The 60948-nt window shown below is 33.6% G+C and overlaps 1 protein-coding gene and 1 long non-coding RNA gene across 4 annotated transcripts; one reads left to right on the forward strand and one right to left on the reverse strand.

The window, feature by feature from the left end:
- Window positions 1-33238: 33238 nt before the first annotated feature.
- Window positions 33239-45594, forward strand: DME (HhH-GPD base excision DNA repair family protein). Of its 3 annotated transcripts, none has more exons than XM_059578319.2 (20): window positions 33239-33602; window positions 33827-34707; window positions 35520-37346; window positions 37460-37825; window positions 38558-38648; window positions 38748-40188; window positions 40334-40413; window positions 40538-40622; window positions 40716-40807; window positions 40880-40948; window positions 41069-41105; window positions 41219-41301; window positions 42031-42468; window positions 42814-42850; window positions 42943-43000; window positions 43300-43439; window positions 43544-43609; window positions 43802-43916; window positions 44013-44051; window positions 45183-45594. In XM_059578319.2, exons 2-20 carry the CDS (start codon window positions 33978-33980, stop codon window positions 45296-45298), a joined length of 5910 nt encoding a protein of 1969 aa, XP_059434302.2. In that variant the 5' UTR covers window positions 33239-33602; window positions 33827-33977; the 3' UTR covers window positions 45299-45594. The 3 variants fall into 3 exon arrangements, 2 of the variants coding, with proteins under 2 accessions (XP_059434302.2, XP_059434301.2); XM_059578318.2 differs by having other exon boundaries at window positions 33239-33366; XR_009438680.2 differs by lacking the exons at window positions 42031-42468; window positions 42814-42850; window positions 42943-43000; ... (3 more) ...; window positions 44013-44051; window positions 45183-45594 and having other exon boundaries at window positions 33239-33366; window positions 40880-40976; window positions 41219-41272.
- A 354-nt stretch (window positions 45595-45948) lies between these two features.
- On the reverse strand, window positions 45949-54857 carry LOC132175484 (uncharacterized). Its single transcript, XR_009439432.2, has 3 exons — window positions 54713-54857; window positions 46784-47044; window positions 45949-46003 (listed from the first exon to the last, which is right to left on the reverse strand). It is a non-coding gene; the product is annotated as an uncharacterized LOC132175484 (long non-coding RNA).
- Window positions 54858-60948: the final 6091 nt, after the last annotated feature.

A 60948-nucleotide genomic window follows, 5' to 3' on the forward strand; every position in this document is an offset into this window, starting at 1 on the left:
AATATATATATGAATTTGTTTAATTTTAAGGGTATTATATGTAATTTTTGTTTATAAAGTTAGGGTATTTAGGTCATTTCAAATTTTTTAAGGAGTTTGACTGGCGGAAGGGAGTTTTGGAAAGAAAATAGTAGTCTGATAGGGTCCGAAAGTAAGGTTGGCAGTTCATAGGGAAATTGACACTACGTTGTAGTTGATGGAGGGAAAATGTAATTATCCCTTAATCTTTTAAGACAATTAGGTCATAAAAAATAAACAAGACAGGAAGTTGTTATTGTTAGAACATCTTAAAATTCTCTTATCCTCATTATTAGGTTATTATTAGGTTTATATTTTCCTTATTAGTGTATTTACTATGCAGGCTCTTCCCTACTCGTGGATGTAGGTCTCTAAGTTCAAAACATCTTAAAATTCTCTTATCCTCATTTTCCCTTTTGCTTACGCTATATTCTCCCAATTTATATTTCGTTTCAAAAATTTTATATGGTATCATAGCCACTTTCTTGTAAACTCCAACTTTATCTTTCCTTTTTCTGGTGTCCTTCACGGTGGTACCTCCCTCTCAACGTTCCTCACAACCGTTCAACTATTGTTTGCTTCAAATCACCACCTTTGGAGCATCATATCCAATGTGTGAGTACATCAATCAAAAGCCCAAAGATCGATCTATAAAATTTAACAAAAATTAGCCAAAACCAAGGTCTCACGTGCTCATACATCCTGCCCAAAGATTTTTTCAGCCCAGTCACTCGTAGCCATCATCCTTCACAAACTAATCACTTGTGTCCTTTTCCCTCACACGCTACATGCGCCGCTTCTCTAGCACTCTATTTCACACACGCATGTGCAATGCATGCGCCTGTCGCAGATCTAGTGACCCGATTTAATCCAAGTAACCATGTCTATTTTCCTAAATTGCCTTATCTCTCAGACCAATTAGCACTATCATTTTGCACAAGTAGAAACTTTCTTTTGGCCCAATTTTTGCCCTTTTTCATCCCATTGATCCAACTGCCGTCTTTGTCGACCCGTCTAGCTACCACTTTCAATGATCTTCTACCGCCACGTACGATGGCGACCAATGTCTCTTGCCGACATCACCAAATCAAGCTTACACCCATACCGACTTTGCATTGTATAAGATTATTGCCCTTTCCAAGCACATGTCCAACTTATTGCTCGTGTTGCACAAGATTCTTTATAAGCTTGATCAATGGATTTGAAGGTCAAGCTCATATTCAAAACTGAGTTCTTGCTACATCAAATCCATTTTAGCAATAACAAAAAAATGTCAATTTTTTTTCTTTCCAAACTCAAGCTTTCACTTTGAGTTTGAAGTGATGTTAGTGTAATGCCCAATGAAATCAATTAACTAGTAATTAACTTAATGGTTTGCCTCCCAGCCTTATTCCTCATCGAAACAAGACTTAGGGATCTTATCCTTTTCGAAGAGAGACTGCAATAGAAAACTTTAACTAAGGGACAGAGATAACAATAATTTAAACCACAACCATAATAACTAGAATGAAACTTAAAATGTCATAACATAGATAGATCTTCAAATGTATTGGTGAGAGACTAGTCATCAAACATAATACAGACTACTACTAATTGTTGTGAAATAGCATCAACGCCTATGCTTAACCAAACATAACATAAATACAATCTCGATCAATTCCTGACGGATAGTTCCTCCAGCATCCCACATGGATTTGAGTCATACCGGTTCGAGATTCTCAAAAATGACTTAGATTAAGTCCTTCACCACCACTAATTGGCTCCCCGAATCCATCATCTACTAAACTAGCTATAACAGCACATATATTCATAATGGAGGAAAAAGAATACAAGGGTAAGTCCGACAACTTAGTGAGTAAAAATGTTCACAATGTACATGTCATTTGAATGATGAACTCAGTTGTTAATAAAACACATGTAACATTATGAGGTGATACTTTATTATGAATGCAATATAGATATAATATACGTTGTAATTATGAGAATGAAGTCATAGTTCAAACCGTATGGTGTACCCGACATATTACTCATTCTTAACAGGGTTGGCACTGTCACGAGGAACTTGTAGTACAATGCCGGTACCTCGACCATTGTACTCTACCGTTCATAACATTAGCAGCTCGACCGAGTTCGACCTCGAGTGGCCCATGCTACTAATAATGTACGTCCTATAGTGACCCGCCAATCAAACATAGTTGCACTGGTCACAAAACAACTATTGGATCCAAAACCCATATAACACACACGTTTGACCATTATTTAACATGTATGGTAAGTCTATGACAGTTATCCCGCATGTACCGGTGTACCATGTCATACGATGGAATTAGTCTTATCCGTCTTATGCATGCATGCTCTTACAAATCTCACCATGTTCATTATCTTGCTTAAGCAACACATGTTTTTACAAAATAGAGTTCATAGTAAATCAAAATGTATTTCATGAGAGTTTTCAAGATGCATGTTTGGTACACATAAAATAGTTGTGCAATACGGAAAAAGTAATAAAAAGTATTCATGTGAGTTTGTACTCACCCGGATCGTAAAGTTTCTCTACAAATTCCTCCAAATGTTCCACACCCTCGAAATCTATGAAAAGACCTAACATCAATCCTAAATCTGAGCTAAAATGAGTCCTAGACCCAAAAATGTCCAAACATAGTTTCTGCTTGGCTAGCGAACGTTATACCAAATAGCGCGAACGTTTGGACTTGAAGCCAAACGTTTGGCTAGAAAGGTGCGAACATTCTCTACTGGGCAGAAAACCCATTTTGAACCAAGCAGCCTCCTAATCACTTTTAAGCAAGATCTAAGGTTACAAAAAGGTATCTAACATACTCCTAGCCCAAAATAGCATCTCCATGCAGAATAAAGTACGTCCAATAAGAATGAAATAACCCATGTTTAAACCAAGATTAAAACCTAAAACAATAACATAAGCCTAGAACTAGTAACCAAGCTATGTAAAAAACTTAACCAGAGTAACAACTAGGTAAAGAATAAACCAAATTAAGAAGGTTATCTCTCTAGAGAAAGAACCTCCAAGAAAGCCTTCCTTCACTTCTCACTTCTCACAACTCACAAGACACTCAAGCAGAGTGAAATACCCCAATAAAAAACAATTGTTCTATTTAAGACTCATTAAGGTTAATATCTCATAAAGCTGAGCTTTAAAACAAAAGGCCGAAGCCCTCACACTTAACCAAAAAGCCTTGAGGCCAAAACCTAAATTTCCACCCTTGTGACCGTACGTATGCAAGGACTACCCGTACGTACACACCTGTCTTTAGTGAGGACATACGCTAGAGGACCACCGTATGTATGCTCTTGTCTTCAGTGAGGACGTACGCTAGGGGACCACCCGTACGTACGTTGACTAGTCTTTGATCTAGTGGGCAATACATCAGAACGTACAACTGAACCCTTTTATCCAATGTGTAATAGTACCGTACATGCGCCCAATAGTACCGTACGTACACTGCCACCTTGAAAAGTAGTTTTAACCCATTATCCACTTTTTCCTACAATGTTATGCCTCCCACCCCTATATAAGACTCTCATTCATCTCCTCAGCCTCTCTCACCCCCAAAAAACCCTAATTGGTGTGAGGAGTGATTTTCTTGGTGAAAAGAGGAAGAGCTTGGCGATCTTGCCATTTTATAAGGTAACCCCTTGCCCATTTCTACATTTTTAATGTTGTTCTTACTGCTTTCCTAGAGTTTTATGTTTTAAGGCACTTTGTTAAACTTTTGTATTCCTTCCTTACAAAAACAAAGAAACGTTTTCAAAAGAGTTTAAAACACTTCTTCAATTCTTTCTGTTGCATGATAATGTGTTTTCTTACGATGCATGTATTTGCTTAGTGGCCTAGGATGAGATGTATCAGCCCTTAGATTGAATAAAGGCCTTAAAACACAGTTTGGAGTTTTTTGCCGGAATACCTAAATCCCTAGCCGGACGTACGCTCTCAAGGCCGTACGTACGACCAAAGAACAGGGCACCAGCCCTTAAGTTCCACTGATGTAATATTAGGTTCAGCAATCCTTTTTTTTAAGATAGGATTTGGCATCATGCTCGTAGAGGTCCTTTAGTACTGCGCATAATGATGCTTCGTTTTTCATTCTAACAGGGCTTTGTGATGTCGGAGGACTTGAGTGAACGAATGAGGTAAGTAAACACTTACAAACACTTCCAAACACTTTCCTTAAAAACGTGGGATATGTCAGTTGACTGACCACGCATATGATATGAGCATATCTATATTTTTGGTAATAACTCGGTAATTCCTTTTAATAAATGGTTGATAAGATGCATCGTATGACAAGGTACGCCGGTATGTGCAGTATAATGGCCATGGGCTTACTATATAGACTTGATTTTATGGTCAAATGTCTGTGTGATATATGGACCTTGGGTCCAATGGTTGTTTCGTGACCGGTGCAGCCTTAAAGGGCAGTCACTATAGGATGGACATCATTAGTAGCATGGGCCACCCGAGGTAGGACTCGGCTGGGCTGCTAGTGTTATGGATGGTAGGGTACAATGGTTGGGGCACTAGCATTGTATTAAAGGTCCCTCGAGACAGCGCCAACCCTGTTAAGAATGGGTAATAATATCTCGGGTAAACCATACATGATAGTTATAACCTATAAAGCACTAGTTTTTCTACATTAAAACACTTGGGCGATTACCGTCAGGAATACACCACTCTCTCATTAACTAAACAATATTTTCAATGTGTATTAATGGAGACAACACCTCTTTTAATGTTTACCAAGAACTGTACGTTTATTTCTACCTAATAATATGGAGCTCATGTCATACCTAATTGTGAGGTTTACTTACTAAGTAGTTAGACTTACGATGTTATTACTCTTATAGGGAGCTTGTTTCTAGAACTCAAGAGTGACACGGTTGCCACTACAGACCTTGCTTTAAGATTTTCATGTTATTACCAGGTTGGCTTTATATCTTTACTAGTTGCTCCATGTCTTTAATTTCGAGGAATATACTTGTCTCTATAATGGTTAATAGTTTTTCAAATTTATTTCACATTCCTATGCATTAACTCTGATAATGCTTAGAGAGGTAATTCCTCATTTAGCCACAAGTTGGTTTATCTAGGGTAACTGCCAGTAACCCTGCCAAGCTGGCCAAGGCTAATTTTGGTGGCGTTACACAGAGTTTCTCTAAGGCTTAAAGGACAGAATGAGGCTTAGAAAGGCGTGGGAGTAGGTTTTTATAGGGTTGGAAAAGCTAAGTACGCTATTGTGACAAGCCTGAAGGTCAGGGAACATTTGGTGGTCCTGGACCGAACGTTTGGTGTGCTGTTTGCACAATGGCTTAGGGGTTGCAAGGCATATGCTGGGTCATTACCCATTGGGTCAAAAAAATTTCAACGAACGTTCAATGGTCCCCATTCAAACATTCAATGTACTTTATTACCCAGTGATTTCTTGGTTATAGGCCAAACGTTTTGTGGTGTTTCTGTTGAACATTTGGTTAGAACCGAAAAGCCCCAACATCTTCTCCCAAGGATCTTAATGAACCTAGAAATCCTACTAACCCTCTTACTAAGCTAAATACAGCCTAGTAATTACCGAGGGCAATACAGTTAGATAATATGATTTCTATATAAGGTTTATATTTTTCTTATTAGGATATTTATCATTTATGTGTGATTGTAATTAAATTTCAGGATTTGATTACCTTATTTACATTTACTCTAGCTATCACATCTTCCATAGTGATGGATGTAGGCCTCTAAAGCCGAACCACCCCAAATTCTTTTGTCATTATTTTCCCTTTGCTTCCACTATATTCTCCAAATTTATATTTTATTTCAAATTTCTACGGTTATTACCAAACATTATGTATTTCCGATTTGAAAAATTATGCTAGGGCATCTTATGCTTTATATGATTTTAACATTAAGACCTTAATTTTTAATCCTGCAAATTTAAGACATAAGTTTGAATCTTTTTTAGGTCTCAAATCTCCATTAGCTATCCTATCAAATTTTAGACAAAAAGTAGTTGACAATGCCCCACTCGAACTGACGAGTGACATGCCATTTATTTTTAATATTAAAATTTAGGGAAACCTTCACAAAACCCCTTTAACTTCGACACATTTTGAATGAAATTGAAAATTCGATATCATTAATTAAGAATTTTTAAACTTTCAAGGGGTAGTGTCAAAAAAAGTGGAAGTTCAGGTGGGTTTTGAAAAGTTTCCTCTAAAATTTATTTTTTATTGTATTACTTACAATTATTGTTAAATATTTTTTAATTTTGAAAATTTGAGTGGTTAGACTACCCCCCAATGTTGTTTTTTTAGGGAGGGGGCCCAAGGATCCCACGGCTGTTTGAGAAGTAGTCTCATCATCCCAAGACGTACATTCCATTCCCAAGGCTATTTCAAGAATGATGAGACCAACCCTAAGCTTTATTCGAGAATGGTTCGACCACACCCATGCCTATTTCAATGGTGCTCCCCTGAGGCTGTTTTGAGAGTGATCCCATTACCCTCTCAAGATATTACCCTCTCAAGATAGTGGAATGTTTCAACCACCCCCAAAGCTACTTTTGGGATTATCCAACCACACTCAAGCTTAGTTTGCGATGTGATCGGAGCACTTCAATTTTTAATATTAAAAATACAATTTTCTAAGCAATTACATAGGAAGAAGGGAAAGGAGAAAATTACAACAAACTATACAGCATAAAAGAAAGTGGGGTAACACAACAAACACCCCAGTACAACTGATAAATTGCAACCTAAATCTAAAGATAATTGGAAATGAGCCAAAAGATTGGTTGGACCCATTTGAAGTTTGTTATCTCTATCAAGAACCATGTAGCCATGAGTGGCGGTTTGAAGAGACAAACCATAGGTTGATCTCCTTATTAAAATACCGACTACAGTAGCACTCGAGCTTTGAAGTCGCAGTGGGAGAAAGAACATTGTTATGGGTTTAAAGAGGGAGTTTGTAACAACTCAATTTCATGTTGGGAAGATAAGTAGCACGCATAGAAAGTGTATGGTTTATAAAAGTATTTATGGGTGCTAAATCTTACATTACTTACTTATTATGTGGAACTGGACTTTATAAGGTGATTATAAAGAAATTTTAAATTAACTAGTCATTTTAAGGTGATAACGCAGATATGACTAGCGCTTGTTCCTAAGTTGTTACACTTGCACGCGCTAGTGTGTGGAGACCATCGTTAGAGGTGGAATAAGCTAGAAATGGAGGGTGAGTAAATTAACGCTGCAAATCTGGCCTTCAAATTATAGAGAAAACGAGTTTTTTTTATAAAAAAAAAAAAAAAACAAAAGACAAGGGTAGGGGAGGAATAAGGGGGAGCGAGAGCCCCTCTCTCTTAGCAACAAAATCTAGTAGGGAGGGTAGAGGGAATGAGAGAGACTAAAGGGCTCTAGACTCTCGAGAGTTCTAAACTTCATTGCACACTTCAATTCCAAACTATTTGTATATTTAAATATTTAAAAATAATAATACTAATGATAATAATGATAAAGTTTAATATTTAAAATAAATGATACTTCAAACCGTCGACTCAAGTATAGTCACATCAACAACATTCTATCCAAAATTGACGAAATAGTTGATAAAAGTTCACATTTTAAAGGGCTCAAATTCGGATCATAAATTTGCAAAATTAAAAGCTAAAATTTTAATGTCAAAATCACATAAGGCACAAGAGGTCTAATCATAGGCCTTGTTCCTTAAACACTTTTAACTCCAACTTTTGACACTGTAGTTGATGTCATATATAGTATTAAAAAAAATTTATATGAAAGTGAAAAAATTTTATATTTTATTAATATAAAAAATAAATAATGGAATATAAAAAGTAAAAATATTTTAATGTGATTTTTTTGAAAAAAATAAAATAAGTAGTATTGAGAAAGAGAAAAGTATTTAACAATCACATCCTATCTCTGACCTGTTTATAATCGTCAAAGAAGAAAGAATTGGATTTTAAACATCAATAACTCTGGCTATGGCGTGCATAGCTATAGCCTACACCTCAAAAGTCATCTTACAAAAAAAAAAAAAAAAAAAAAAAGGGTTGGAGTTAAATAAGATAAGAGAAGCTGAAAAAAATTTAAACATCCAATCATTAGAGTGACAACTTCAAAGAAGATTGTTGGGGTCCACTGACATACTAATATATAAACCTTATCAAAGAGAGAAGAAATTTTTTTTTTTTTTTTTTTTTTTTTAAGCAAAGAGAGATAAAGAGATAATTGTCTTCACTTCCATCCCCCCCCCAAAAAAAAAAAAGACATTCTTTTCTTTATAAACTTTTATGTTTTCAAATGCAAATTTTTTTAAGGGACTTTCTTTATATATATATATATATATATATATATATATATATATATTTCCAAAACTTTTCTCCTTAAATAAAATTCAAATCAAACAAATGGGGATAATGACAAAGGTGCCATTGGATAACCCTTTTGTGGATGAGAGAATAATCAGTCCTTGTACCAATAACAATTATGATGGCCGTTGAACTATGAAACGACCAAACCAATAAAAAAAATACCAATTTAAGCTCCTTTATGTACCAACAACAAAAGATTAACCTTTCTTAAAAAGGGAAAAAAAAAGTCTTCAAGAGGTAATTTAATTGGCTAAGACCACACTTTATAAAGTGGAAGTCACTAGTTTGAATCTCTCTCCCCCCTTCTTGTGCGGAGATGTCAAAAAAAAAAAAAAAAAAAAAAAAGGGAGGGAAAAAGGATATGCTCCTTTGCATTCTCTGCACCATCTACTCACCATCTATATGTCTTAATTTTTTTTTTTTTTTTTTTTTTTTTGGAAAAAGGCAAGATGCACTCACATGAGATGGTGAGCAGATGGTCTTGGGAATGAAGAGAAGCATTCCTTGAAAAAGAAAATATTAACCTAACACCAAAAGGCCGGGAGAAGAAAAAGAAAGAAAGAAAACCAATGATCTCCCTATCTCTATGCAGTACATTTTTTTGGATGTGAAGGTCTATCTGTGTGTGCCTGTGTATTTTGTGGGTGTATATCTAATGAGATGTATTTAGTGTTATTTTTTTATATATTTTTTTGTATATTTTTTTATTAAAAAAATTATCATTAAATTTATGAGACTCACATATAAATTTTATAAATTTAATAATAAATTTGTCATCTCTTGTACGTACTACGTAGGGCTGTAAATAAACTAGTCTGTTCGACAACTAGCTCAGTTTAATTCAACCCGAACTCGATATTGTACAAACCGCTCGTTACTGTAAAAGCCCGCTCGATTAACAAATGATACATACCCGACTCGCTAGATAAAACTTAATAGGGGCTCGTAAGCTTAACCTATTTAAAGCTCGACCAAATTGTTTACTCAACTCATTAGCTTGTTCATATATTTTGTGTATATATATATATTACTAAAAATTAGTTATATAAATTTAAGTATGCATATTAGTAATTAAATAATATATGTTATATAGGTTACTTAATATTTATATGTGGGTATATTAGTTAAAATACTATCTAGTTAGTTCATAAACTAATATATTATCTAATTACTTAATATTTAATAGCATAACTCGAGTTCAAGTTGAGCCCTGTTCAGCTCAACTCGGCTCAAATAGCATTCTCAACGAGCTTGAACTCAAGCTCGCCCGAGCTTCCAACGAGCCAGTTTAAACACACATTTTATAGTTCGATTCGAACTTAAGTTTAACTCAAATAAGCATTTTCATAAACAAACAAATTTTAAAATTTTAAAGCTCGACTTAACTCGAATCAATAACAATTTTACTTATATGAAAACAAATAAGAGAGATAAAAATCAAACATTCCTCCTACCTAATTTCATTCAAAGTCAGCATGTATAAAATTATAAATATCGAAACTTCCTCTAGTCGAGTCTATTGAAAAAAACGGAAACTTGAAACTTCCAATTAAATGGGAATGGAAAATTCAGCCTGACCACTGGTTCACGTGCTTTGAGAGTGGCTTATCACGGACCGAAGAAAATTCTAAACTGACAGGGACTGAGGCTGTATTAAACGACAGCCTTGATTGAGACCGTCAAATTTGATTAAAGATTCTATGTTGATTGGTCAGATTTTATTGACACGTGTCCTTTTGCTTTCTTTTTCCCTGTTTTTACTCCATTTACCATCATCTTTTTTTTTTTTATTTAATGTTGTTACAATTTAAATAACAAATCTACAACTTCCTACTAATCTATTTTTTTTAAGAAATAAAATAATGTTTATCGATTTTGCTAATTAAGCCTCTTAAATTTTGTTTACATGACAAATATGTTTATGTTTTTAAGGAAAGTTTGTAAAAATTTAAAGAAATTCATTTGGACCGTCACTTTATAACTAAAAAGAGCATAGAAAACAAAAACTTCCTATTATTCAAAAGGATGACGATTGGTGGAAGGATATGACAACATAGTTAAGATACGTGGAAAATTATGTTTAAGGTCAATCATATATATAACCCTCTTTATTCTTTAGGTTAAATATTCTTTTACCCCCCAGAGTTTAAATACTTTATTTTTTTCTCCGTTAAGGTTTTATTTTTATCACAAAAAATACTTGTGGTTTTCATAAAGACGGAGATGACATTTCTGTTAAAATTTCATCCAAAACTTAACAAAACGCAACGTCAGCACCAATCAAATATCACCACGTGTCATATAATCAATTTTTTAAGAAAATATTTTTTTAAAAAAATTAAACAGATTAAAAAATTATATTTTTTCAAAAAAATTAAAAAAAAAATAAAATAAAATAAAAATTGGGGGTGGCCTAGCCACTCCGTCTGGCCGGTTTGGGGGTGGCAAGCCACCCCACGGCCGGATGAGGGTGGCTGAGCCACCCCAATGAGACAAAGGGGTGGCAAAAACCACCCCAATGGGTTTCGGTCACAATACTTTGGGGACAAGTATTCCAATTACAAATGCCTTGATTAAGGCAAGATCTTGCAGCAATTCACTGTACTTTTTATTAGTTGTGGGTTCAATCTCATCAGCGCTGAGGGCCAGGAAGATGAGCTTTGTCTTGGCAGTCATTTTTCCATTCATGGTCTTCAAGAAACCAATCTCAGCAAATGAAAGGTAATTGATACGCATAGCTCTTGTTGCCTTTTGAACATATGTGATATAAATCCTTTTGATTAATGAGGATTTGATTTGTAATTATTGTTAATTTGATTTGTTATTAATTACCCTTAATTCAAGGAATTTGTTTTGTGTTTGAAATTATGTTAAAGCTCTATAAATAGAGCTATGTAATAAAATCATTCATCAAGGAAAGATGTAGCCTATAATGGCTTTAGTGTGTGGATGCTATATGCCGAACTACCTTAATCTTTGTGTTTTTCTATATTTCCTTCATTTCATATTTATCTGCATTTTATACTCATCACATTTTGAGATCTTATATGGTATCAGAGCCTTTCGGCTAACGTCATTGTTCAATCTAGTGGTCCTTTGATTTTTTTTTTTTTTTTTTTTCTTTCTATCTTGTTTACTTGTTCTTGATAGTCAATATTTTTGTAGATATCTTCATAGTAGATCTTACAATTACATATGACCATATTTTTTTTTTAAAAAAAAAAAAATTGCAATTAGGCAGCTTTTTGCCACCTCCATTGACCTAGTTCCACCTAACCTTCTCCAACAACTCAGCACCGCCTCTTGCCATGGCCTGGTGTTAGGTTCCGCCATTCGCAGCCCAATTTGATCTCTCTACCACTGTCTCGGCCATCCACGGCTTAGATCCGGTGACTTCTCCTTCAACACCATCCCTACGGCTCCTTACTGCCATTGCAGCCACATTAAACACCTCATGTGTTTTCTTATTCATCTCACCCGGTAATAATCGAGTTTTGGTTTGAGGTTCAATGGCAAGAGAAGAAATTGACTTTTTGTTTGGTTTGGAGAAAAAAAAAAAGTAGGTCAAAAGAGTCAAAGCAAATGTGTTGGCCTTGTGCCCCATTTCAAGCTCATAGTTGGCTCATTCCGGCCACAGTAGCCGATGTCAAAATTTCGGTCAAATTGACCGATGCCCGCCAAAAAGTTGTCGATATTCAAGTGCTGGCCACAGTCACTGAAGTTCAAGTTCAAGAGCACTCGACGTTTCAAATCAGGTGCCATCAACTCTAGCTACTCGATATGTTCAAGATCAACAATCGCTAATGGACCATTCATCTTGCGGGGGCATGTTAAGGATATAAATCCTTTTGATTAATGAAGATTTGATTTGTAATTATTGTTGATTTGATTTGTTATTAATTACCCTTAATTCAAGTAATTTGTTTTGTGTTTGAAATTATGTTCAAGCTCGATAAATAGAGCTATGTAATAAAATCATTCATCAAGGAAAGATGTAGCATATAATGGCTTGAGTGTGTGGATGTAAGCTATATGCGGAATCACCTTAATCTTTGTGTCTTTCTCTATTTCCTTCATTTCATATTATTCTGCATTCTTTTTTTTTTCTTTTTTTCTTTTTGTTGACATGTCCACACAAAAGGAGAGAGTATGATTCAAACTAGTGATCTTCACTTCATAAGGTGTGGTTCCCAACCAATTGAGTTACCCGTTGATGATTATTCTGCATTCTATACTCATCACATTTTGAGATCTTATATTATATCCTTAACAATACGATGCCAAGATGAGTTTGTATTGCGTATAAAATGAATCATACTGCATACCAAACACCAAACCATTTTAGAACCAATGGATGATGCTTGCTTGAAAAAGAAAAGATTTTTTTTTTGGTTTCAATAAGTAGTTCAAAGAAAGAGAGAGAGAGAGAGAGAGAGAAAGAGAGAGAGAGACCTGAACATTCAACCAAAATTGGGCTAGTTTAATTCCAACTACATCTTCAACAGCGGATATAGGCGATTGGAAATCAAACAAACTTGCTCGAAAGAGTGTGCCCCTAGTCACTGTTGAAAGGGAGTGGCCGAAACCACCCCCAAACCCACTAGGGGTGGTTTCGGCCACCCCTTTGTCTCCTTGGGGGTGACCAGCCACCCCCCAAATGGCCAAAAGCCACCCTCAATTTTTTTTTTCTTTTTTCCTTTTTTTTTTTTTTTGAAAAAATATAATCTTTTAATTTTTGTTTTTAAATAATTATATGACATGTGGCGACATTTGATTGGTACTAACGTAGCGTTCTATTAAGTTTTGGATGGAATTTTAACGGAAGCCATCTCCGTCTTTATGAGAACCACAAATACTTCTTGTGATAAAAATAAAACCTAAGAGGGAAAAAAAAAAGTGTTTAAACCCTAGGGGGTAAAAGAGTATTTAGCCCTTATTATTTTCTCGTTTTTAAAAGTATTTGATGTATAGTGATTGATTTTTTAGTTGGAAAAATTGCACCACATAGGTTTTAGAGGATATGAGGGTGATTAATAGAATTTTGATTAGCCACTAAAAAAAAAAAAAAAAACTTCAGCATATTTAGGTATTTTTTTCAACGATTTAGATTTAATTTCAAGTTTTTTCATAAAAAATATACAATGTATGAAATTAAATCTAAACCATTAAAAAAACAACAAAAAATGTGTTGTAGTTTTTTTTTTTTAATTATTTACTACACCTAAGCTAAATCAAATGTATAAAAATACATATGTAGCAAAACTCTTGTTAAAAATAGGAATGGACAGAATCAAGTGGGCTTTGCCCCACCCCAAAGTTATTAAGCCGAGTTGTTGGGTTAGCTACTATTTTTTTTTTTAACATGTCCGCACAAGAGGAAGGATATTCGAACTAGTGACCTCCACTTCATATGGTCCCCATTCGATTGACCTACTCTTTGGGGACGGGCTAACTACTGATAGGCCTAAACTTGGAGTCGGTATTAGGATTTGATTTATGCCGCAAGTCAGGTCTCTACACCCCAAAGAACTTTCTCTATTCCAGTTTTGTCACAAAAAATTTTATTGACTTAAGCATCAAAGGCTCGCCACCTCTTCCGAGTCAGCATCACTCCGGTAGTCTTTCTTTGATTATAGGAACTGATCATTCGATTCAGCCATACAAAAATATGCATTAATAATAGTATTGCTTGATTTGAAGATGCAATATTATTTATTATTATTATTATTATTATTTTGGAATTATAATGCCTAATGGTAACAATTATTCATGCATTATTTCAGTATAGTCATTACAATATCCTATTAATCAAGATATTTTGGGGGAATCTAATGTATAACAAATTGACTAGGAAATGTTGTGAAGGAAAACTTAAGTCTTGTTTTCTGTCACAACTTTTGGTATCTAATGTTTCAGTATGTTGTTCATTTTTAGCTAAGAATGAACGATAAAATTGTGTGTCTACTTGAAGGAAGGTGTGAATCATGTATTCTTTGCACAATAATCATGTAATAATTCTCACTTATTGTTGTTAGGTTTGTCTAGCACATTTCCTATCAATATAAACTAGAGTTGTTGGGATTTTTTATTAGAAAAATTATGAAAATTAAACTGGATATCCCCAACTTGGTAATTTGGGACACAAAAAAGATTGTATTATTGTATTTTAGTAATGTCTAATAACATATTTTTATCAAAGGTTCAACTAAGTACTTGTGAAATACGCCTTGGGTGCTTATATAAAGGAAAATGTTGGGGGTTCTCTTAATGTTCTCTTAAGGTCTTCCTAGTTCTAGGTGGATATTTAAAAATCAAGTTAGAGAAATAAGTGACATTTCCTTTTTTATTTGTTTAGAAAATAATAGCTACCTAAAGCTAGGAGGATATGAAGAGAACACTAGGAAAGTACCTAGCTTTCCCCATATATAAATATGTATTATCAAAATCTTATCATATATATATATAAGCTGAAACCCCTCCCAGAAGTGCTTTAAAATTGCGACATGTGGTGTGGATCCATTTTTTTTTTAAAAGGCTAGACCCATTTTTTAAGCATAATTTTTTATCCTATTTTTTAAGAGTGAACCGGTTTTTTTCTTAAAAAACCGGTTCATTAATTGCGTTAATTATATTTCAAGAATTTTCTATATATAAATTATTCAATAAATTAAGTATTATTAATGTCCGAATCAAACAAGGAAACAAATAATATAAATCAAATTATTATGTATTAATACGTTTAGTCAATTTAATATGTATATTACCTACTATTTAGCCACAGCTCCAGCAGCTACAAGCCTTGTGAAACCCTAAGCCCCCCTCCAAAGCGCCGCCACCTCAGGGAAGGAGGGATGCCCGTTGCCTGCATCCCTCCTCCCTTCCTTGCTTCCCGATTTTTGTTTTAGGTTTGTTTCTGTCTTTCGTGTTTTCTGTTCGGTTGTGCTTGTGTTCTCTCTCGGTGGGTACTGTTTTTGAGGGTTTTCACTCAAACTCTCCCCCTCCCTGTTTGTTTGCGTGTGCCGCCGATCTCCTCCGCGCTCGCTTCGCTGCTCACCGCTCGCTGTCGGGTCTTTTCACGCGCCCCTCCCGCACCAAGTTTTTTGTGCCACCTTCCACGGCGATTTTTGGCCAGCTCGCGATCGGCCTCCTCCGGCTGCCGTGACCCGTTTTGAGTGTTTTTCGCATTTATTTTTCTGTTTTTTGTTTTTTTTTGTTTTGTATTTCCTTTGAGTTCCCCTGTATTTGGTTTTATTTGCTGTAATTTCTTTTCCTGCATTAGTTTTATTGTTCCCTTTATTTCCCTGTATGGTTTTATTTATGCTTGTAATAAAGCTTTCTCCTCCTGCTTTGTTTCGCCCGGTTGCTGCCCGATATTACTGGTCCAAACCTTTGGGTTGTGGATATGAAATTTATCATGGCTTTCAAGTCGAGGAGGATGAGTATCGGCTTGTGGGTTTTGTTCTCAAGGCCGAGGAATAAGTATCGGCTTGGGGGTTTTGCTCTCAAGGCCGAGGAATAAGTATCGGCTTGGGGGTTTTGCTCTCAAGGCCGAGGAATAAGCGCTACCTATGCATTAAATGGTGTCTGTTTGATGCAGATCTGAGTTTTCAACCTGATATTTAGTCATAGGTTAACGGATGCTGTATTTTGGTTGATTTGGTCTGTTGTTGATGACTGTATCTTTAGCTTCGACTATGATTTACTTCAGAGCTTTTTGCTCTGTTTGTAAGAGCTTTAGGCTAGTAACTTTTATCAATGAATGAGTATAATATGTTTCAAAAAAAATTAATATGTATACTAATTCGTTTAGGATTCTCAAAAAAAAAAAAGGTCATATATATAAGAAAAAACCGGTCATTAATTAACGTCATTAATTGCGTTAATTTTATTTCAATATAATTCACATGTTATTAATTATAACTATATTATAATTCATGTATTCTTCTTGCAACTTTTTCTTTTTCTTTTTATTTTTATGCTATTTATTTTAAATCATATATACTTACAAGAACAAAGATTTCTTTATTTATTTTTATTTAAAGAGGTAAGATATATTTGTATACGTTTTTTTAACTTATAATAAAAAATAATGTATTTAAATTTTAAAATTAAATTATAATAAATAAATTTTGCGAGTAGCACGGGTTATAAGTTAGTTTTCTCTAAAGCATGTGCCTATAAAGTTATAGGATCTATCATTTGGAGTGTAGAATCATTAGTTTAAACTATAATTTGATATCATGGGTCTTCTCTAGGGTGAAAAAGTGATTACGATTAGCTGGCTACAACCGCGAACAGTAATTGCCTAGGCAGTTAATGAAATTTACTAACCGTTAGGTGGTTAACCAGCAGTTAGCGGTTAATAATCCTAATAACAACTAATCGCTTTTTAAAAAATATATATATAAAAATACAAAAAAAAATAAAAACAAAAACAAAAACAAAACAAAACAAAACAATGTTATTTCTATGGTAATATGATAATACCTTACTACATACCATATTGTTTCTAGATTTATATATATATATATATATATATATGAATTTCATGTATTTTTATATAATATATTTATAGGTCGTTAGTGATTTTTTCAAAACTTAAAATTGCTAACCGTAACCGTCTAGATGGTTAACGATTTTTATTAATCGCCTCCAAAAGTGATTAGTACAATTAGCTTATTATCGGTTAGCGGGCAATTTAACCGCATGCCTTTTCACTGTTAACCAGCTCCATGGTCTCTTCTCTCTCCATGGCCATGGATGTGTGGTGCTTTTCTTTTTACTTTTTTAAAATTAATCTCATGACACATTAGATATAGTAGGACCCACATGAGCAGCTTTTTGTCAACTATTTGACAAATATCCTGACGGATGTCTAGATTTACAAATGTTTAAATTACTGGTCGTAATTTTATAAAATGAAATTTGGGGTCTCAAAATCAAAAAGTGTGAAAGCAAAAGTTGATTGTAAGATAATTTCTAAATTTGAAAGGAAAAAAAAAATGCTTCAATGGCCCAAAGGTTTCACTTTTATCAAATCACTTAATTTTTAAAAGTTATGAAATAACTCTCTTTGTTATGCTTCCATCAACATTTTAACGATGACGAGCGACACCTTGTAATAAGGTCACATCATGTCTAATAAAAAGAAGAAACATTTTTAGACCATTCAACTACCTAATTTATATTAAACACAGACCATATTCATCCACCAAGTCAACCCATAATTTAAAACTTGGGCATGTTAGCCAAAAACAACCTTTTTGTTTTGAGAGGATGGTCGTACAACCACCTTGGCCATGCAGCCATTCATTGGCAAAGCCACATTTAGGCCAACAAGCAGTGGCGGAGCCACATGTAGGCCTGTAGGGGCTGTGGCCCCCACAAGCGGTTTAGATTTTTTTTTTTTTTTTTTTTGTGGGTAGAAAAAAATTAATTTCTAATGAAAGTTTTGAGCAAATTGATTTATGTCCCTACACTTTTTCTTTTACTCTTCATTTTGTGAGAGGCTCAAGCACGCTTTCTTGAAGTTGTGTCAAGGTTCTTTTTGATTTTTTGATTTTTTGATTTTTTTTTTTTTTTTTTTTTTTGTTTTTTTTTTAAAAAAAACACAGTACTATCAGCCGTCAAATAATATTGTAGGTTACAATCGAGCAGAAAATGTGGTTGACATTGGATATCTCTCATTACAAAAGTAGCTGAATAAAAAACTGAAAAGTATGACCTTTTTCATGTTGCATGTGTGTTTTTGTTTAAAAAAAATAATATATTTTTTAGTTTTCTCTAATAGACATAGGCCGATACGTACGGTACCAAAGTCATAAATGAAAGGTGCAAACTTCCAGCCTTGCTGATCTATTTTTTATTCTTTTTTTCATGATATATAGGCATTTCTATGACGCGTATTATAAGATAATTTTCTAATTATTGTTTTTTCTTTATGTTTTAAAATTATTTTAGTTACTAAACACAAAAGAAACACAAATTATTGTCTTTCCTTCCATTGGCTTTACACAAATCTCAATTTACAAACCTAGAAACATTAAAAATTTAGACAAATTAAAAGCACTAAGTGTGATGACACACTGATATATATATATATATATATATATATATATATATATATATATAAGTATAAATAGGGACAATATCAATATTTAACCTAAAAATCTAATTTAGATTGTCATAAACTCTTAGAAGCATTCTTTGGACACCTTTGAACTATCTATGCTTTTTTCTTTTCTTTTTTCAATTGTGCTGACATTTCTTTCTCTACACACTTTTTTTTTTTTTTTTTTTTTTCTAATGATCATTTTTGTATATATTATCCTTTATTTTTGTTTTAAATTATATTTTAGTTTGGCCCTACAATAATGATTTTCTAGCTCCCCACTGGGTGGCTGCTAGACCTTTGTCTAGCGATCATCAACTTCCAACCCAACGTCTTCAGTGTCAACTTGACTCAATACTACCTTAGGGTGCATTGGCTTACAATTTCAAATCAACTTCTGAGCCTCGTTGGGTTGGAAGTTAGAACAAGACATTCCGACCCTAATCGGGTCAATGCCTAGCCTTAGCCTATTAAGAAAATCAGAGAGAGATATAGGTTTAGAAGATACCCTTTGGAGAAGGATGGAGTAGAGATTTAGGGCAGTGGCGAAACTAGCATTTGGAGTTTGGGGGTAAAACTAAAACAAAAAATTGGGGAGGGGGGTTAAAATTCTAATTTTCAAAGAATTATAAGCACATTTAAAAAAAATAAATAAAAACAAAATCTATATATATATATATATATATATATATATATATATATATATATATTGGAGAAAAGCCCCTCATGCCATCATGTGGTTACACCCCTATCTAAGGACGACCATGAGTGATGAGAAGGGCAAGTAGGGAACTTGAGAAAGAAAATTGAAAATTTGAGTTTGGAAATTTGGGTTTTAGTGGAGGCCCCTTTTTTTTTTTTTTTTTTTTTTTCCTTTTAAAGTGGGAGAGGGAAAAAAGGAGAAGTAGAGTCCGGTTGGGTGGGGTTTCTTGGGACCATATTATCATCAGGCTATTGGAAACCAATTCATTTTAATTCATTTTTTGATCAAGTTTTAAGGTCAAATGCCCACCTCATATCTAGACGGCTACCTCTAAGATTTTTAAACGGGTTAGACCAAGTCTAATGGGCCAAAACCAACAATATAAAAAATTTAATAAAAAAAAAAAGAATCTGCTCAAAAAGAAAAGGAAAAGGAAACACAAATGTGGACAAGACACAATAGGATGCACGGATACACCATATTTGACAAGTCTTTACTAGGAGAGTAATGCTATAAGAATTAAGAATGACTAGTATAGTACTTCTTACTTCCGAAAAAAGAAAATTCAAGTACTTTTTTAAGCTTCCTAAATATGACGTGATTTTTAAAATTACTAAATTTAATAAATCTCAAACTGAAAAATAAAGTTTACTTATTTTCGAATATTTATAAACTACCATGTTTATATATATTAGCTAATTTCGTTTGTTTATGAAAGAATTCATCATACTTTCTAAATATTTTCATCACTTTTTCCAATACAAGTAATCAATCGTTACGAATAATGAAATGTTACCAGTAATGAACCCAGTAAGAATAATGAATTGTTATGAGTAATGAACGTTGGTACATGTGAGACTTATAATTCTTAATTAATAAATTTTAAACATTACATCGACACATCTCAAAGAATTTAAAAAAAGTTTTTAAAAAATAAATTAATATAGTTGATCTACTAAATATAACTTATTACGCATGTCATTCAACATAACACAGTAAGAAACTATACTTTTCGTACAAACTTATAAACATTCACTTTCTCACAACCACTACGTCTATGTTTTGAAGCTTACTTGTTTTCAAATATTTAGAAACCACCATGTTTAGTTATATTAGCCAATTTTGTTTGTTTATGAAAGAATTCATCATACCTTCTAAATATTTTCTTCGCTTTTGCCATTACGAGTAATGAGGTGTTACGAAAAATGAGTTGTTACAAGTAATGAACGTCATTACGAATATTGAGCTGTTACGAGTAATGAGCCCTCCTACGAATAATAAGCCGTTATGAGTAATGAACCCTGTTACAAAGAATGAGTCGTTACGAGTAACGAATCCCATTACAAATAATAAGCTGTTACGATTAATGAACGTTAGTACTTCTCAGACTTATAATTTTTTATTAATAAATTTTAACAATCACGTCTCAAAGGATATAAAAACTTTTTTAAAAAATAAATTAGTATAATTTATCTATTAAATAGAACTCACTATACATGTCATGCAACATAACATAGTAATAAACTACGTTGTCTCATGCAAACTTATAAACACTCGCTTTCCCACAAGCACTTGGTTTATGTTTTTAGGCTTACTTGTTTTCAAATATTTAGAAACTAACATGTTTAGATACATTATCCAATTTTGTTTGTTTATTAAATAATTTTTCATGCTTTCTAAATATTATCTTCACTTTTGTCACTACGAGTAATTAGTCGTTACAAATAATGAGTTGTTACAAGTAATGAACCCTGTAAGAATAATGAGCTGTTATGAGTAATGAACGTTGGTACCGGCGAGACTTATAATTATTTATTAATAAATATTAAACATCACATTGACACATGTCAAAGAATTTAAAAAAGTTTTTAAAAAATAAATTAATATAGTTGATTTATTAAATATAACTTACTATGCATGCCATGCAACATAACATAGTAAAAAACTACACTTCTCATGCAAACTTATAAACACTCACTTTCCCACAACCACTTGGTCTATGTTTTGAAGCTTACTTGTTTTCAAATATTTAGAAACTACCATGTTTAGATATATTAGCCAATTTTGTTTGTTTATGAAAGAATTCATCATACTTTGTAAATATTTTCTTCGCTTTTTTCTATTATGAGTAATGAGGTGTTACGAATAATGAGTTGTTACGAGTAATGAATGTCACTACGAATAATGAGCCATGTTAAGAATAATAAGCCGTTATGAGTAATAAACCTTGTTACGAAGAATGAGCCGTTACGAGTAACGAATCCCATTACAAATAATAAGCTGTTACGAGTAATGAACTTTGGTACTTCTTCGACTTACAATTTTTTATTAATAAATTTTAACAATCACGTCTCAAAAGATATAAAAAATTTTAAAAATTAAATTAGTATAATTGATATATTAAATAGAACTCACTACGCATGTCATGCAACGTAACACAGTAATAAAATACATTGTCTCATGCAAACTTATAAATACTAGCTTTCCCACAACCACTTGGTTTATGTTTTTAGGCTTACTTGTTTTCAAATATTTATAAACTACCATGTTTAGATGCATTAGCCAATTTTGTTTGTTTATGAAAGAATGCATCATACTTTTCAAATATGTTTTTCTCTTTTGCCATGAAAAGTAGTGAGGCGTTACGAATAATAAGTTGCTACATGTAATGAACCTTGTTACAAATTATGAGCCATTACAAGTAATGAGCTATTACAAGTAATGAACCTTGTTACGAATATTGAGCCTTTACGAGTAATGAACCTCGTTACGAATAATTAGCTGTTACCAGAGTAATGAGACGTTATGAGTAATAAACGCTCATACATGTCAGACTTATAATTTTTTATTAATAAATTTTAACAATCACATCTCAAAGAATTTAATAAACTTTTTTAAAAAATAAATTAGTATAGTCGATCTATTAAATATAACTCACTACGCATGCAATGCAACATAACACAGTAATAAACTATGTTGTCTCATGCAAAGTTACAAACACTCACTTTCCCACAACCACTTGGTTTATGTTTTCAGGATGACATGTTTTCAAATATTTAGAAACTACCACATTTAGATATATTAGCAAATTTTGTAAGTTTATGAAAGAATTTATCATACTTTCTAAATATTTTCTTCACTTTTGTCATTACGAGTAATTAAATGTTACGAATAATGAGCAGTTACGAGTAATGAACGTTGGTACATGTGAGACTAATAATTTTTTATCAATAAATTTTAACAATCACATCCCAAAGTAATTAAAAAAAAACTTATAAAAAAATATAAATTAATATAGTTGACCTATTAAATATAACTCACTACACATGCCATGCAACGTAACACAATAATAAACTACATTGTCTCATGAAAACTTATAAACACTTGCTTTCCCGCAACCACTTACTTTATGTTTTGAGGCTTACTTGTTTTCAAATATTTAGAAACTACCATGTTTAAATATATTAGCCAATTTTGTTTGTTTATTAAAGAATTTTTCATACTTTCTACATATTATCTTCACTTTTGTCGCTACGAGTAATCAGTTATTACGAATAATGAGTTGTTACAAGTAATGAACCATGTAAGAATAATGAGTTGTTATAAGTAATGAACCTTGGTACAGGTAAGACTTATAATTATTTATTAATAAATTTTAAACGTCACATCGACACATCTCAAAGAATTTTAAAAAGTTTTTAAAAAATAAATTAATATAGTTGATTTATTAAATATAACTTACTATGCATGCCATGCAACATAACATAGTAAAAAACTACACTTCTCATGCAAACTTATAAACACTCACTTTCCCACAACCACTTGGTCTATGTTTTGAAGCTTACTTGTTTTCAAATATTTAGAAACTACCATGTTTAGATATATTAGCCAATTTTGTTTGTTTATGAAAGAATTCATCATACTTTGTAAATATTTTCTTCGCTTTTTTCTATTATGAGTAATGAGGTGTTACGAATAATGAGTTGTTACGAGTAATGAATGTCACTACGAATAATGAGCCATGTTAAGAATAATAAGCCGTTATGAGTAATAAACCTTGTTACGAAGAATGAGCCGTTACGAGTAACGAATCCCATTACAAATAATAAGCTGTTACGAGTAATGAACTTTTGTACTTCTTCGACTTACAATTTTTTATTAATAAATTTTAACAATCACGTCTCAAAAGATATAAAAAATTTTAAAAATTAAATTAGTATAATTGATATATTAAATAGAACTCACTACGCATGTCATGCAACGTAACACAGTAATAAAATACATTGTCTCATGCAAACTTATAAATACTAGCTTTCCCACAACCACTTGGTTTATGTTTTTAGGCTTACTTGTTTTCAAATATTTATAAACTACCATGTTTAGATGCATTAGCCAATTTTGTTTGTTTATGAAAGAATGCATCATACTTTTCAAATATGTTTTTCTCTTTTGCCATGAAAAGTAGTGAGGCGTTACGAATAATAAGTTGCTACATGTAATGAACCTTGTTACAAATTATGAGCCATTACAAGTAATGAGCTATTACAAGTAATGAACCTTGTTACGAATATTGAGCCTTTACGAGTAATGAACCTCGTTACGAATAATTAGCTGTTACCAGAGTAATGAGACGTTATGAGTAATAAACGCTCATACATGTCAGACTTATAATTTTTTATTAATAAATTTTAACAATCACATCTCAAAGAATTTAATAAACTTTTTTAAAAAATAAATTAGTATAGTCGATCTATTAAATATAACTCACTACGCATGCAATGCAACATAACAAAGTAATAAACTATGTTGTCTCATGCAAAGTTACAAACACTCACTTTCCCACAACCACTTGGTTTATGTTTTCAGGATGACATGTTTTCAAATATTTAGAAACTACCACATTTAGATATATTAGCAAATTTTGTAAGTTTATGAAAGAATTTATCATACTTTCTAAATATTTTCTTCACTTTTGTCATTACGAGTAATTAAATGTTACGAATAATGAGCAGTTACGAGTAATGAACGTTGGTACATGTGAGACTAATAATTTTTTATCAATAAATTTTAACAATCACATCCCAAAGTAATTAAAAAAAAACTTATAAAAAAATATAAATTAATATAGTTGACCTATTAAATATAACTCACTACACATGCCATGCAACGTAACACAATAATAAACTACATTGTCTCATGAAAACTTATAAACACTTGCTTTCCCGCAACCACTTACTTTATGTTTTGAGGCTTACTTGTTTTCAAATATTTAGAAACTACCATGTTTAAATATATTAGCCAATTTTGTTTGTTTATTAAAGAATTTTTCATACTTTCTACATATTATCTTCACTTTTGTCGCTACGAGTAATCAGTTATTACGAATAATGAGTTGTTACAAGTAATGAACCATGTAAGAATAATGAGTTGTTATAAGTAATGAACCTTGGTACAGGTAAGACTTATAATTATTTATTAATAAATTTTAAACGTCACATCGACACATCTCAAAGAATTTTAAAAAGTTTTTAAAAAATAAATTAATATAGTTGATTTATTAAATATAACTTACTATGCATGCCATGCAACATAACATAGTAAAAAACTACACTTCTCATGCAAACTTATAAACACTCACTTTCCCACAACCACTTGGTCTATGTTTTGAAGCTTACTTGTTTTCAAATATTTAGAAACTACCATGTTTAGATATATTAGCCAATTTTGTTTGTTTATGAAAGAATTCATCATACTTTGTAAATATTTTCTTCGCTTTTTTCTATTATGAGTAATGAGGTGTTACGAATAATGAGTTGTTACGAGTAATGAATGTCACTACGAATAATGAGCCATGTTAAGAATAATAAGCCGTTATGAGTAATAAACCTTGTTACGAAGAATGAGCCGTTACGAGTAACGAATCCCATTACAAATAATAAGCTGTTACGAGTAATGAACTTTGGTACTTCTTCGACTTACAATTTTTTATTAATAAATTTTAACAATCACGTCTCAAAAGATATAAAAAATTTTAAAAATTAAATTAGTATAATTGATATATTAAATAGAACTCACTACGCATGTCATGCAACGTAACACAGTAATAAAATACATTGTCTCATGCAAACTTATAAATACTAGCTTTCCCACAACCACTTGGTTTATGTTTTTAGGCTTACTTGTTTTCAAATATTTATAAACTACCATGTTTAGATGCATTAGCCAATTTTGTTTGTTTATGAAAGAATGCATCATACTTTTCAAATATGTTTTTCTCTTTTGCCATGAAAAGTAGTGAGGCGTTACGAATAATAAGTTGCTACATGTAATGAACCTTGTTACAAATTATGAGCCATTACAAGTAATGAGCTATTACAAGTAATGAACCTTGTTACGAATATTGAGCCTTTACGAGTAATGAACCTCGTTACGAATAATTAGCTGTTACCAGAGTAATGAGACGTTATGAGTAATAAACGCTCATACATGTCAGACTTATAATTTTTTATTAATAAATTTTAACAATCACATCTCAAAGAATTTAATAAACTTTTTTAAAAAATAAATTAGTATAGTCGATCTATTAAATATAACTCACTACGCATGCAATGCAACATAACAAAGTAATAAACTATGTTGTCTCATGCAAAGTTACAAACACTCACTTTCCCACAACCACTTGGTTTATGTTTTCAGGATGACATGTTTTCAAATATTTAGAAACTACCACATTTAGATATATTAGCAAATTTTGTAAGTTTATGAAAGAATTTATCATACTTTCTAAATATTTTCTTCACTTTTGTCATTACGAGTAATTAAATGTTACGAATAATGAGCAGTTACGAGTAATGAACGTTGGTACATGTGAGACTAATAATTTTTTATCAATAAATTTTAACAATCACATCCCAAAGTAATTAAAAAAAAAACTTATAAAAAAATATAAATTAATATAGTTGACCTATTAAATATAACTCACTACACATGCCATGCAACGTAACACAATAATAAACTACATTGTCTCATGAAAACTTATAAACACTTGCTTTCCCGCAACCACTTACTTTATGTTTTGAGGCTTACTTGTTTTCAAATATTTAGAAACTACCATGTTTAAATATATTAGCCAATTTTGTTTGTTTATTAAAGAATTTTTCATACTTTCTACATATTATCTTCACTTTTGTCGCTACGAGTAATCAGTTATTACGAATAATGAGTTGTTACAAGTAATGAACCATGTAAGAATAATGAGTTGTTATAAGTAATGAACCTTGGTACAGGTAAGACTTATAATTATTTATTAATAAATTTTAAACGTCACATCGACACATCTCAAAGAATTTTAAAAAGTTTTTAAAAAATAAATTAGTATAATTGATCTATTAAATATAACTTACTACGCATGTCATGCAACAAAACACAATAAGAAACTACACTTCTCATGCAAACTTATAAACACTCACTTTCCCACAACCACTTGGTCTATGTTTTGAAGCTTACTTGTTTTCAAACATTTAGAAACTACCATGTTTAGATATATTTGCCAATTTTGTTTGTTTATGATAGAATTCATCATACTTTCTAAATATTTTCTTTGCTTCTGCCATTACGAGTAATGAGGTGTTACGAATAATGAGTTGTTATGAGTAATGAACGTCGTTATGAATAATGAGCCATTACGAGTAATGAGCTCTGCTACAAATAATAAGCCATGATGAGTAATAAACCCTATTACGAATAATGAGCCTTTACGAGTAACAAATCTCATTACGAATAATAAGCTGTTATGAGTAATGAATTATGGTACTTCTTAAACTTATAATTTTTTGTTAATAAATTTTAACAATCACTTCTCAAAGGATATAAAAATTTTAAAAAAATAAATTAGTATAGATCATCTATTAAATAGAACTCACTACACATGTCATGCAACGTAACACAGTAATAAACAACATTGTCTCATGCAAATTTATAAACACTCGCTTTTCCACAACCACTTGGTTTATGATTTTAGGCTTACTTGTTTTCAAATATTTAGAAACTACCATGTTTAGATACATTAGCCAATTTTGTTTGTTTATGAAAGAATTCATCATACTTTCCAAATATTTTCTTCGCTTTTGCCATGAAATGTAGTAAGGTATTACGAATAATGAGTTGTTACAAGTAATGAACCATGTTACGAATAATGAGCCGTTACAAGTAATGAACTCTGTTACGAATAATAAGTTGCTACAAGTAATGAACCTTGTTACGAATAATGAGCCTTTATGAGTAATGGACCCTATTATGAATAATAAGATGTTACAAGTAATGAGACGTTATGAGTAATGAATGCCTGTACATGTCAGACTTATAATTTTTATTAACAAATTTTAACAATCACATCCTCAAAGAATCTAATAAACTTTTTTAAAAAATAAAGAAATTAGTATAGTCGATCTATTAAATATAACTCATATGCATGCAATGCAACACAACATTGTAATAAACTATGTTGTCTCATGCAAAATTACAAACACTCACTTTCCCACAACCACTTGGTTTATGTTTTTAGGCTTACTTGTTTGCAAATATTTAGAAAATACCATGTTTAGATATATTAGCAAATTTTGTTAGTTTATGAAAGAATTTATAATACTTTCTAAATATTTTCTTCACTTTTGCCATCACGAGTAATCAACGTTACAAATAATGAGCCATTATGAGTAATGAACGTTCGTACATGTGAGACTAATAATTTTTTATTAATAAATTTTAACTATCACATCACAAAGTATTTTAAAAAAAAACTTGTAAAAAATATAAATTAGTATAATTGATCTATTAAATAGAACTCACTACACATGCCATGCAACGTAACACAATAATATACTACGTTGTCTCATGCAAACTTATAAACACTTGCTTTCCCACAACTACTTAATTTATGTTTTTAGGCTTACTTGATTTCAAATATTTAGAAACTACCGTATTTAGATATATTAGCCAATTTTGTTTGTTTATTGAATAATTTCTCATACTTTCTAAATATTATCTTCACTTTTGTTACTACGAGTAATCAGCCATTACAAATAATGAGCTGATACAAGTAATGAACCCCATAAGAATAATGAGTTGTTACAAGTAGTGAGCCATTATGAGTAACGAACGTTGGTAAAAGTGAAAATTATAATTTTTTATTAATAAATTTTAACCATTACATCTCAAGAATTTTAAGAACTTTTAAAAAAAAAACTAAATTAGTATAGTTGATCTATTAAATAGAATTCACTACACATGCAACGTAGCATAGTAATAAACTATGTTGTCTCATGCAAACTTATAAACACTCATTTTCCTACTACCAGTTCGTTTATGTTTTGAGGCTTACTTGTTTTCAAATACTTAGAAACTAGCATGTTTAGATATATTAACCAATTTTGTTTGTTTATTAAAGAATTTTTCATACTTTCTAAATATTATCTTCACTTTTGTCACTACAAGTACTCAGACGTTATGAATAATGAGCTGATACAAGTAATGAACCTCATAAGAATAATGAGTTGTTACAAGTAATGAGCTGTTACGGGTAATGAACATTGGTACAGGTGAGACTTATAATTTTTTATTAATAAACTTTAACCATCACATCTCAAAAGAATTTAAAAAACTTTTTAACAAAACTAAATTAGTATAGTTGATTTATTAAATAGAACCCACTACGCATGTCATGCAATGTAACACAATAATAAACTATGTTGTCTCATGCGAACTTATAAACACTTGCTTTCCTACAATCATTTGGTTTATGTTTTGAGGCTTACTTGTTTTAAAATATTTAGAAACTACCATATTTACATATATTAGCCAATTTTGTTTGCTTATGAAAGAATTAATCATACTTTCTAAAATATTTTCTTCACTTTTGCCATTACGAGTAACAAGACGTTATGAGTAATGAGGCGTTACGAATAATGAGTCGTTGCAAGTAATGAGCCATATTAAGAATAATAAGTCGTTACGTGTAATGAACCCTGTTACGAAAAATGAGCCGTTACGAGTATCGAACCCCATTACGAATAATAAGATGTTATGAGTAATGAGTCGTTATGAGTAATAAACATTGGTACATGTCAGACTTATATTTTTTTATTAATAAATTTGTACTATCACGTCTCAAAGAATTTTAAAAAATAAATTAGTATAGTTGATATATTAAATAGAACTCACTATGTATGCCATACAACGTAACACAGTAATAAACTACGTACGTATGTTGTCTCATGCAAATTTATAAACACTTGTTTTCCCACAATCACTTGGTATATGTTTTGAGGCTTACTTGTTTTCAAATATTTAGAAACTACTATGTTTAGATATATTAGCCAATTTTGTTTGTTTATGAAAGAATTCATCATAATTTCTAAATATTTTTTTTTGCTTTTGCCATTACAAGTAATGAGGCGTTACGAGCAATGAAGCGTTACGAATAATGAGTTGTTACAAGTAATAAATCCTGTTACGAATAATGAGCCGTTACGAGTAATAAGCCGTTACAAGCAATGAAGCGTTACAAATAATGAGTTGTTACAAGTGATGAACCCTATTACGAATAATGAGCCGTTACGAGTAATGAACCGTTACGAATAATATGCCATTACGAGTAATGAGCCCTTTTACAAATAATAAGCTTTTACGTGTAATGAACCTCATTACGAATGATAAATTATTACGAGTAATGAGCTGTTACGATCGAGTAATGAATGCTCGTACATGTCAGACTTATAAACACTCACTTTTCCACAACCACTTGGTTTATGTTTTGAAGCTTACTTGTCTTCAAATATTTAGATACTATCATGTTTAGATATTTTAGCCAATTTTGTTTGTTTATTAATGAATTTTTCATACTTTCTAAATATTTTCTTCACTTTTGTCATTACGAGTAATCAACCGTTCTAAATAATGAGCTATTACAAGCAATGAACCCCGTAAGAATTATGAGCCGTTATAAGTAATTAGCTGTTACAAGTAATAAACGTTGGTACAGGTGAGACTTACATTTTTTGTTAATACATTTTAACCATCACATCTCAAAGAATTTAAAAAGTAAATTAATATAGTTGATATAGTTGATGCATTAAATAGAATTCACTATGCATGCCATGCAACATATCACAATAAGAAACTACACTGTCTCATGCAAAGTTATAAACACTCACTATCTCACAACCACTTGTCCGCAAGGGGTAACTCAATCGGCTGTGGACCACGCTTAATGAAGCGGAGGTCACTAGTTCGAATCCTCCCTCCCCTTTCCCTTGTGTGGACATATCAAACTATCTCACAACCACTTGGTCTATATTTTGAAGCTTACTTATTTTCAAATATTTAGAAACTACTATGTTTATATATATATATATATATATATATATATATATATATATATATATTAGCCAATTTTGTTTGTTTATGAAAAAACTTGTCATACTTTCTAAATATTTTCTTCACTTTTGCCATTACGAGTAATGAGGCATTACGAATAATGAGTTGTTACGAGTAATGAACCCTGTTACGAACAATAAGCCGTTATGCTTGTTATGAGTAACAAGCCCTATTACGAATAGTAAGCCGTTACAATTAATGAATGCTTATATATGTGAGACTTATAATTTTTTATTAATAAACTTTAACAATCACATCTCAAAGAATTTTTTAAAAAAAAATAAAGAAAAAAAAAAAACAAAATCAAAAAACAAAAAACAATTAATATAGTTGATCTATTAAATAGAACTCACTACCACATGTCATGCAACGTAACATAGTAATAAATTATGTTGTCTAATGCAAACTTATAGACGTTCGCTTTCCAACAATTACTTGGTTTATGTTTTGAGCCTTACTTGTTTTCAAATATTTAGAAACTACATGTTTAGCTATATTAGCCAATTTTATTTGTTTATTAAAGAATTTTTCATACTTTTTAAATATTTTCTTCATTTTTGTCACTACGAGTAAGCAGCCGTTACGAATAGAGTTGTTACAAGTAATCAACCCCATAAGAATAACAAGCCGCTATAAGTAATGAGTCGTTATGAGTAATGAACATTGGTACATGTGAGACTTATAATTTTTTTTTAATAAATTTTAACCATCACATCTCAAAGAATTTTTTTTAAAATAAATTAGTATAGTTGATCTGTTAAATAGAACTCACTACACATGCCATGCAACCTAACACAATAAAAAACTACATTGTCTCATGCAAACTTATAAACGCTTACTTTTCCACAACTACTTGCTCTATGTTTTGAATCTTACTTGTTTTTGAATATTTAGAAACTACCAAATTTTGATATATTAGTCAATTTTGTTTGTTTATGAAAGAATTTATCATACCGTCAGAATATTTTCTTCATTTTTGTCATTACGAGTAATGAACGTTGGCACATGTTTGACTTATAATTTTTTGTTAGTAAATTTAAACCATCACATCTCAAAGAATTTTAAAAAATAAATAAATTAATATAGTTGATCTTTTAAATAGAACTCACAAAACATGCCATGCAACGTAACGCGGTAAGAAACTACGCTTTCTCATGCAAACTTATAAACACTCGCTTTCCTCAACCACTTGCTCTATGTCACAACATTTGGTGGGTCCCCGTATAGCTTTTGGCCAAAGTAGAAGGCCAAGGTTAATCACGTGTGTGTAAGTCATGTAACACATACGTGTATATAGCAAGTCCCTGAATTACAATTCTCTTACCACCCAATTTATATCCTATTATTACCTAGATTGCACCAAATCTCTGAGTTTTCACTCGACCGTTTATTATTATTATTATTATTATTTTTCTGAAATGGAAAAAAGAGATTCTTATTCCACACAAGAATACAACGCTTTCTAAGTTCAAAGAAAGGGACAGGAGAGATGTTACTCATAAGTCTTATCTAATATCTACGCCAAATTATACTAGTCAAGGAGATATTTATAAGCCACCCCATTTTATCAAAGGGGCACCTCTTTTTCTTTTATTATTATTATTATTATTTCTGAAATGACAAATCTAACCCTACAAAACAGCTGCAGCAAAATTTGGTAGAATCCGAGGTACGATGTTATGTCAATTATTTAAAAGCTGTAACTATGTGTATACGAGGTGTGGCCGCTGGGCAGCCACCTCTTTTGTTGTTGAAAATTAAAACTATATTTTTATTTAATATATAAGGACATTTAGTTCCATATTCGTACAACTTATGAGAATATAAATATGCCAGTGCCTTTTTATATCTTTACTCGGGAAATTTGTTGAACTTTTTAAGGAAAATATTAAACAAGTTACTTGATCAAACAAAAGCATTTAATTTTTTTTAAATAAATAGAGATAGTATTGTTATGTAAAGCCTAAAGGCAATAATGGAGGAAGAACATATCCTTGGTACGAATGTAAAAAGTAACTTTTTTATACACCTAAAGAATTTATTACATTTTATCTACATAATCTTCAAACAAATAAAATTTAGTCTTAACTATGAAGTAAATCTCTAATACGAGTAATACTAGTAAATACGCCGGTAATAAATGTTAAAATACTCAAACTGTGTTGAATGGGTTTTGAGAAACGAAATATTAAAAGGAAAGTTAATAAAGCAGCTCATTGTTTAGTATCAGCTCGGAATTGAATAAATGTCTATTTTTATTCCAGGTAATACACACTTGCTGGAAAAGATTTTTCTTATTGAATTAATGAAAGCATGGGAGTCTTCTTTAATAAAATAAAATAAAATAAATACACCAGCAATAAATGTTAGCATGAGTGCAATACTTTATCTTTTTGGCAGTGATTAAGAAATATGTAAAAGTAATTGATTAAGAGGGGGTGTGCCCAGTTTAGAAATTGGAAATAAATAATACAAGAAGTGCCCAAAGGGGTGTATTTTCTGGTATATAATAGTATGGCCTGTCAGTTGGGTTTCTTTTCCTACCTTTTTCCTCTCACTACTTTCTCTCTTTGTAATTGTTTCTCTCTCCTGGTTTAACCGTGGAGACTGGGGAGGGGATATTTTCCGGCATTGACTTGCCGCTGAGACTCGCCAGTCCGGCAATCTGAGTCACTGCCAGATCGGTGAGCTCAATAACTTTTTAACCATTTTTGCTTTGGTGGTTTAATTCATGCAGATAGAGAAAAAAGAGCCTTCTCCCCCTCCTAAAAAGTTGTTACACATCTTCCATATGATAGCAGAGGAAGATTCGCTGAGGATTTTGTCAATTTTTTCCCCCACAATTCTTGCCATTTAAAACGGATTAAATTAACCCATTTACTACTCAATCTCACAAGGACTGTTATCTTTGAAACACACGGTACCCTTTTTTTTATTTTCTATAATTTTTGTTTCCATGCGTTTCTCATGTTTCAATGTTTTCCATGGGAGTACAGATATAGCTGGCTCTTGCTGTTGAGAAATATCTGGAATATGAGTTTCCTGCATTTATAATAGGATATTCGTTTTTTCTTTTTTTCCTTTTCTGAGTTATTTTCTTTTAATCTTGTTTGTTATCTTGATGCATGTCAATGTTTGGTGAAGGTTGTGTGAGAAAGAGATGAATTTGGGCGCTTGGGAAGAGCGTGTTCAGGCAAATGGGGTGAAAGATTAGAGGCTTGAAGAAGCAGAGGGATTTCCGTTAGGAGAACAGAGAAGAAGAAGTGGGAGAATTTTCTGGGATGGGAATTGGAGGATGGCAAGGATGAACTTTGGAGGGGGAGTTTCAATTCCACAGGATAAAGAAGAAGTACAAATTATGGGTTCTTGGATACCCATCACGCCGGAGAAGCCAATTCCGGCAAGATCTCATCCGATCCCGGTCGACGGGAGAGGGAATTGGCAAGAACTGGCTGGATTCTCTGATGGGTATGCAGAAGAGATACCCAATTGCAATGGCTTTGGGCAGAATTTGAACCCAATTGACCAGGTGGTTCAGAATGGAGGCTTCTATGGCTGCGATGGAGAAGGCTTGCCTGAGAGGAACCGAGTGATCAATCACATTGCAGGCTCCTACACACAGGCCTTCAACAATGACGACAGCGCGGCTTGGAAGAATAATCCATTGGCGAAGCTTCTGCTAATGCAGAATTCGACTTTCCTCGCCACTGCAAACGTAGGCATGAATACAAGCTTAAACATGGCAGCAAATAGACCTCTGATTCCGAGTATGCATTCTCCGGTTGACCGCAACCGGAAAGATTTCGTCTCGGGTGGCCTCTTGCTCAACAACCAGAATCAATACTCACGTTTTAATCCGATGAGTAATTTGGCAAATGAGCCTCTGATTCCGAATATGCGTTCGCAAGTCGACGGCAATCATCGGAGAGATTCAAACCTGGGTAGTTTGTTGATGAGAAGCCAAAATCACTACTCTGGGTCAAACTCATTGAGCAACAGTGATATCCTATCCCAGATACCCCAGCGTAAGTGATTTCTTTGATTTCATTTTATCATCTTTCTGTTCATTTCCGATTGATGAAAGTAGTATATATATAGAGAAAGAGAACTAGCTAGCATTTTACACCATGTGGGAATGAAGGAATGAATGAATTTCTTGCCATAGCACTTAATCACACAAATCTTTCATGGAACATGTAGTTGTGTCGCCACATAAATGATAGAGATTCATGAGGGTTCTTTATGCTCCATGGGGATTGAATCATTTGTCCATAAGAATTTCAACATTTACCCTATAAGTTCTTATATAAAAGAAAATAAAGTACTTCAATTAATCTTTGATGATTCATTTGCTTTTAGGATGAGAATCTATAACCACTATAATAACTTCATTGGGTATGAATTTTTTTCTTTCTAAACACAATGGAAAACAAAAAAGGGGGAAAAACAAAAAGATAGTGATAACCCATTTGGCATCAAAGAAGGGCTTCAGCCTCTATGAAGAATCAAAGATTCATTTCCATTTTCATGAGAAATAGACAAGAATTGTTTATCTGGTTGTCAACAGTAATTAGGAAAGCACAGGGTAATTCAATCTTGCTGATCTTTTTCCTAAAATTTGCTAAAAACTCTATGATATGAATTGCCACCCTCTGATGTGTTTACATGTAATACCTCAATTGTAAATGCTATCAGATACAAAATAATTTGTTGAAACACCACAAGAAAGAATAAATTCATCTCCTTTGGATTCTCACAATATTTTCATTGTTCAAGTAGCTTTCATTTCTTTTTATTAAGAAACAATTGAAGTCAATAAAAACTTTTTTCCCTACAGATGGATTCCCCATACCTTACCAACCCCACTATGATCTAAATTCCCCGCCAACAGAAGTAGATGCTGCCCCAAGTGTTAACAACACCCTCCAGTTTGCACCAATAACACCAGATCAAGTGAACAAGTTGGATAACAACCAGTTTTCGGCAACATTGAACATTGCAATAAATGAAAGCTTAAGTGAGGAAAAAGAAAATGAGACCATACTGACATCATTAGTAAACAAGGCAGCTCAGCAACATCGTGACGAACTCCTACAAAGCATTGTAGAATCGTCCTCTGCTGCCATTTCTACACCAGACAAGGAAACTAAAGATTCTGAGAAGGGAAGTGATGAAGGCATTGATCTGAACAAGACACCCAATCAGAAACAGCCCACCAGACGAAGAAAACACAGGCCCAAGGTAATAACTGAAGGCAAACCCAGAAGGACTCCAAAGCCTGCAACTCCAAAAAATACTAAGGAGAGCCCAACAGGAAAGAGGAAGTATGTACGCAAGAATGTTCAGAAAGAACCAGCAACCGAACAGGGAGATGCTTCAAGGGAAATAGCAGATCTTAATGGTGGAACTGCTGCAAAGTCCTGCCGGAGGGTTTTAAATTTTGACTTGGAGAAGACCGGAGATGAAAACCAGGGCAAAGTAGTTGGTCAGCAGGAGGAGTTGCAGCATAGGAATAAAAGGGCCTTTAGTTTGGGTTCAGACTCTCAAGCCATAGAATTGTGCTTTGGAAATTATGGTTTGTCTGGAACGAAGTCAGCTGAGCAGATGAACCAGTGGAATGGACTTATGGTAGAATACCAGTCACCTGGAACCAGAAGTAACTTTACCCCTTCCATGAGTCAATTGCATTCTGAGTACGGATCACTGCAAGAAAGGCCAGCAACTGCAGCCTCATTAGCTCCAGTAAAAGACCTGCCAGAATATTTACACTTGATTCCAAGAAATAACGATAAGGGATATACTGATCCGTGCCAGAACAGGTGCAGAAATGGATACTCTGTCATACAGCAACAAATCCATGCAGAAGGACTAGACCAAGTTGTCTTTCAAGCAAAAACTAATCATGAAATCTCTGAGAAAGATATTTCCCAGAGAACCCCTCAACCAGTTCCGAAGTTTCCATCCGATTCCAGTGCAGCAAGAGGGTCCAAGAGAGAACATTTGCATCCTAGTACCAACAATCCGATGGGATTGTCGTACCAATCTCAAGTGTATGAATGTCACAGAAATGGCCACATTCTTGGCAAAGGTTTTACAGGAACATACAAAAAAACAAGAACTGAGAGTGGACTCCTTGCAGACATCTCTGGAATGCCTCGTGTTATACAAGTAGAAGATGGTTCAGGAAAAGTTGAAACAAAGCGCATGAATGATACCAGTGTATTTGGGTTTACAACAAAAAAGGACCATGAAATATTGAACTCTTTCTTTGAAAGTAATAGAATTGCCGAGAGACAAAGTGAGGTCAACAAATTTACCACAGAGAGGTACAATCACTCCTTGGCTGCCAGACATTATTTGCCAATGCAACAGATTTCGTCCGAACTGCATTCACACACGGAAAGGATGGGAGAGACCAACGGGTTAAATCCAGTACACAGCTTTCCCTCCCTAGCTGCAATTGAGGATCATAACCATCTCCCACCATCCCCTCCCAAACAAGCCCCAGAACTGGAGAACAGGCAGGTACTTCAAAGTTCCAATGTTCCTTTATTAGCAACAGAGCAGACCTCGGGATGCGCTCCATCAAGATCAGTTTCATCTGGAAGAAAAAAAGTGCTGAAAAACCAGGATGCCTCTTATGATTCTCAGAAACCCAGACGAGGTACTTTACATATTAAAAAACCTTTTAACTGTAGCATTTCATCTAACTCACCATAATATCCTAATATGTTAATGGACACTATATTGATAGCAATCTCTTGATATTTGATGCAGGTCGTCCGCCAATGAAAAAGATATATCCCAAACCTATAGATGAGATCATATATCAACTGCAGGGTCTCAATCTCAATGAGGGGAGCAACAAATTAGTTAGGCAAGAGCAAAATGCAGTTGTCGTATACCAGGGAGATGGTGCACTTGTTCCATATGCAGGGGCTGATTTTATGAAAAGACGTAAGCCACGGCCAAAAGTAGACCTTGACCCAGAATCAAATAGAATTTGGAATCTTTTGATGGGTAAGGAAGAAAGCAAAGGCGTTGAAGGAACTGACAAGGAGAAAGAGAAATGGTGGGAAGAGGAAAGGAAAGTTTTCCGTGGCCGAACTGATTCGTTTATTGCGAGAATGCACCTTATTCAAGGTACAGTCCCCTTCACAATTTTAGCCTCACATTCAGATCATCATCAAGTCTTCTGCAATTCATATCTTTTCTATGGTCAGATCTACATTTCTTTGAAGACTTCCTCTTGAAGTTGTCATTATGGCATGCTCTTAAAATCATTTAGTTGCACATTGAATTATTTTTCTTAAATGAAAGTTGAAACATCAAAACAAAACCAGAGAGATAGACCTGAATAAACAACACAGTATTACAGACTTTAGTTCAAAAAGATCAGTATGAGGAAAAGATCAATAAAATGGGAAACAATAGAAACAAACCATCAGTAAATTGTCAGGACTTGCTAGTCTGAGTCCAACATTAAATTTCTGGATAAGGTAATATACCTAATGGTAATCCCGGAGCTTAGACAAAATTTTGTATGTGTTAGGCAGAAGACACAAACAGAGAACCAGTGAAAAGAGTACACTGCATGCATTGTATGTCCGACATATTTAAAAAAGGAATAAATAAATTGCACGTATAAATCAACATGAACATAGAGGACATAGATTTAAGTAGAGTTCAGAATAAAGTCATTGGAACTACTATTGAAAGTTTTTCAATGTGGAAGTCAATTTTTCTAGTTTCCACAGGCAGCTCGTATTTGAAAAATATTAGCTTAACATGTATCAACAATGAAAATCAATTATTCACATACAACATTATTCAATTAGATGCATATTAATCATAATACAATAACACTCTTCACAGGAGATAGACGTTTCTCACGGTGGAAAGGATCTGTCGTTGACTCGGTCATAGGAGTCTTCCTTACCCAAAATGTTTCAGACCATCTTTCAAGGTAACTTAATTATCTTCACATAATTCTATAACCAAATTTCCCGAGAGTAAAACTTCATGTTCGATGAACAATATGTATGATTTCTTCCCCTCTTTGCAGCTCTGCCTTCATGTCTCTGGCAGCAAGATTTCCTCTTAAGTCGACAAGCAACAACATGGCATGTCACAACAATGGGACAAACATGCTCTTTGAGGAATCTGAAGTCTGCATTCAGGACGACACCATCAGATGGCATGAAAAGATTTCAAGTCAGCCAATCTACAATGGAAGCTCTATGACACACAAAGAATCAGCAGAGCATCAGAGAGGTAATGAAACTTCAGTAATAGAAAGGAGCCTCGTGGAGGCACATAGTCAGAGCATGGAGGAAGAAGTTGTATCACAAGATTCTTTTGATTCCTCAGTCATTCAAGGAACTGGAGGACCTAGATCCTGCTCAGGCTCCAACTCAGAAGAGGAAGATTTTATAACTGGCTGCAGACCCAGTGAGATTCATTTTCCAACTTTAACAAATCTTTTACAGATGGAGAATACCACATTCCAGGAATTTTACAGCCTTGAAAATAATGGTTCACTTATGGATGAGATACCAAGATTTGTGCAGAAGCAATCTGAATATGCAGAGCATGCACATGAGAAGTCAAGGTTGGACGGAGCAGATGATTTCAATGGCACTTCTGCATTTACTTCTTCCAACAATCCTGGTAATCTACGAGTGCAAGAACAAGTAGCTCCTTCATGTAACCACCATTTGCACACGATCCCAGATTGTGGAGTACCAGAAGTGGAGAATTTTGAAGCACTAAGTGAAGAAAGCATATCCCCTTGGGCTTCAACTGATTTTGTCCTACCCAAGGCAAAAGATGCAAATTGCACAGGCTTTAGGATCGCAGGTCAGGCAGAAAGTGTAGGTAAGAGCACAGTACACCAGAATGCCCTTCCGTTATCTCAAGAAACAGTAAGAATGGACCCATATATAACAATAACCAACCCCTCAATCCACCAAAGAAGTATTTCTCATCCAGGACCACCAACTGTGTATAATCAACCATCCTGCCACAATCACCAACTGGATGTGAACAAATCCCTCCAAGTGGAAAGCCCATCATGTACAGGAAGTGTAAAATTTGCAGATGCACAGACTGAAAAGCAGAATAATAGCATGCAGCATGTCCCAAGTGTCCCTAAACCCGGAGAAAACTCTGAGAGAAGCTCTGTAGTGAATAAGCAAATACACTTGGAAAATAGATTTGCTGAACCAAATTCAAATGAGCAAGTTCATTCTTCTGGTCAGGCATTCAGCGAGACAAGTTCAAAAATTTCAAGAGTGAGAAAAAGAGAGACAGATGGTGAGAAAAAGAGTGCAGTTGACTGGGACAGTTTAAGAAAACAAGTGCTGGCCGATGGAAGGAATAAAGAAAGAAGCAAGGATGCACAGGACTCCCTGGACTATGAAGCAGTAAGATGTGCTAATGTAGCTGAGGTTTCTAATGCTATAAAAGAACGAGGGATGAATAACATGCTAGCAGAACGGATCAAGGTACATGTTTTAACCAAGTCTCCAAAGCCTTCATAACTAGAAAGATCAGGTTCAAAAAGCTCCATGACTGAAAATTCAACACAGAAGTACTCTTCACACAAAAAAAGAAAGAAAGCAAAGTAACAATTGTTTCACAATATTGCAGGAATTCCTAGACCGACTCGTTAGAGATCATGGAAGCATTGATCTGGAATGGTTAAGAGATGTGCCCCCTGATAAATCAAAGTAAGCCATTCAACAAGCACCTCACTTTTATAATATTATAAACTATCACCTCTAAGCCAACCAGGCTTTACAACAAACACTGTTCCACATCTCTTTTAGAAACTAAAAATGACTTTTTCTGTAGGGATTATCTGTTAAGCGTACGAGGACTCGGGTTGAAAAGTGTGGAGTGTGTGCGCCTTTTAACGCTCCATCATCTTGCTTTTCCGGTAAGATTTATATTAAAACCAATTCATACTTATCATCTTATAAGGTGTGCAGAAAATCAGGCAATTAATATATTACATTGATATTGAATAAAGGTTGATACTAATGTTGGAAGGATAGCAGTTCGACTGGGATGGGTCCCCCTCCAACCCCTGCCAGAGTCACTTCAGTTACACCTCCTAGAACTGTAAGTACAAAAGCCAATTAATGAAAACTAATCTTCCCATTGCTCAAAAATGCTAATCAAAATCCTACATAGGTATCCGGTGTTGGAGTCGATTCAAAAATATCTCTGGCCAAGATTATGCAAGCTCGATCAACGAACACTGTAACCCCAGAGCCCCTTCTCACTCAATGTTCAGTATTTCCCATGCAAAAGTTTAGGATAAAAGAATTGCTTTCCATACCATTAAAGCTATTACTGACCAATGAACAATTGCTTCTACAGGTATGAGCTGCACTACCAATTGATCACATTCGGAAAGGTATGTAAAAACATACTGTTTTACAGCTGATGCTGTTGCTTTCACCAGAACATTGTAATAAGCACCAGAATAAACGTTAAATAAATTTTCCACATGCTTTGATATCTATGCAGGTTTTCTGCACAAAAAGTAAACCAAATTGCAATGCATGTCCAATGAGAGGGGAGTGCAGACACTTTGCAAGTGCTTTCGCAAGGTTTGCATCCATCAATCCTACTGCTGTGTCTACCTCCACCATTATAAAGGCATACAAGCATAAGAAGCAATTCACCAGAGCTACTTGAATTTTCTGGGAATTGGATTCAAGCTCAACAGTTTGCAAGCAAATCTTAAATGATATATAGATTAGTATGTCATGAAGGAGCACTGTGGTTTACCCAAAAAAAAAAAAAAAACCACCAGTGGCTTTTAGTCCTATTGGAATAGACATTTTTGTGTAATAAGGTCAAGAAATTTAAAACTTTAAGTGAATAACATGAGTAATGCTAGAATGAAGACTCTTGTTCCCTTTTTGCCGATCTAAAGGTGACATGGCTTTTAAATTACCATTAGATCAAAAAATTTAATAGTAATCCATTCCAAATTAAATGGTAATTCTAAAAGCTACATCACCTTTGGAGGGACAATAGTGGGCAAAAGTCTTTCTTCTAGCATTACTCAAATAACATTAGAGGATAAAACTTAAAGGTTTACTTCCTGTTGAGAACTAGAAGATAAATCGAAAACGAACAATAAAAAACAACCAACATATAAGTAAAATGATAAGTTGGAGAAGAGAAAAATCCATTCTTCCCAAAAATGCCGAACTCATCTTCCTACATGCATGTGTGGCATATATTCATCCCCAAACCCCAGGCTCATCTTTGCATATGCATGAGTCAAATATTCTCCTAATTAAACTGACCACAAGCCCTATTTTGTGCAGCGCAAGACTTGCCCTGCCAGGGCCAGAAGAGAAGAGTATTGTGAGCTCAACTGTTCCCATTGCAGATGAGAGAAACCCAGCTGTAGTTCTAAATCCCCTGCCACTACCTCCACCTGGGAACATGTCACTGAAAGAAACAGGTTATGAAAGTCGCAAATGTGAACCAATCATTGAAGAACCAGCAACACCAGAACAAGAATGCACAGAGATCTCGGAAAGCGACATAGAGGACTCGTTCTATGAGGATCCTGATGAAATCCCTACCATCAAACTCAACATTGAAGAGTTCACCGTGAATCTGCAAAATTACATGCAAGGGAACATGGAATTGCAAGAAGGTGACATGTCCAAGGCTTTGGTTGCCTTAAATCCACAAGTTGCTTCTATCCCTACACCCAAACTGAAGAATGTGAGTCGGCTGCGAACAGAGCACCAAGTGTAAGTAAATGTCTTCGTAAAATCTCAAATTCAGGTACCTGCAACAGTACACTGCAGCTAAACAGGGCTGACCTAGATTGGACATGGTTCATAGTAATGCTTATGAACTGAAATTCATTTTGACCAAATTTATTGAGAGCCTGTTCTGGCAAAAATCATCTCTGTAACTTATTAACATCATAATCATTGAATATTGTATGCAAAAGTTGCAGGTTCTGATCAAATATTAAAGATTTCTAGCCAAATTGGAGAAACCATTGATGTTTCAAATTAAGTTAGAAATTGTAACAATAAATAGAACTCTGCATGATGCACTCTGACAACTTCCATCCTGAAATGATGCAGGTATGAACTTCCAGATTCACATCCACTCTTGGAAGGGGTTAGTAAATCTAAACACTCTAGAATTATGAAGTTACCTTTAAGTAGGAAACTTCGTTGTGGCTAATAAGCATTACCTTATCAAATTTGCAGATGGACAGACGAGAACCTGATGATCCAAGCCCATACCTTCTTGCTATATGGACACCAGGTAAGCACAAATCATAAGATACCTTGAGTTGCTAATTATACAAGTCAAACAATCTCAGAAGTAACCGAAAAGGGAATTCACACCATTTATGGTGTATAGGAAAAACAAAATATATTCTTGAGATCATTCAATGCAATTCCTATTGCTGTTGATGTCTGTACACATCAACATGGTCAGAGCTCAAGATAAGGTGAAGGGATGGCCAGTGCTAGTTGGAAATTCCTAACACAGATAAGAGGTGAAATAGTTTTACAAGTTTGGCATTAATTAGAATCATATTTGCAAAACTCTGTTACTAGGTGAAACTGCAAATTCAATTCAACCACCAGAAGGAAGTTGTGGATCCCAACAATCTAACAAGTTGTGTGACGAGAAGACATGCTTCTCATGCAATAGTGTAAGAGAAGCTAACGCACAAACAGTCAGAGGAACACTGCTGGTGAGTAAACCCAATTCAATGATAATCCTGAAGTTCAGGAAAAATAAATAAACATAATTGACAACTTTCAGTCGTTTACTGATGTCTACATCACCTTAATACAGATACCATGTAGAACAGCGATGAGAGGCAGCTTTCCTCTCAATGGTACATACTTTCAAGTCAACGAGGTAAGTTTATTACAGCTATACGTTACTCTCTTAGTTCAAGAGCACAATATGGATACAAGTCAGAAACCTTACCCAACTGGTCAAAAGGACAACCTCTTACCCTCGTGAAAGGAGGACTATTTATTATTTTGTCCAATTCATGTAAGTGAAAATGTACAGCCAATAATTCCATGGTTATAATATATCATGCAGGTATTTGCAGATCATGAATCTAGCCTGAACCCAATTGATGTTCCAAGAGCATGGATATGGAATTTGCGAAGACGGACCGTATACTTTGGAACCTCTGTGTCAACAATATTTAAAGGTAAAGAGATAATTTATTTACCAGCATTTACTGCACAACTATCCCAATTAAAGTAAAAAGGGAGCTTACAGAAAAAAAAATGCTAATGTCTACCAGGCCTAACAACCGAGGGAATTCAATTCTGCTTTTGGAGAGGTATGGAATACTAACTTCAATTATTCACCTTACTTTATCTGCCTTGGTTGAGGACATCATATATCAGGCACACATTACAATAAATAGGAAGAGGCACACATTACAATCAATAGGAAGAAACAAATAAGAGCACCATTCTTAACATCAGAAAGAATGCACTTATTCTTTCCAATTCACTCTTGCTCAGTGTAAAAGACATCGTATAGAGGATTGGATCATATAAAATCCTAGAAATTACCAAAAACCTTTAGCATAAATTTACAAGAAACCAAAGGGTGTAAATAACATTGTAAAACTCCAATCCTGATTGCAGGTAACTAATAAAGCATATGTGTAAATGAGTGGACGTGTATGGAACTGGAAGTGCATATTTGCACGTCTATCTCTATTTGTGTGTGTGTGTGTGAGAGAGAGAGAGAGAGTTGTGACTACTATATCAAAAATCAACAACGTTATACATAGTAGTTCAGTACTACATGACAAGTGGGTTGCCCTTCCAATTTAACGACAAAACATAGTCAACATGCATAAACTTACACCACCTAAGTGGTTTATACATGAGGATATGCAGTTAAGGCTTAGTCTCATTCATCATGGCGGTCTAACAATATCATGCATGTCCAAACTGTGATAAATCCACCAAAAATATATAGTAAACGGAATAAGAGAATATTAACCACCCAATGGAAGCCAAATGCATCCACATACAAACATGTAAAAAATGAAGGAAATGTTCAAAGATTGGAACCTAAGACACCCCCCCTAACCCTAGCAATACTAAAATGTATAATTAGGCTTTTTTGGACCGGAGTATATAATATACTTTGCCTAGTTGGGTTCTAAATCATCATGAAGCACATGAAATTCTCTGAGTCACATTTCTCATTTTTAACCATTGAGTGCTGCTAGTGTCCTAAACATAACTTTCCAAAATCAAAAAGATCAAATATCTGTATGATTTTTCTACCAGAACAAAAAAGCGTATGGCTAAATAGTGGCTAACACAACATTCCCCACCCCTCCCACCCGTTTTCATCTCATTCAAGGATTAGCATCAGGTTCCGACTTATGTATAAGACATAACAATATTCCGCCATGTTTGGCTTGCTAATCTAATAAATTGTTTTGCAGGATTTGTCTGTGTGAGGGGATTCGACCAAAAATCACGAGCCCCCCGACCATTAAAAGCCAGATTGCATTTCCCTGCAAGTAAGATGGCCAAGACAAAAACTGAGAACAAAAGATAAATAGGATATGAAGCAGAGATGACTACCAGCTGAAGGAACAAAGCAAGGCTGTTGGTACAAAACAAGGCTGTTGGTACAAAATAATATTGATGCTGACGGAATGCGAAGGATGACCATTTACTAACATGTTGTAGGTTCAATAATTCTTCTTCTAACGTGAAATGCATTCAGTGCCTCCTAGCGACGGAATAGAAATTTTCGAGTCAAAATGTGAGATCCTATGACAAAAGGAATGTAGCCTGTAAACAATTGAAATTATGATCATTATTTCATTCTTGCTCTTAACAGAGCCATTCTTCAGAAACTGGCCAATGTCATTCTTGATAAAAGCAAAGTTACTCCGCTTTTACTAATCAATTAAAAGATACGTCATTGGATGTGACAATGAACTGTAATGCACATGTTGCAACAGCATATGTTTCCTACCTAGTTTGTCAACACAAATGCGATAGGATATTTGATACAACTTGTCAATATCTGAAAATACTTTAGAGAGCAATTCTCAAACCCACTTTCAGGAGCCCAACAAAGATGACAAGAGTCATTTTTGACACGACACATCAGCACGTGAAGTGAATTTTACATGTTATGAATGAGAAGCTCAAGTGGACATACTAACCGTTCAACAAAAGAAGAAAACGTTATACTAACCTGGGTTTGCAACGACATGCTTTGCTGACTAGTCCACCCCAATTTGTACTAACCCTACAAGAGGAACATAAAGCAATGAAGAGAAGAAATAAGTAAAAACTAAATAGCGTTGCCAGCAAGTAATCAAGTAAGCTACCGATATAGCCAATCAAGTTGAAATAGCCAACAGAACTAAATGGACGCTGAAGGTGGAGAAGTTATGCAGGTACTAAGTTGTGTTGTTGTGCTTGATGTGGTCTATCTGGAACGAGCATGGCAACATAAGACCCGTTTGGTAAAATTTTGAGAAGTATTTTGGGTTTTGGGTTTTGAAAGAGGTTTGAAAAAGGTAAAAGGTAAGTATCGATTTGGTGGGAGTCACATTTGAAAATAGTTGAAAATTGGTTTGGTAAAATTTTAGAACATTGTTTCGTAAAAATTAAAAAATTAAAAACCTTAAAGGCAATACCACCATCACCACCGCCATTCAACCACCGTGGTGTGATCTGGCGGCCACCACGCGCAGTAGCCAATTGCTACCACTGCAGGGCCGTCAAATAGAGTGGCCACCGCTGCCAAGTGGCGGCAACAACACCACTAAGTTCTTTTTTTTAACAATATTAAGTCATTTTTAATATATATATATATATATATATATATGTATATGTGTGTGTGTGTGTGTGTGTGTGTTGTGTTCTATTTTTTTGTGAGGTCTTTTAAGTTTGGAGAAGAGTTTTTGTAGCTTGTTTTAAAAATGTGTTAGTGATGGGGCCACATCTGAAAATCCATTTGGTCAACAAGTTTTGAAAAGAGTTTCACTGTATGAGAAGTAAACAAAGTTTTGCAGAAGTTTACCAAACAAACCCATAGCTTCTGAAGGTATGGAGATGTATGGAGATCCCCACGAATAAGCTCAAGATGATCTTCCTCTGATATTTGCTTGGTTTATAGCCAATTATGGATCTCATACCTATGTCTTTCTTGAGGAGTTATCTCTAGATCTTCTTCTCTTAATTTTGCTGTTTCCCCTTTAATTTTTTATTGTGGATTCTTCTTGCCATACTTCTATGCTTTAAGGTTCCTGCCTTCTTCTATCTTCGATAAGAATTTTCTTACCTGAAAAGAAAGTAAGGATTTGAATGAACCAAAATAAACATATTCCAGCGCAAAGAACAATAAACAATTGTTTCTACTTTAATAGCATCTAACAAGCTAATAAAGCCAACCGCCCCTATTAGAAAGTTCAATCAGAGCATAACACATTTGAACTTCTTCAAATGACATGCCCCTTTTTTTATCTTTTTTTATGACGGAAAACTTCGACAAGGCAAGACACTTCAGACCCACCCCTGCAGAATAAACCTCGGACCCGTGCACCGCACCCTCGAAAGTTTCCTTACACAGATCAACATAAATCATTGGCTTTTTACACCAGGGGATGTGGCTCCAAGGAGAAGTTTGCACCTAGCAAGTATCGAACTTGGGACTTTTCTAGATGTGAAAGGAGAATATATACATATGGAGGAAATCAAAAGATCACTTTAGATACTAAGTCTTATCAAGTAGAGAATCAAACTGAAGAAGATCAACTCGATGTGTGTAGTCCAGTATGATTCATTGCTCCTTTTTATTTTCTTTCATTATATCTTTTTCTTTCTTTTCTTTTCTTTTATTTGTGTTTGTGTGTGTGTGTGTGTGTGGGGGGGGGGGGTTGGCGGTTGTGCTGGCAGGAGGGGAAGGTGTACGCAAAAATGAGAATTATTTCTATGTGACTGTCTAATCGATAGATAGGTTAAAAGGCATTTAGAGTAATTCTTATGCTCACAAAAAGGAAACATTAGTTAGACCAGACATAAAAAGATTTTGGCAAGGGGAACCTAGGACACTTTAGCTACAAATTTGCTATATGCTTGAAGATAGAAAAAATGCAATACTTGAATCATGATCCTAACAAACACTAAAGATTACGAAACTGATTCTATCTTCTCTTTATTACTTCTTTAAGCATCTGGCGGAGATGGGCAAGGATTAACTCTTGGAGATTCCCATGCTCATTAGAAACCAAGCCTCCCTGTAACACTTTGGGAATTCATTAAGAAACAATTAATTTATATTGCATACTAGTGATTCCACTGGCTCTCAGATACTGTGCTCATACATATGATCACCAATAAAAAGCCAATGAAATCATTACCCTCAAAGAGAAAATCTACTCATGCACCATCTTTGTAATTATGTAAAAGAGTACTATGTAAAATAATTAATTGTCGAAAACCATCTAAACTAGATGAGACATTAGGCTCCACACCTAATAAGACAAATATACAATGAGAAATGGTGCTTTGCCCGTAATTTTGTGACCAATCTTTTATTATATAATGCAGAGTCTACTACATTATGTAGCACTCTCACTTCTTATCATGACTCCATGCTCCTGCTTAAAAAAGCATTCGTTTTTTACTCCTGTCTTCCATGAAAATCCCAATTATGTGATCATGTCATTCCAAACCAGTTAATAACTATTCAAAACAAAAACAAAAAAACAAAAAAAAAAACAAAAAAGCAAAAAATAACTCCAGTTTAATCACCTGTGAAGTAAAAACTAAACGAGACTTCCTACTGCCAAAGAAGCTATAAGAAATCTAGGGAAAAAGAACCTTCACATCTTGCAGAACCTAGTAAGCTAGGAGATCCATAATCAGGCAATTCAACTAAAAGAATGACTATCATATTGGATAATCATGATTGTCATATATTCACTAAGACTTTCAATTCAATATTTCTAATGCATTGCGATGAGAGAATCCAACATATATTACGATTATTTGTTTAAGATTAATAAAGAAAAAAATATATGTAATCATATAACAAACTTCAATTTGTCATGATAACAATTTTATGTAATCCCTATACAATCAATTCAAGTAAGTGTAACCAAACACGCCTTCATATAGATTCTAGATAAACACAATGTCAATATCTTATCAACAACAATCCAGTTATACTAGCAAAACCAATTGATGTAATCTATATGTGTAAAATAAAACGGAAACCAAGATGGAGGTGGAAAGAGATTGCAAAACAGATAGAAAAAACCTCTACCAAGCAGTAACTCTCAATGACAACATGATTTCTTTCCAATTACTTGAAACCACACCGTCTCCAAAATAAGTTGGCCACCACCTCCTACCCTATGTCTCCTTTCATTTTGCAGAAAATAACCCATAAGGTAACACTTCTCACTATAGAAAACCAATCACTGCTTCCTGGCCAATGAAAATCTAAGTTTAAAACAATAGGCTCAAGCCTTCCACTACCACCAACCATCTGCCAAAAAACCGATTTTGCAATAACCCGCCAACTCCCACCAATCAACGGTCACCCTCACCAACCAGGCCAATCTTGACAATTCTTGACTGATCGGAAACCGTCATTTGGTCACCATTCATTGCCACCTTACAATAGATAACTCACTTTGATTATCAAAAATCATCACCACCAACCGCCTCCATTGCCAGAAACTAGAAAACCTATTAGATTGATTCCATCGATGCCAAACACTCCAAAATAATTTAGATACAAATCATTTTCGATGGAAATGTAGTCACTAAAAGTACTTTTTACCAAACATTATTTTTCATGGAATGAAATTAAGGTAACATTTGTTCATAACGTTGTAAAACTTAAAACAAACACAACAATTTTACCTTAAGAAAGTAATCCATCATGACTAATAATAAGAACCCACCCTGGACACAATTTCCTAATTCAGTCTTATACTAACCATCTACCCACTCCTCAAAGTTATACTTAACATATAAATCATTTAAACACTGTCGTTCTCAATTTTATGTTAGAATAAGCAAGCACATCTCAATATTCCAGATTAACTAGTCAGTGATTTTGAACATACCTCCAATTTTTCGCTAGTTATTGAATTTAGAACATATTTCCATAAAAAGCACAAATACATATGCATAAATATGGAAACCATGAAAATAAAAGGTACAGATACAGTGAGAATAAAAAAAATGCATGTGTATCTGTCACAAACATTATTGTTCTCTTATATCCTTACAAATCCATAATAGCTGATGCAACTCTAAATTACATATCGAGAAAAAAGTCATCACTCACCAAAAAGGTCAAAGTACATTAAAATCCCCCTAATGTTTTTCCTTTATAATTATATCCTTTAGCTTAGTAAACAAAGGTTGTACCTACCATTTGAGCTATGCCAGTGTCTAAGATTATATATGAGTTACAAATACTATTTATTTTTCTTTTCCTGGATAAGTAGTAACTAAAAAAGAAGGTATATAGTATCAGAAAGCATTTTCAAAAATTTACTATCAATTCTTGGAAATGTTCTGGTATTTAAAGCGCAAGGATGCGTCTAAAAAGTATAAATATTTCTTATGAATACAATTCCATTGTAGAAGTGTCACTGGCAGTCTACAATACATAATATCATAATCGTACTATAGGGTATATTTTATGGGTTAACACTGTAAATAATCTTGGTTTTTATCTCAAGACACACAGATGACACAAATAAGCATATATACACTATAATTAATGTGTATATTGCATACAAACTTTTAAACAAACAGCTAACATAATTTTTTTTCTAGTATAAGAAAAGAAAAATTATATTCTTCAAGTTATAAGCGACTTACCATTATACTGAGAAGGATAATCTAATTCATGTGGAGAATTTAGAACTATAGAAGAAATTTAGGATAATCTAATTCATGTGGAGCATTTAGAACTATAGATTCCATTATTCTTGATTTAGAAGAGAGACAAAAATAGAGACTTCGACTTTACCACTCAACCTCAACCGTCACATATAGTTCATGTGAATAACGACCCAAGGAAAGCACCAGCAACATCTACACTATTATTCCAAAAGGACTAGTTAAGTTGCAATTGGAACTCCCTAAAATCACTTACTAAGCCTAGTATAAGTGATTTTAGGGGGTTTCAATTGCAACTTGACTAGTCATTTTAAAGTAATAGAACAGATGTGGCTAACACTTTCCATGTGTCGTTATTAATGGTATCAGAACAACCAAACAATCTAGGTGGCGCTAAGAGCAGCAGTTTCCCTTAGATTTTCCCTAAATGTTGGGAACCAAACTACTTTTAGCTTTCCTATTCAAATAAACTCCGCAAAAACTTCCCTAATCCTTTCCATATACCATTTAAATTTTCTTTAAATTAAATACTAGGGAAAAGAGAGAAGAAAGAGAAACCATTTCAATATTGTTTCAAATAAGTGTTAGAGGAAAGAGACGGTCTTGTAATATAAACATAATGTTAAGAGAACCAAAAGTGCTAACCCAAATCTAGGGTAGCACTTTTGCTTCCCTTAGTATTCCCTTGGGAGTTTGTTTCAATTGAATTTTTAGGAGTTTCCTTACATTTAGAGAAGTGAATGAGATATAGGAAAGATGATGCTAGTTCTCTAAAGCATTGCCACAATATTGTGCCCCATGTCCAAAGTTGTGCAACAACCCACTGGTCTTGCATTTCTTGCCTTGATCCTTGTGACTTATTCCACATTAAACTTCTAGATTAAAACCAATGTTGTCAACCTTTCTTTCGTTTTTTTTCTTTTCCTTTTCTCTTTTTGTTAGGTAAATCTCAAGTGTGATCAAATGTAAATGATGGCGTGTAAGTTGAAAACATTACACTTCTTTCACAAGTCCTAAAATCTATTTAACAATTTCCTATTCTATATTTTTTTTTCCTAATAGGCAATACTTCTTTTCTAGATCGATACAAGACCTTGCTTGTTGTCTACACACTTCATAAATTTATTAACTTGTCCATTTGTCCAACACCAAGTATTAGTTTCAATCTTGAAGTGCTTTTGAATCTTTCCTATTACATATTCTAACTAAATATGGTGTTACTTTTTCTCCCTCTTCACCACCTACACCAATTGTTACATACATTACATATTGACATCTATTAATCAATTTTTCATAAGTATTTATTATCTGACAACTACGAATTTCCAAAGAATAACTTGCGCTCAATCAAAAATTATGTCACTTAATTACTAATAAATTTTGGAACCATTTACACCACTCATCATATCAAAGACAATGTATTTGTTCAACAATAATTTGTGACTTTATATTTCAATATCTCTCAAAGAAATTTTCAATGAAATAGGCTTATTGAGTAAATTAGCAATCTTACTAACATTTAGGCATTGCTTGTTTTGACATAAAACGTTTTCTCAGCAAAAATGTTTTCAACAAAAAAATATTTTTCCAAAAGTAAATTGTTTTCTATTGTTTGGTTAAATCTCTAAAAATAATTTTTAGTGTTTGGTTACACCAAAAAACTCTTAAAGTTAAATCCACAAAAACTTGCAAGGGTTGGTAGACAATGATTTGTTAACGGGTATGGAATGGGCAGAAAGGTATAGGAAGGACAGGTGGAAATGGTGGCCGTGCGGAGAAGTGAGGGGAGGAAGAGAGTAGCAGTGTGGCAGCACTAGGGAGGGCGAAGGGAAGAGAGGACAGGAGAAGGGGAAGCAAAATGGGAAAGGGAAGCAAACCAGGTTTAAAACATGGTTTACGCTCCAAGAAAATGTAAACTGTTTTCCATTTATCCAAAAAAAAAAAAAAAAACAGAGGTAAACCGTTTTCCACCTATTTGAGTAAGCTGAAACCAACAAAGCCTCATACTAGCTTGTCACCTTAAAAGAAAACATTTAAACGTTAGGATTTGTCGAAAAGATCTAACAGGTGGAAAACTACCATGTCATTTAAATGAGAAACTCTCCCTCCCTCCCTTCCTCTCTTGCACCCAACGAGCTCTCTTTCCTACTTGCTTGTCATCTCTGCACCCACCACCACACACACACAGAGAAAGAGAGAGAAAGCTAAATGAAAAATAAATTGTTTTCCCTTTTTTATTTTTTAAATGACAGGAAACCCCTCCAAGGGAGGACCACTTCATGTACACAACCCAGAATAACAAACCCCAAACCCGTCCAAGGCGCTTCCACCACCCCACCCCCCCCCCCCCCCCCCCCCCCCCAACACATAGATCAGAAAAGCCTTGACTTCGCCACCACAAGCATGGCCCTAAGGAATTATTTGCACCTTATGGGATTCAAACCTTAGACCTAATGGGGATACCACCAAGTCCAAGGCCTTCACCACTTGAGTCAACCATTTATGGTTCTTTTCCTTTCTTAATAAAATACATGGGAGTATTATATCTATTAGATTTTCTACAACATCCCAACCTTTAAATAAATTACCTCTGGTTTATCTTCAATGGGAGAGATTCTACCAATGAATTTTAGGTAAAGTAATCTTACCAACATTTAAACCAAAAATTAATTGATCCTCGTCCACATTTTAGGGGACTAGTTGACCTATTTTCCTTCAAAAATGAAAATTATATGTTTATCCTACAAATGTTCTGTTTGTTTTAGCAAGCTGCCTTCTTGTAACAAGCTGTTTGGTCAACACAATGGGATAAAAAAGAAGAAACAGGTGGCGAGTTCAATATTTGATCACTTTCATTATTTGATTATAAGGAAAATCTAAGACGACAAATATTTTTTAAAAAAATTGCAGTAAACTGTTTCCTTATCAATCACTAACATTAAATTTAGATAATCATAAATTCAAATTTGTCAATGTAATACTATATAAGAGCTCCTCCTCACTGGTGAATGTTACATTGACTTAATTACATAAATCTGGAACACAAGAGTATGGATCTATAATACACCACGCTTCTTTAATTACCTAATGGATACATGCCAAGTCAGGTAAAAACCACCTCTCTCCAATATCTCTCACCAGTAATTTCAACGCTTTGAAACCTCCATAACGATCTTGCTCCTATGCATATACCTATTTTCTTTGTTTCCTTTAGCTTAATTTTTTTTTTTTTTAACAACCTAGTAATAAACTCTCCAACTCATCCACACGCATCGGATGCACCAAGGACTCGTGCACCTCTATTGAAACTACCCACATTAAGAATTTACTACCCTTTATAATTTCCATTCACAAACTTCAGTAAAACTGGAAAAAAGAATTGAATATTAAAAATGAAAGTATGAACAAGTCAAACATAACTGAAGCCTTACTTGCGAATTTCTCCTTGTGCTTCTCATCCTAAATTGAATGCAAGGAAATACAAAGATTATTCACACACACACACACCCAAAAAAAAAAAAAAAAAAAAAAAAAGGTAGTAAAAAAGATCAATGAAAATGAGTCAAAATTGTTTCTAGATAAAAATCTATTGCAATGTACTCTTATAGTACTCAAAGTCACTTACTCAGACTCATTCTGCTCTTAAAGCCTTATAAGAACCTGACAACAATCAAACCGTGCTATTAAGCAAAACACGCAACAAAAGCACACGTATTCCATATCAAACAAAACAAGCTAAAAAAACGACCAACATGACCATCAAGACTTATCATCAGAGAAATACATAAAAATCACACCATAAAATAATCCACAACAATCCGTCTGATCGTTGATAAAACGTGGTAAAACTTTGCTTAGTCGAATCAAAAAGTTCTATATTCTTCATAATTTCTCTAAAATTTTGTCCACAATGACATTAACTTCGTTCCATTTTCTTCGTTTCCTCTGTTTTCTGAGCAACCAAACAACGATAAAGCAACCGCAATTGACAATAAACAAAAGCAGCACCGAGAAAATTTTCAGAGCTAGGGTTTGACAAAGCAAGTTCGGATCAAACTCCGAAACTGAGAGAAAGCAAGCGTACCTCTTCACACATGGAGCGTAGACAAAGCTGAGAAAATTTTCGATCGTTTTACAAGTAAAACAAGTAGATTTCAGAGGGAGAGAGATAGAGAGAGTGAAATTGTGGAGGGTTTGTTTGTTTTTGGGTTTTGGCGATTTAGAGAGGTTTGCCGTTTGCCGCCTCTTCGTCTTCCCTCCACATTACATTGAAACTTTACTTGCTTTGCTGATAGGGGGTTCATGGGATTTTTGTGAAACTTGTCCTTTCATGGACACGTGGAGCGTAAATAAGGTACTACGATGAAAATATAAGGGATTCGGTCCCTCACGTTGTTTTTTTTCTTTTTTTTTTTTTTTTTTCAATTTGTTTTATTGAAAAATACATATATTCCTTTTAAATTATTATTTCATTGTCAATATCGTTTCAAACTACTAAAAAAATGTCAATTTCTCTCAAAGCTAAGCAATTCTAAAAGTCTTTATTGAATCCAAAAATAATATAACTTTTAAAATCACCATGTAATTAAAATTTAATAGTGACTCATCACAAGTTTAATAGTGATTTTAAAAATTACATAATTCTTTAAGGGACACAAGAGTGACTTTGCAGGATTACTCTCCAAAATAGTCAAAAATTAAAAAATTACCATACACAAATTTTTGTCAAGACAAAAAAATAAAAAATAAAATAAAACCTATAAATTTGAAAAAATAAAAAAGAAAAATAATTTTAAAAACAAAAAACAAAACAAGCACCCAAAACTGATAATTTAAAAAGTGAGAAGAGGTATTTTGAAAAAACACCCCCCATTGGGTAGATAAGATTAGCCACTCCTAAATCAAACCGAGGTGGATTGACTAGCTCAAAAAAAATTTGGGGGTGTTTCAACCACCCCAAATCACCTGACGGTAATCTAGCCAAGACTAATGAGGTGTTGGGGTAGTTCAGCCACCCCGTGATTTTTTTTTTTTTTTTTCTGTTAATTGCTCTTTTAAAAAAATATATATTATTATTATAATTTTTGTATTAATGATATAAGCCACTATAGGAGATCTTAACAATTTTTTGTAGTTTATGGGAAACATTAACTCAATTGATAGTTTGTGGTGTTGACGAGTAACGAATGGCGACTACAAAAGTCTAATTTACAAAATCAAACAACAACAAATATGAGGGACAGTAACCCACCAAAAACAACAAGGAAAATTGAAAGCACTAAAAAATAAATAAATAAAAAAGACATAAATTCAACAAAAAACCGAACTACTGTTGTAGTGGTGGAGGAGAGTAGCGACGGTGGGAAGTAGTTAAGAGCAAGGCACATGCATGGATTAGAGGGTAGGATTGGTGAAAAATGACATATGAAATGAGAAAATTTGCCAATAACAAGGCAGAGGGCGACCAAGGCTGACGAGAGAGCGGATGGAGGCTTGGTGAGGCGGTTATGTGGTGAAGAGCAGTGACCAAGCCAGGATGTCTATTCAGGGGTAGGGGTGGGCAAATTAACCGTTACCGTTTAACCGGCCGTCTACCGGCTTCGACCGAACCGATATAAACCGTAGCCGATATGCCGATATCCTTATCGGTTAAAAAAAGTATACCGGAATTCGGTCCGGTCCGGTTAAGCGGTTCTTATCGGTTAACCGATAAGAAACCGGAATTTTTTTTTTTTTTTTTTTTTTTTTTTTTTAAGTCCTAGTCCCAAAACGGCGCCGTTTAGTCTTTTAGAGAGGTTTCCAAATTCCCACAAGTGACACAGGTTTCCAAATTTGTGTAATGGTGTTGCCCATGACTTATTTTCCTTTTGCTAGGTGACTTTAATTAGTTAATACTTTGTTTATTATTCATTAATGAATTTTATTTTAATTTGGGTTTTGGTAGGTTTGATGTTTTTTTTTTAAGTGATGGCATTTGATGAGATTTCTTTGCCTTTGGTAAAAGCATTTTTCATTAACTAGTTTTGCTAGTCTAATTAGCATTCATTATGTTAATTAGTCCATTTGCTTTGGAAAAATGTATTTTATAATATTAAAAAAAAAAAAAAAAAGTTGAAGTGGATCAATATAAAAAAGCTTCAATTTTTAGCCCAAAAGTCAAATATTTGGGTCCCAACAAAAAGTATTTGATCCCTAAAACAACTCATTTTTAATAAATTATTTTAGCCCAACAAAAAGTATTTGGGCTCTCAAAAGTCAAAAAAACTCATTTTTGGTTTTTGGCCCAACAAAATAAATCAATATAAAGCTCTCGGTTAAATCGGTTAGCCGGTTTAACCGGACCGTTTAACCGTGTACCGTTTTAACCGAAATTATCGGTTAAAATTCTTATTGGTTCGGTATCGGTTAATAAACCGTTTAACCGAAAATTATCGGTTAATAACCGATAAGGTCCTTAACCGGACCGTTTTGACCGATACCCAGGCCTATTCAGGGGGCAAAATTTGTTTGATGAATACAAAAATAAAGTTGAACAAAAAATAATTAAGAGTATTTAACAAAATATAAAAATTTAATTGGAGTTCAATAGAATCGTTGTTTTTCTCAATAATCTCATATAGCTACAATTATATATCTTATACCATTAAAATATGCAACAAAAACTATATATATTCATAAATAATTAAATACAAAAACAATTATCAAGAATAGCAATATAAATATTAAAACAATTAATATAAAAGAACGATCTAAATTTAAATATAAAAATTTAATTATATACCTCAATTTCTATAAAAAAAAAAGTTGAATGGATTCTTGAATGCTTGAAAGTTGAAAGGAACAAATTTACTGAAACTCTTGAGGCAGAAGATGCCGATTGTTGAATGGAGAAAGGAATACTAGACAAATTGAGACGTGATAAATTAGCTAATTTTTTTTGTTATTTGTTATTTCTTTTTGAGCTGCTATTAATTAAATTTAATGTACTTTTTTTTTTTTTTTTTTAACTTTGAACGTAATGTGCTATTTTTTGCTTCATTTTTTATTATTATTATTATTGTTTTTTTTCTTACCCGTACTTTGTTTTGTTTTGAACAAAATGTGATGCAAAGTTTAATTTTTTTTATATGATTTTTGTGCTTGCACCAGTGCCTTGTCTTGTCAATGGTTTATATTTGGAAAGCAAATTGTCTTTTCTTGATTATTTAGGGTGCGTTTGGGAGTACGTTTTTAAAAAAATAATCTGCGATTTTAAACCAAATCGCAACTTTAGGGTATTTGAGATTGCGATTTTAAAAACGCAAATTTTAAAATCGCAAAAAAATCTGTGATTTCCATAAGCTGATTAGAGGGTGCTTATTTGAAAAAATGCGAATTTAAAACAAAATTACGATTTCTATTAAAAAGATATTTGGTGCAATAGTTACTTTTTTTAGAACGAGAATGAAAAAAATACCAAGAATACCCACCTAAAATATATTAAAACCCTTCTTTTCTCTCTCTTTTTTTTTTTTTTTTTTTCTTCATCCTCTCTGTCTTATTCATCCTTATTAGTAATTTGGTCATGAAACCGCAATTATATGCTAATATTATCCAAACACTCAATTGATAAAAAAAGTACCTTTTAGTATGTTTTACCAAACGCATGTGCGATTTTAAAAAGTAGCGATTTTAAAAACGCAAATTTTAAAAACGCAATTTTTAAAATCGCACTTATTAAAATCTCATTAGCAATAGTTTTCCTTTAATTTTTTCTAAGTTTAGTAATTTTTTTTTTTTTACATGTATGCATAAGAGAGGGGAGGAGATTCGAACTAATAACTTCCGCTTCATTAGACATGGTCCCAGCCAATTGAACTACCTCTTGGAGACAATAAAACTATTTTTACTTTCCTATGAAAATATTCTTCACAATAGCTTCCTTTACATTTCCCTATACCTTTAAAATATTATTTCTTTACAAAATACAAGTTCCCTACTTATCCTCACTTTTTTCACAAAATTCTAACACAATCCCCAATTAAAAATAAAAGGTTGAAATATGAGAGAGAAAATAAAAATGTTTATATTAAAATAATGTATACGGAATCACTTTTAGTTTCCTACACATTAGGAAATATTAGCAACCCTTAATGATTGATTAAATGTAGGGAATCTTATGTGAATAGGTTTTTATGATTTTTTTGAAATTTTCCTTAAACATAGGGAAGTGAATAACATATAGGACATCTGTTGTTAGTGTTCTCACGTACTGAAGTCAGAACTTCTTCTATATGTCAAGAAAATAGTGGGAGCAAGTGAACAGCTAGTCAGCCAAAGTGAAACTTTATTTAGTGAAACGATGTGTTTTAAAAAAAAAAAAGAAAATTAACTGTACATCTTCAACCTTTCGTTCTTCTAAAAGTTTCAACTTCTTAAAGTGACAAATAAAAAAAAAAAAATCAGAGTCAACTCAAATCTCAAGGTACAGGTATTCATAAAAACATTTGCCCTCCAGAGTTGCTAAGGAGGGCATAACCATGACATAGGAAAAATTCTACCAAAAGTAAGAAGAATTTTTAGGAGTTGAGGGGGGCAAATCCCCCTGCCTCCGCCCCCTATGAAGAGTAAGGTGGAACACCAAACAACTATTTAGGGGTAAGAACAACGGATATAAAGAAGAAAATAATGAGAAAAACAAAAGGAAAATAAGACACATAAAAAACGAAAAAATGAGAGGAGTGGACGATAATAGAGGCCATATCTCCTCCCCAAACAGAACTAATGAGAAGGCGGAAAAGAACCACCGATTTAGAGCTTCTCTCGAAGCATAAACAGTAGTAGGTTCAATTTTGTCTATGAGCTTAGTGCATATCATTTGGCTTGTTGGAATATTTTATATTTTCTAAATTAAGTTTATTAATATTTTTTTTAATAAGTTATTTCTATTTAGGTTAAAATATTTTTATTCTCCGTTATTATATGTTTTTTGTAAAGTTTACTATTTTCCTTAATTAGTTTAGGTCTACTTTAGGGTTTCTTGGTCACTACTCATTGTATCTCTATAAATAGAGAGTTATGTAATATTGTTTGATATAGTGAATATACAAGATATAGCCTATACGTCTCTCTCTCCGCTTTATATATAGTGACTATATATATATATATATCAAACAATATATAGTTAATATATTGTTTGATATATTGTCATAAAAGTCTTATAACGTTTTTTCTGGTGTTTTATGACATTCTCTTTTGACGATCTCCCAATTTTGTTGTGATCAACGGCTCTTTTCATTGGCGAATCTTGGCACAATGCGGTTTGGCCTTTCATAGGTTTTTTAACAGCTAGTTTTTGTTTTTCGACCTCATTATTAGTTGCAGCTTGGCCCTTCACTAGATTATTTTAGCGGCTTCTTTCTATTCTCCGATATTTCTTCAACCGTCACTTTCAACCTTTCTCGTCTTTCTTGTCGGCGAACCCTAGCGCAATGTGGTTTGCCCCTTTATAGGATTTAACGGCTAGTTTTTGTTCTCTGACCTTCATTGTCAGTTGGAGCTTGTCCCTTAACCGGATTCTTTTAGCGGGTTGTCTCGTTTCTCCAATATTTATCCGGCAGTCACTTTCAGCATTTCTCGCTGACATTACCTCGATCCAACCATCGACTTTAGTTGCCTTTATTTTATTATCTTTTGCAAACTCAAGCTTACACCTTGAGTTTAAGGAGGAATGTTGGAATATTTTATATGTTATAAACTAGGTTTATTAATATTTTCCTTAATAAGTTATTTCTCTTTATGTTAGAATATTTTTATTCATTATAATTATATTTCCTTGTGTTAAAACAGTTTCCAGTACGATGAATACAATGACTTCTTTGTGACCTTTCTTCGCACTCCTTCACGTATCTGCAAAACAATCAAAGGTTAAGAGAACTCGCTGGGGATGTTCCTACGGATCCTCATCTGATGGCTAAGTTAGTTCCTTTCCCTTAGTCTCAATTTTCTTGATAAAAAATTGTGTACATTCATACTTCATATATGAGCCTTTTTATAAGCCTGATTGTTGGAGCTAAAGATGATAACTTGGTTGAAATCTGAAGTTTGGGAGTGATTGTAATGCTGCCAAATTTTTGACCTGATGCTACGATTATTCCAGAGATACCACATTTGTATCTGCGTTTATTGTGTATCCCATGAATGGTGGATGATGATATCTTTCCATATTTGTTCCTGGATTCCTTTAGTAGGTACTTTGGTATGCTCGGGTGTTTGTTATCCCAAGCTTTCCCTGTCGGTAGTTGGATCTCCATACCCGAGAGGCACGTGCTTCTGAGACCA

The sequence above is a fragment of the Corylus avellana genome, chromosome 2 (genome assembly GCF_965113065.1).
Source record: "Corylus avellana chromosome 2, dhCorAvel1.hap1.2, whole genome shotgun sequence".
Taxonomy (NCBI): domain Eukaryota; kingdom Viridiplantae; phylum Streptophyta; class Magnoliopsida; order Fagales; family Betulaceae; genus Corylus; species Corylus avellana.

What these genes read in the sequence shown, in the direction of transcription:
- DME (XM_059578319.2), top strand. Translation starts at nt 33,978, where the DNA reads ATGGCAAGGATGAACTTTGGAGGGGGAGTTTCAATTCCACAGGATAAA. An exon ending in CCTATCCCAGATACCCCAGC is followed by an intron (nt 34,708 to 35,519) that starts GTAAGTGATTTC and finishes TTTTCCCTACAG; the next exon opens with ATGGATTCCCCATACCTTAC. An exon ending in GTGCCCCCTGATAAATCAAA is followed by an intron (nt 40,414 to 40,537) that starts GTAAGCCATTCA and finishes CTTTTTCTGTAG; the next exon opens with GGATTATCTGTTAAGCGTAC.